Here is a 72,089-nt window from a genome sequence, read left to right on the forward strand (position 1 = left end):
TCATGTCATTTCCAAGCTCTCTGTGTTCACTAATCAGAAATATGTCATTGGTTTGCACTATATAAATTAAATTTATACTTAAAAATTATTCTACTAGGACATTTGGAAATCTATTAACAATTGGAATGGCCCCAGTCTACGAATTTGGACCATGTGATTTTAATGTTTATATTAGGTGTTTTTAGTTCTATATCTAAATGTTGTTTATATGTTATGTTTGATGGTCTTATTGATTTTAATATATAATTATATGTTTCTTGCTTAGATTTTATGTTTTGATTTTTATATGTATGTTAGGCATTGATTTTTATATTGTACACCATTAATATGTTGTACACTGTTTTGAGTCCCCCTCCTGGCTTGAGAAAAGTGGTGTACAAATACAGTAAATAATTATCAATAATAATAATTACATGGTAGAAAGGTTGGCTCTCTAGAAAACTATGGGCGCATCTACACAGCGTCTAAAACGCTTCTTCTGCTGCTTGCTTTTTTCTCTCCCATTTTCTTTCGCTTGCTCCACGCAGACATAGAAATGTGGGCCAACTGCAGGAGAGGCAAGGAGATGAGCCTGCCTCTTTCCGTTATACGTGTGCAGCAAAGTACACTATCTGCCCTCCACCAGGCTTGCTGTCCAAAGGAAGACCACACTTCTGCCACTTCTCTTCTCTCAGATGAGGGAGGGTCACCACCACCAACAGAACTTTATAGAATCTACTTAATCACTTCCTGTCCCTTCACATTTCCCACACTACATAAATCTTTGTGCTTAATATGTTTTGTGGTTTTTTTCTGCAGCTTATACCGCTGTATTTTGAGGTCTTTCTTTTGTCCTTGGATTAGCCTGCTTGCCTCTTAAAACACATCAGTTCTTCTCTTTCAATCCTCTTTTCCTGATTTCTCATATGCATGTGCATTGATTCCCATTTTTTTTCTCACACATCCAGCTTCACCATCTCTTATCATTTCTTTCTCTGTCCTGCCAACTCTCACCTTTCAATCCCCTGCCCTATTATGGGGTGTTTTGGAGATGCTAACTGGCTTTTCTAAACTCCTTCACAGAAGTTCTGAGTAGCAACATCCACTTTAATTACAGTTTGAACTGTCAGACCCAGTTGTAACACAAGCTGGTGTCCATTCCTAGTCCCCATCCCCCACCCCCTGAGTTGGATGTAATAATACTTTCAACTGGGGCAAAAAAGTACTCATCTAATAGGTATGGTTCCTCATGATTTGCACAGACTTCTAGATGAACCTATTAAGGATTTTATTTTCTATTGAGTGATTACTGCTATGCAGTAAAGGTGGATAGAATCTGGATCATGACTCAGGAGCATCCCAACTCAATATTCCTGGCAGAATCCCATTGGCTTTTTTCGCTGCCGCATCACATTGAGCCTACAATGTGATGCGGCAGCAAAAAAAACCAATGGGATTCTGGCCTGCATAAATAGGGGTATAGCATCTAGATCCAGGGAAGTCATGCTCCCCCTCTATTCTGCCTTGGTCGGACCACACCTGGAATACTGTGTCCAATTTTGGGCACCACAATTGAAGGGAGATATTGACAAGTTGGAAAGAGTCCAGAGGAGAGCAACTAAAATGATCAAGGGTCTGGAGAACAAGCCCTATGAGGAGCTGATTAAAGAGCTGGGCATGTTTCGCTTGCAAAAGAGAAGGCTGAGAGGAGACATGATAGCCATGTACAAATATGTGAGGGGAAGTCATAGGGAGGAGGGAGCAAGCTTGTTTTTTGCTGCCCTGGAGACTAGGACGCGGAACAATGGCTTCAAACTACAGGAAAGGAGATTCCACCTGAACATTAGGAAGAACTTCCTCACTGTGAGAGCTGTTCAGCAGTGGAACTCTCGGAGTGTGGTGGAGGCTCCTTCTTTGGAGGCTTTTAAGCAGAGGCTGGATGGCCATCTGTCGGGGTGCTTTGAATGAGATTTTCCTGCTTCTTGGCAGGGGGTTGGACTGGATGGCCCGTGAGATATCTTCCAACTCTACGATTCTATGATTCTATGATTCTATGTACACACCAGCTACTCAATGTTTGATATCCTGCTATTCATATTCTCAGCCATTCCTTGACTTCTCTAGATATATTGGGATATTGGGATAGTCTAATTGCTAGTGTCTGTCTCTTTAATTATTGATATAACCAATGCTCAGTTCCCTGATGTGTTGGAGATTATACACCTAATAGTAAACAAAAACATGTTTACTAAAGAATAATCTGTGTATGGTAATTTGGTTCTATATTGGATCTCAAAAACATTTGTTTGCATTACTTATTTCTGGCCCTTATCCTTGCAAAGGACATACGACATTCAGAAAAGTACATGATATCCCTCATCAAATGCATGGATATGTCTAGGCTGAGCACAGCAAAGCTTCTGTGAATATGCTTGGAAGAGTATTCAGTGTAGTCATTTTCTGTAAGAAATTATCATTATAGCCTCAATACTTGGCAGAAAGAGAAAGGAACCTACTTACACATGATTTAGATGACAGATTGAAATTTGGGTTGAGATTAAGAATAGATCCTGGTTGTAGTTATTTCCACACTGTCAAGCCGTTGACAGTTTCAGTAACACTTCAACCCATATTTATTCTGCCACCACAGAAACCAGATGGACAAATGAATTTGTAAGTATTATATAAAACACATTACATTAAATAAATACATTTAAAGACCTCATTATAACAATGTGTGCAGCTTCTCTTTAAGGATTGAGGGCAAATTGGCTCTTAAATGTGACTATGAAAGGAGAAGATTGATAGCATTATTTACAGCATTGGGCTAGTGTGGACATACATCCTAACTGTGGAGCAATGTAGAGCTTCCAGTAGACAATCCCCTCTTCTCCAAACTGCCCCATGTTTGAAAGGATGTCCAATCCAAGCCAGAATAAAGATCATGAACTATAAAAAGGTGAGTAGTGGTCCTAAAACTGTTCAACTACCTACAAAAAAGAAATCATGAGACACAAAGTACCTTTTCCATTATAGTATTGTGACATCAGTAATGGGAACTAACAAAAAGAAATCTTTTTGACATTATATTTTTCCAGTCTAAACTGCTTCTCCAGTACCCTATTACCACCATTATCAGTTTACTCACTGCCATCCAAGTGAAGAGTCTTAGCAGTGGGTCCGAAGGTGACTGTAGAGACCTAGTTTTATGTCTTTTTTAATTTTTATAATTCTATCTCATGTCTGTGTTTTATGCCTAAGGCACTGTAAAAGTGCCATTTGTAAGCTGCCTTGAGTCCCCCTCAGGATAGAGAAAGGCGGGATATAAATATGGTAAATAAATAAACAAATATTCTGGATTTGCATGTTTTTTCGCAATGAGGAGACCGATTTCCTTATGGAAGGCAATCCTAACAAGGTTTGGCTTGGCTTCCTCTTGACATGTTTCGCCCTTTCACCCTCAATTCATGCCTCTTCCAATTCCACAGCACTGTTGATCACAGCTGATCTCCACGACATGCACTGGAATGTTCTATATCCTTTATTGTTTAAGGTGGGGGAAGATCCTCCACCCGATGTTTTGGTTATCCATTTGGGATAAAATGATTTGGGCCTTCTTAAGAGCAGAGCATTAATCCTGAAGGCATTAGTCAATATGCAGTGTATTTGAGAGGTTTAGCCTAAGACACAATTGGTTTGTCTGGCACATCCCATGGCAATAGTGGCCAGGGGGGCGATGATCTGTAGAAATTGGATGTGGCTCAGAAAAGAGTGAACTGAGAATTTTTAAAGCACTGGATGGAGGGTTAGGATTTAATATCCACTTCAAGGATATCACTTGCCATAGGCATGACTTGTTTGAGATGGCATTTCTCTGAAGAGGGCAACCAACAGTTTCTTCATGACCTGCAAGGGGTTATTGGGGCTGTTTTGGCCATCTTGGTGGGGGATAAGGACAAAGCCTCTAATCTGTGGCAGGAATCTGGCATTGAGTTTCATCTCGGTGTGACCTAAGGCACCGTGTTTGGTGAAGATGAGGAACATACCTGTATGTTTGGGCAACCAAGGTAGCTGTGAACGGAAATGGCCTTGGAGCTGCATGAGAATTCTAACCCCAGTGAAGCCTCATGGCTTGCGGTTGGAATGCTCAAGACAGCTTTCCTAAAGGGTCACCTTGGAACAACTCAAGCAGAGTTGGGTTCAGGGACTCAGTTGCCTCGCCCAAGTTAGCTGAGGAGTTGGTTGGAGGGAGCCTACTGCCTAAGCTTATCCCACATCAAGTTCATCCCTCACACAGAGTTTATTGCAGTTCATGAAGAAAGTTAAAACAGGCAACAGTTAATAATGTTGCCCATAGCTATTCCCATATGGTTGTCTGTTTCATTATTTCAGTGATGGGGGAGCAAATCTTATATCTGCCTCCCCCTCAGCAAACTGAAAGGGGGTACTATTCCTCAGCAAATTCAAGTAGCAGTCAGGTGGGTGGCAAGTTCTGTTGCTGCTTCACTCCTAAGTGATCCAGAAATAGATACTTCAGTGGAAGAAGTTAATCATTCCATTCATCATCACCATTATCTCTGTTAATCTCCCAGCATTTATTAGTTTTAGCTAATAGGAGATATACGGCATATCACATTTGACCTATCAACATTTCTAGTTATGAATAAAGGAGGTGGCTATTCCACCCCCCATACACACACACATTCACATCCTTTAGACCAGCCATTAGAATAATGGTTGCCAATGATGATATGTTCACCTAATCATTATGTTTTCTACTTCATAGCATTTTATACCATATAATGTATTCTTACTTATTAGGCGATCCCTCGTAGTTCGAGGATGATGGTCCTCCATTTCTTGGAAGATGCCTGTGCATGATTTTTTTTAATGTGTGGAGGTCAGTGCACGGCCGGTCAACACACAGTCTTCACAGATTGAGGTCCCAGCAATGGTGTGATTAATACAACGAGAGTGGCTTCTCAGTCTGTTGCACCCTTCTTCCACCTTCACAGCCGTTGTAACATGTACCATGTTATCCTCCGCCTGCTCCGCCGTTGAGGTCTTAGGGTCTTCGGATTGTTCTTGGTCTGGATCCTCCCCTGTGGCCACTCCTGGGAGTGTGTGACTCCCGTGGTTGTGCCCTCAGGTTCATTGCAACACGCAAGCCCCTCACCACATCAAGGTGACAATCCATCGAGGAGGATGTATTTCAAAACAGTGATAACTGTTAATTATTTTCTAAAACACGGACAGATATATATTGACCATGTAGTATGAAAGGACAGTGTATCAGCTCCATGGTGACTAAATGATGCATGGAGCTGATCCAGGTTAACATGGCCAATGCTCTTGGACATAGCCTTGAATCATGTTAACCAAGGTCACAGGTTGCTTCATTTTCTCCCCCAGAATCTGAAAGAAAATGCAACTTCGGGGCCATGTAAACAGTTGAATCAGTTTTGAGATGAAACTGCCTGCAACTGTTTACATGCTTGGGTGGCCTGAGGACACAGGATGGCATGCACCATCCCCTCCTGTTGTCCTTGTTATGGCAGCTATTGGGTGTGACATGGATCATGCTAATTGCTTATTGCCTGGACTGAAACTGACCAAAATGACAAGGTGAATGGAAAGGGAAGGGTGAGAGTAGGGGGTGATACTTTCCCTCCCCTTCCCTCTCCAACTTCATACTGTCCTCCTGCCAACATAATTTCAGGTGATGGGTGACCAAAATTAGCCATGTGGCTCTTGCTGGCTGCCACAATAAAGAAAATGACAGGGTGGTTGTGGAGTGGCACCAGCTGAGTTTGGCGTCACTGGGCAGGACTCCCTCCCACTTTGGCAGCTGCTGGAGTGGTTGGAGTCTAAACAATCCACAGGTCAATCCAGCATCTGCCATTGCAAGGTTAATCACAGGAAAAGTGGTCTGTGTAAAACCTCCCCAGGTTTCACACTCTTCCTTTTCTAAACTGAAAGAAGAATGGGAGTGTAAACCAACGATGTGATGAAAAGAAAAGGGTAGAAAATAAACAACAAAATTATGAAAAAATAAAATCAAAGAATTATTTCATGTTGAGAAAAAATATCCTAGATTAGTGAGAATCTTTGCTGTGGGACATATTCTGTTGTTGAAAAAAAAATCATCTGATTTTTTTTCTGCAGAAAATAGCAGTTTCTGAATAGAAGTTCCCTGAAAAGAAAACAGTATTTCTCATCCAAAAATGCTGGGGATTTTTAACATAAAAAACTTTTTTCTTTGCAAAAATGTTGGTTTTTTATGTATTCATTTTGTTTTTGGTTTTTGTTTGTTTGCAAAGAATAAATCCTAAGCTGCAAATAATATTTGAAAACTGCACAGGTTTTGGCACTTTTTTCACATCAAGCTGTGACACTTAAATGTTATTACAATTTATATCCAAAGAAAAGACAGGATTGGTTTAATGTGTTTTAAAATCCTTCCAGCTCAGATTTTGAGATTTCACATATTCTGTGGAGAAATTCTTGATACTTCTTGTGTCCATAATTGTCTACCATTGCTACTTTTAGATCATGCCACTGCTCCTTCAAAGGGTAATTGTTGTTAACAGATTGCATTTAGGTATTCGAGCTAGTATCTGCCTCAAGTTTTTTTCTCCTTAATAGAAGCAACAAAAAAAGGAAAAGCATGAAACAATATAGCAAACAATGCAAAAGTTACTTGCCAAAATGTACAACAAGGAACAACAACTACTCACTTCTGAAACAAAGAAAGGGAAATAAACACTTTAAAAAGGAAACTAAGTTTTGATCCTGTCAAACTCTATTTCAAATATCTTTGCTGATAGATCTTTTGAGCATCTACTAGCCATGTTCAGCAGTCTTCAAATGCTTCATAGACCAGAAACAGATTTTGACCAAATTTTAAAGTGGAAATTAGAAAAGGAGATGGGCCTGATGGGTTTTATATACAAGAAATTAGTTGGAAAACAATATAAATTGAAATAAACATTGGCCGAGATATGGAAAAAGGACCTGAATAGCAATTAGTCAGACACTGAATAATGGATCAATTCAATTAAAAAATCAAGTACAGTAGAGTCTCACTTATCCAAGCTAAACGGGCTGGCAGAACCTTGGATAAGCGAATATCTTGGATAATAAGGAGGGATTAAGGAAAAACCTATTAAACATCAAATTAGGTTTATGATTTTACAAATTAAACACCAAAACATCATGTTATACAACAAATTTGACAGAAAAAGTAGTTCAATATCCGGTAATGTTATGTTGTAATTAATTACTGTATTTACGAATTTAACACCAAAATATCATGATATATTGAAAACATTGACTACAAAAATGCCTTGGATAATCCAGAAACTTGGATAATCAAGTCTTGGATAAGTGAGACTCTACTGTACATAAGGATTAGAGAAACACAAATGAAAATACTGACTAAATGGTATAGAACCCCAGTTCAATTTGCTCATATAACTACTTAAATCACAAAATTGTGTTGGCACAGATGTGGAGAACTTGGCTTCTATATGCATATGTTAATGTCCAGCTGCTCACTGGAGGGAAGGATATTAGAGGCAAAGATGAAGTATTTTGGCCACATCATGAGAAGACAGGAAAGCTTGGAAAAGATCATGATGCTGGGAAAAATGGAAGGAAAAAGGAAGAGAGGCCGACCAAGGACAAGATGGATGGGATCCTTGAAGTGACTGGCTTGACCTTGAAGGAGCTGGGGGCAGTGACATCCTACTGGGAACTCTGGTGTGGACTGGTCCATGAGGTCACAAAGAGTCAGAAACGACTGAGTGATTGAAGAAGAAGAAGAAGAAGAAGAAGAAGAAGAAGAAGAAGAAGAAGAAGAAGAAGAAGAAGAAGAAGAAGAAGAAGAGATATGCATATGTGGTGAGAATGTGACAAAGTGCAAAAAAATTATAACAAGGTAAAGAAGGAAACTGAAGAATTAATAGGACATAAATTGGTATTGAATAATAAAGAATTCTTCACCCAGAAACTAGGCAATAACGAAAATATTAAGGATTGAGGAAAATTATAAAATACATGATAGTTGCTGCCCAAGCAACTGTGGCCTTGGGTTGGAAAGAGCAAAGAAAGTGGGAAGTTAAAAATGGTATGGATACCTAGCTGACTTTATGCTCCAGGATTACATCCTTGAAAGGAGAACCAAATTATACATCAAGTCAAATCAAGAAGACCTGGGATCTGAAATGGAGAAGACTGATAAATAAAGTCAAATGAAACCAAAATATAAAGAACTGAACAATTCTCTCTTTATGATTGATCAACTAAAATAATATCTGAATGAAGGAAAGCATTGTTCCCAGAGGGTGTGGGAGGGGTGAGGGGTGAAATACCATTAGACACAAGTGGGAGATAAAGGTTGAATCAGCAATGTTAGGGATCCTAAGAAAATAAGATTCGATATGTATTTTGGAATGATGATGGATTTTGATATGATTCTATCTGTTCACAATAACAATGCTTCATAGAACTAGCTGTATTAACCCTAAACTACAATGAGCAGCTCCTTCCTACTATTCTGCTGCTTTTGTAAATCATGTTTTCTAGAGAGGGCCTAATACTTCTTTCCAAGTTGTAATCAGCTTAAGAGTTATTAATACTTTCAGAAGTAATCAATTAACCCGATGGCTCCACCTTCTTTCCATCTCACCCTCCTTAAACAATATTGAACCAGAGATCCAGAAATTTTGGAAAATTTCAACCAGTTCTTTATGTTGTTTCTTCTCTTACTGTTTTAGGTAATAAATTAGGCCAACGTCACATTTTAAAAATAACATGTTGGCCAGGCTTGTGAACCTGATTGTTCTGTGCATGAGGATGCACTACTACTGTCTCATCATCTGTTGGATGGCCCTGCTTCTGCTGCCACAGCAATCTCCACCGAGTTGTATGTATTACGGGCTGTATGGCCATGTTCCATAACTTCTGCAACATGGCCATGAAAGCCTTCGACAACACAATCTCCACCAATCTGGTCCTGCCTAACCCAGCTGCACTGCCAGAGCAGCCCTGGGCAACTGGGTAGATGTGGCAAAACCTCAAGAGAATGGCAACTCTGCCTTGGGAGAAAATGTTAGCACAACAATGTAAACACAGGAAGAGAATGCTTTTCATTCCCCAAAGCATGATACATGATAGCATCAGAAAATATATTCTATATTCTATATTCTTTATTGCTAAGAGGAATTCATAATTACTTTTGGCTCAACAAGTCACCTCAGGGTTGTTTATAATAAAACAGATTTTTAAAATATTAATTGAAAAATCAAGTAAAAACCATTTTAAGTGACGATTAAAAAAATATTCTGGGTTGGAAGCACAGAAGGAATGTGTTTGTCATACATCCCTCATAAGGGAATTCCACAACTGTGGCCCTATCTACACTACCATATTGTAATGCATTGAACTGCAGTAAATGAGTTCATACTAACTGCATTATAAAACTCCATTATATGGCAATTTAGATGGGGGACCTGAAGCACTGGAACAGAAAATGCCCTTCTTCCTGTATTCCCCAGCATGGCTATTCTAAAAAGTAACTATTTTCATTATCTTAGAAAATAGGAAACCAACACCTTTATTTTAAAAATTGTCCACATGCTGCCGTATCCATCTCAGGTAAAGTCAGTGTTGCTCGCTCATTCCCATTGGTCCCTATTAGCCCCCATTAGCCGAAAAGAAAAGGATGTGATCTGTTCCAGCTAAGGCTTCGGCTGGCTCGTTTTCATGGATTCTGTAACCAAATCCTCTGAACCATCCAGAGCCTGTTTTCAAAAACAGAACTGTGCACAGTCCTACTAGATAGATATGGAAAGGGAACAGACAATTATTTATTGGCTACTTTCACATTTAAATTCTTTGTGTGTGCCAATAATTGCTGAACAATTATAGCTGAAAAATGTGTTAAATAGTATTTATCAGTGTGGCATTTTGTTTTTTTCTACATTTTTTAAATCTTAAAGCATAGTTTTATACATAATGACATGTTTATGATCATCTAATGTCTGATGATCTATTTTCAGACTGTAAAGTATAAAATTTTCCCCTCTGTTTCTTGAGCACCGGAAATCTGTAAGAAATAATACAGACATGGTGCCCTTTAAAAGATCCTAAAATAAGTACTGGCTCACCTTAGCACACCTTGGCTAGGAATGACAGTACATTTAGGGAAACTGCTATTTTCTGGGAAGTTATTAGTCACAAAGTACTTTTTAGGTGAAACTATGTCCTGAGCTTTCAAGACCACTCTTTTGGGTAGTAATTGTCAACCTTTTTCAGTTAGCCTACATCTTTTCTACTTTTGAGCAGTAGCTACAATGATTTTAGGGTTTTTTGGTTGAATCTGCAACAAATTGTCCTTCCAGATAACATACTCAGATGCTATGATCAACGGCATTGCCTATGAAAACAAAAGAACATATGAGATGATGATAATGATGATATTTAAGATACTTATACTGTATATTGTTTTTAAAAAAGAAAGAAAAAAGGATATCTGCAAAAGTTATGCTACTACTCTGTTCCAATGCCAAAGAGACATTGCAGCTGCTCTGCAGTTTTCATCTAATATTTAAAAGAGCTATCCAAGGTACTGACTATATTGTGGGGACAGGGCTCAACAACTCCTATTAAGTCCACACTAAAACTCAGAACAGATTGAACACACCACTGCCATTGTAATCACCATCTCCCAGATTGTGAGCAGGAGGAGGACTGTTCAGTCACCAAATCTGGCGCGTGCTATCTAAAGGAACCAAACGGTATAAGTTCCTGAATCTGATCCATCAGCTATTTTGGATATCTTTAGAATAGGCATGTTAAATTTCTGGTTATTTATTTAAAAAACATACTGGACATTTCTGTTTGGGTCAATTTTGTGTCCAACATGGTATAGGGATTAAGTGTTGAAAATGCTATCATTGTTCTATTCAAATTATAAGCAAAATCATCTGCATCAATCCAGTAAATGCTGGGTATATTTGCTAGCTGAATATACAGAGATAAGTCCAGTTTCCAATAGAGGTCTATTTATGAAGCTCTAGAGTCTGTATTGGAGCCAACATGCTATAGCAGTTTGATTATTGGACTGTGACTCTGGAAACCAATACATTTGATAAACAAGTGAATAAAGCTTAATTTGTTAGTTAATGTGATTTCACTCTAAATATCTGGCTAACTTGGGAGATTCTAAAAAGGCCACATGGCACACACTGCTCTATGTGTCGGTAGAAAGGAGCACCTGAAGAACTCAATGGGAACTGTCTGAGAGATGCCATTATCCCATCCATCCATTAACACATCCATATATATCAGCTAATTATTTTAATCACTCTTAACAGTGTGTTGTTGAAGGCTTTCATGGCCAAGATCACAGGGTTGTTGTATGTTTTCCGGGCTGTATGGCCATGTTCTAGAAGTATTCTCTCATATACTTCTAGAACATGGCCATACAGCCCGGAAAACATACAACAACTCTTAATGTTAGCACTAGCTTCTACCAGAAAGATGGGTATAATTCAATTTCGAGAAATCATGATTTCTAGCACACCTTTCTTACCACAAAGTGGAGTCAGGGCATACTGATTAGCAATTGCAGGGAACAAGGCTCAACATTTTTATTTTCTCTGATGTGTATAAACAAGTTTCAATAATTCCTATAGTAATTCTGCACTTGACCCTGTTAGTATATATAGATTTTTTTATTTTGTTTGTTTGTTTATAATGTTAATGTATTTTCAAAATAAGAATAACAACAAAAATAATAACAGGAAGTGATACTGTAACAAGCTGGACCTGATCAAAAGTTTTGTAAAGCATCTTGTATTGTGGAACATGCTGGAGAAACAGTATATAATAACTTTAAAGCCTAGTTGAAAAATAAATATCTTATATTCTGTGTTGAAACATGGCTGTATGTCATGTGCAGATGTAGCTGCTTTTAACATTCATTTAGAAATAAATGACCCTGCAATTAGAGAGATACCCAGACCAGTTTTATTCAATTTATTTCAAATAAAGGAGCTTGCTATGATGTACCTTGGGTATTCTACATATTAAGAAGTGTTCTCTGCTATTTTGCCTAACACAAAGCCTGAATTAAAAATATGTTACATAATGCACTATTGCATTCAAAGCCTAATTTCATCCCAAGTCTTGCTATGAAGCCTCACAATTCTTTCAAATAATATTCTCCTTATCTTCTCTGGAAGGATGCACTCTGTCCAATGAGAATCAGTACTAGACAAAAGCAGGGCAAAACAAGAAAGGTTAAGCAATTTTTCCATGGGAAAGCTGTGGTTTTCCCTGGAGTTAGTTTGTTACCCTTCTGGCCCAAGCTGTCTGGTTTCTTCCCCCAAATGCTTCACCAGTAGCCCTGTCCTCACAACTGCTCCCCATTTTGGTCTTTGCTTCCTGCTCTGCATGAGATATACGGTGATTGGCTTCAGTGGGTTTTATGTCTTACTCTGAAAAACTCTTGTGAGTTTTTAAATATCCTGTTCCCTGCTGGATGCATGTGTCAGTACCATTGGGGTTTATGTTTTGTGTACACCCCTACCTCAAGCCAGCATCTAACCAGATTTTAATACTTATATAGGACCACTGTGTCCCAGCAAGCCTGTACTCTCCTTCGTCTTGCAATAATAACAGAAACAGGAATATAAAAAAGAGTATCACAGTGATTGCACAGAGTGCTATTATTGTTTTGTTTTGTTTGCTTGTTTGTTTGCCAGCTTTTGTGGAGATTAATGTTTTAAATGGAGCCCTGGTGGTGCAGTGTGTTAAAGCACTGAGCTGCTGAGCTGCTGAACTTGAGAACCAAAAGGTCACAGGTTTGAATCCAGGGAGTGGAGTGAGCACCCACTGTTAGCCCCAGCTTCTGTCAAACTAGCAGTTTGAAAACATGCAAATGTGAGTAGATCAATAGGTACCACTCCAATGGAAAGGTAATGATTCTTCATGCAGTCATGCCGGCGACATAACCTTGGAGGTGTCTATGGACAATGCTGGCTCTTCGCCTTAGAAATGGAGATGAGCACCAACCCCCAGAGTTGGACATGACTGCACTTAATGTCAGGGGAAAACCTTTACCTACTACTAATGTTTTAAATATGTTGAGATTCATACAAGCAGTAATTGCTCAGTGAAAATAGTCTTTCCTCGATTGGCACTTACCTTACTTCTAGCAGATGGTGCACCTGAGCCAACTGGATAGGGCACCCTCCTGCTTCTGACACAGTGTACATCCACTTGTCGCTTCAGGTCTAGGTAAGATTTTGTACCCCTTTTGCAGTGTGTGTGTGTATGTGGAGGAGGGTGCTTATCACAGGAGCATGGACAATTGGTTAGGGTGGATTCCTAAATAGGTCACTATTTGGCAGATACTGGAGGAAGAAAGGGGGAATTCAGTTAGCATTTATGGCACATATTTGTTGCGGGATAGGATTCTGGGATAGAGCTTGCAAGTCATGTGACTGGAGAGATGGGAAAGAGATTATCCTTGGAGCTGGTCTTGGGGTTTTGTCTTCACCACAAGTCATGCAGCCTCAAGGTTGGGACCCCTGGGTTGGTCTTCCAGCAGATGGCTAGCCTGGGAGCAATCCAGAGTTTGGAAACAGAGTTATCCTCTCAAAGGCTCAGGGGTTTTCTCCCAGGGGAAGCTGAGGAAGAGCAACTCCAAAAGAACAACTGCCCAAACTGCTCCCCCCCCCCACCCTCAATAGCACATCTCAAATAAAAAATTTAAATAGGTAACAGATTAAATGAAGTCAACCATATTTTAACTCATCTTCTTGTATGGCCTCATTATTCCATCAGTTGGCCAAAAACAACCTCTGGAAACAAGCAAGCAAGCTCATAAAAAAGAACAGGAGCCACTACTGATGCTATTAAAAGTACAGTTTGAATAGCATGATTATTATAGTAATATAGAAGTATGGTTGATGCATGCAAGATATACTCAAATCTGTGAAGTTTCCATAGAAGAAGGTGCCAAAATATGCACAGATTAAATGCCTGTTTTTCGGCCACACAACAAATAAAGAATGGGCAGGAATTGCTCAAAAAGCCATCGATCTCCCTTGCCATCTCTCAAATCTCAGAACCTCATGGAATGAAGCTTGGAGGGGGATTTACTTCTTATCTGCCTTTGGCATTAAAAACAAGAATTTACCCAATATTTATTACCCTCAGACTATTGGTATTACATGAAAGCAAAACTTCTGCATGGTTCCAAGAGGCATTCCTCAAAGGATTAGAAGCAAGTTTATTTGCAAGGTTTGACTGAATTGTTCTCAAAACGCTTAGAGGTGAAAGGGAGATTTTTTTAATTATTCTTCCAGTGCTCTGCATAGTTATTTGCAATCATATGTATTTCATTCTATTACTGATTCAACACAATTTCGGTATTAACAGCAGGGGGATAATAATTCCAGCCTAACTTTTAGGGCTGTTGCAATGATTACAGGTTAAGGTGTAATCTGAGCACCCCAAGAAACTACATGTTGCTGTTCATTCTATTACATGAGGAAAGATCTACAAGAGCAGTTGATTGTTTTTTTTTTTTTTTTGGAGGTTAGAATATAATTCCCTCCCAGTTTTGAACCCAACTCCCAAATGTCAAGGTTACACAACCATGGTGCTATTTCAGCATCTTTTAATTGAGTTAGGAGAAATTCAATACATAATTAGAGCCAATGGCATCTTGTTTAAACTTTATTTTCTTTTAGCATCCATTTGCCATGTTGCTCTATTCTCCCTTTAGAAGTTTCTTTGCATTGCAATAACCACTTTAAGTTCAGCGCCAGAAATTTGAAATGTTCAACCATTTTTTTTATTGCTATTTTTTATGTCAGGAGTTTAACTCTTTTTCAAGAGTGACGAATAGTGATAAAGATTCCTTATCACATTCACTGTATCAAATCATTTGAACTGGATATTAGTAAAGGATTGCTATTGAAGGAAGAAAAAGAATAAAAGAGGTCACAAAGAAAAAAATAACTACGAACTGGGGAAAATTACTCTTTTGCTTCTCATAAGCAGGCAGACTATGAACTCATTGCAATGAAATGTTTGAAACAGCTTCAGAGATGCATTGTTCTGCTTTGCTCTACTGCATGGCTAAATTATCCTCTAGTTTGAAAGCAGAGTTATCAGTCACAGCCCTTTCAGCTTCACGCCCCTCCTCTGCCTTGCTCTTCTGTGCTGGGATTTTCCACTTGTAGAGAACCTGCAAAGATTAATCACACTGAGAAGGAAAGAGACGGTAAAGCAGTCTTCAGAAAGTCTGAATGTTCTGAAGTTCTATGTCCAGCCAATTTTTCCTCAGACCAGAACTGTCTTGATTTTTAAGTGATCTGGATTTTATTATTTGTTTATTTATTTATTTAGCCATATTTTTACCCCACCCTTCTCACCCCAATGAGAACTCAGAGCGGCTCACATATGAATCGGCAACAATGCCAAACAAACATATACAGTAGAGTCTCACTTATCCAACATAAACGGGCCGGCAGAACGTTGGATAAGTGAATATGTTGGATAATAAGAAGAGATTAAGGAAAAGCCTATTAAACATCAAATTAGGTTATGATTTTACAAATTAAGCACCAAAACATTATGTTACACAACAAATTTGACAGAAAAAGTAGTTCAATGCACAGTAATGCTATGTAGTAATTACTGTATTTACGAATTTAGCACCAAAATATCATGATGTATTGAAAACACTGACTACAAAAATGCGTTGGATAATCCAAAACGTTGGATAAGTGAGACTCTACTGTAACAGCAAATAACTTAATACATTAAAAATCAATTGCTAAAAACATATCAGACTTTAAAATCAATTTTAAGATTTTTTTTTTTTTTTGTGTCAGGAGCAACCGGAGTTGCTTCTGGAGTGAGAGAATTGGCCATCTGCAAGGACGTTGCCCAGGGGACGCCCGGATGTTTTGATGTTTTACCATCCTTGTGGGAGGCTTCTCTCATGTCCCCGCATGGAGCTGGAGCTGATAGAGGGAGCTCATCCGCACTCTCCATCCAATATCATAGTCCAAGGTTGTTCAGGTTCTCAATTTGCTCACATAGGCTGTGTTGCCCGGCATCTGTGTTATCTCTGGTGTCAGTGAAGATCCCTAGCAATTTTGCTCAGAAGTACATTCACTTTCTTGTTTTCTATGCATTGAATTCTCCCTCTTGCCTTCTGTTACCCTCAATCATCTGCTATTTCCACTGTATTCCTTAAATGAAAAGATACACTGAATGCTTCATCTACTTTCATGACAAGCTACAAGTCATGTCAATAACAGCTTCCAAAACAAATGTCAGTGAGTGTTCTTGAAGGATTTATGGATAGAGAAAAGGTGACATGTTGAACAAAGGATTTCTGCAAATAATTATGTAGACAAGATATGGCATCACTGGTGCTATCTTGAAATGCTATTAACATGAATACAAATATACCTAAGCAATACTGTTTTTCTTTAAATGAAGTCCTCATTTACTGACTGTATATAGTGCCAGTTATTGCAATACAGGTTGAGTGTCCCTTGTCCAAAATGCTTGGGACCAGAGGTGACTTACATTTGTGAATCTTTTTGCATTTTGAAATACTTGCATAAGAAATCTTGGAGATGGGACCCAAGTCTAAACATGAAATTCATATAAATCTGATTCTCAGAGCCTGAAAATAATTTTATAAACAATATTTTAATCATTCCGGAGAGTGGAAGCAGCCACTGAGAAGGCTCTCTCTCATGTCCTTACCAAGCAAGACTGTGATGATGGCCCTTGGTATCCACTAGGCTTTGGGTCCAGGCACCCACATGGATACCAAAATCCATGGATTTTCAAATTTAATTATATCCAGCAGCATTGTAAAAACCATTATATAAAATAGTAAGGTTTACTTTTGGGATATACCGGTGATGCCAAAAAATGTATATGCATTTGAAGATAAAATTTTAAGATATGTATTATTTTTTTGAATCTGAATTAAATTATGGTAGCATGTGTAGTATGATGCTCACTCAAAATATGATGTTAGTCAAATGAATGCTAGCATCACCAAGTGATAGTTAGGAGTTGTCATTCGAGAAGCACAAGACCATTTTGTAGTGGTATTTGAAATTTGAGAATGGTGTGGAAGTATAATGAGAGTGAAAGTGTGAGTATATAGCATAACCTTCAACATGCCTGACAATTACATGCATTCATAAAAAGTTTGAGACACATGGTACTATAAATAGTGTGTACAAGGGAAAATCTAGGAGACCTCACATAAGCAACAAGTCCTGCTTCTTCTGTTATGATGTTGGAAAAGTTTACATGTCTGCCACAGAAGTCTACCAAACAATGTGAACGAGATGCTGCACCTCTTGTAAGTGCAGAAGTCAAACATGATTTGTATTTGAGTGTTGTGTGGTTTCCAGGCTGTATGGCCATGTTCTGGTAGCATTGTCTCCTGTCATTTCGCATATGTGGCTGGCATCTTGAGAAGATCTGAAGATGCCAGCCATGGATGCAGGTGAAGCATAAGGAGAAAATTCTGCTAGAACATGGCCATACAGCTTGGAAACCACACAACACTTCAGTGATTCCAACCATGAAAGCCTTTGACAATACAATGACTTGTATTCATTGTTTGTTATTGGTATATATAGAGTGATACAGAGGGGTTTTTTCCCTTTCTGAAAATATGTATATATTTTATGGTACCCTCTGTATAGACATATGTATGGAATGCTTTGAAGCCATGGATGACAGAATCTAAGACTGCAGAGGACCAACTGTACTGAAAAGAAACATTCTAAATTGCAATGCTGTATCAGAGACCCCCTTGCACTGCTCCTATAGCAAGTTTCCACTGCCTTTCAGAAATATTCTTACATTGTTATTTTGTATATACTCGTGTCTCTGCTCAACCTGAAATAAATATTATCTGCTTCTCTGAGAACATTGTTTTTGGTGGCAACTTCATTTGTGTACAGAATTTATTGCTTTCATTAACAAACATGAGGCATACATGCACTTTTGTCTGCATTTCCTAATTAAAAGGATTGACAGATGTATTAAGTTGCTATTTTTAATGAAGCCCCAGTAGATTTTATGGCTTGTAATCACAGCAACCAGGAAGTGACATCACTAGTTGCCTGGGAGAATGAATCATGTTTATTCTTTCCTCCCTAGGAGAACAGCCCAGTTTTCTTTTTGCCTGAAAAGAAAAAGGTTGAGAAGCAATCGAATAATTTATTGCTGTGGGCCATACAGTTGTGCTTTCATCTTTTCCATTTTGGGTGCTGTGTGTGTTGTTATTGCTCAGTTTCCCACAGTATTTCTATTAGATCAGTGGTTCTCAACCTGTGGGTCCCCAGGTGTTTTGTCCTACAACTCCCAGAAATCCCAGCCAGTTTACCAGCTGTTAGGATTTCCAGGAGTTGAAAGCCAAAACATCCGGGAGAACCACTGTATTAGATTAACATACAGGTAAAGTTGCCTTTTGCTTATTGTGAAATTTGCCGGTGTCTTACCACGCTAGGCAAGTTCTAAGGAATTCAAACCACTCTCTTCTAAAGTAGAGCCAGATTCCTGCCCAAAAAAACCCCATAATTAAGGCATAAGATGGTGTAAAAACTAATGAGTACAGGGCTGTGGTGCAGCTGGCTAGTAACCAGTTGCAATAAATCACTACTGATTGAGAGGTCATGAGTTTGAAGCCCGGGTCGGATTAAGCCCCCAACCATTAAATAGCCTGGCTTGCTGTGTTACCTACGCAGCCCGAAAGACAGTTGCATCTGTCAAGTAGGAAATTTAGGTACGCTTTATGCGGGAGGCCAATTTAACTAATTTACAATACCATAAAACTGCTAGCAACATGCTGGAAAAGGAATGAGGAAGTACAGTCACTAGAGGATGGTGAAGCAACAGCTCCCCCTGTGGCCGGAATCGTGAAGCTGAAATGTTAAATGCCTCTGTGTGTGTCTATACTGTATGTTGTTTGTTTGATGGCATTGAATGTTTGCCATATATATGTTCATTGTAATCCGCCCTGAGTCCCGTTCAGGGTGAGAAGGGCGGAATATAAATACTATAAATAAATAAATAAATAAATAATAAAAGAGCCAGGAGGAAATCCTGATATTAATCCAGAATTATTAGCTTTTGACATCTTTACTTGCTACTCCCAGTTTGTCCTATCAAAATCTCAGGCTGGATCTACATTGTCCTATATCCCAGGAACTGATCTCAAATTATCTGCTATGAACTGGATTATATGAGTCTCCACTGTCATATAATCTGGGATAAACAGATAAACTTGGATCAGATTCTGAGATATAGGGCAGTGTAGAAGAGGCCTCCAGCAATTAAACAATTCAGAGAAACCCTGAGTGCATCTATACAATATAATGAATGGCACCATCTTTAACAGCCATGGCTCAATGCTATGGAGCCATGGGAGATGTGGTTTTGCAAGCCTTCCCTGCAGAAGCATGCTAGTGCCATCAAATTGCAACCCTCAGGATTCCCTAGCATTGAACCATGGCAATTGGAGTGGTGTCACACTGTATGACTTCTGCAGTGTAAATGCATCCCCTGATTCGGACCTCATCTCATTTCTATTACGTTCCTCTATTTGTAAATGTACCAGGGCTATGCCCAGTGCATGCCTCCTTTAGAACACCTAGCAGAAAACAGATCTAAATAAATCTTAAACTGAATTGACATTACAGACAGACTCTTGATTTCAGCTGACAGCCAATCAAAACGGAAAGAGTAGACATCCTCCCATCTCTACTAATTCTCAGTCCGGCATAGTGAGAGCTGAGGCAGCAGTCAACAGAGTCACAGAGAACATTCTGATCTTAAATAACCGAGACAGCATGTCTGCCCAGCGTTGTGGTGCTGCGATTGGTCAGCTACATGTGCTCACATCGTTCATATAGTGGTTTGCATCTTACAGTGGAGACTGCTGCACCTCACTGCACCCTGCTTCGGAACTTATCTAACAAACCAGTTTGCAAATAATGTAGGTTTGTATGTTTCATGCAGAACTTAGAAAAGTATTTGATAAATAAAATTAGATGGATTGATGATACTCAGGTATCATTGTGTGACCCCTGAAAATAACTCTAACAATATAGTTGCATTTTATGAGACTCCCTGCTTTCTCTTTATTAGAAAGCAATGGGTTACTTTTAGTTTTGTTGTTGCTATTTTGGGATTTTCTTAAAAGTTGTATTCAGAGGATGTTTACCATAGCCTTCCTTCAAGGTGAAAAGAGTGTGACTTGCCTAAAGCTACCCAATAAGTTTATATGGATGAGCAAAGAGTCAAGCCCGGATCTCCCAAAATCATAGAATGCCTCTACACTGTAGAATGAATGTCATTTACATTTAATGCAATGACTCATTGTTACAGAATCATGGGAGTTGTAGTTTGATGAGGCAGCCAGTACTATTTGACAAAGTAGAGTAGTGGTCTTGTAAAAATACTACTCCCATGATTCCATACTGTTAAGCTTTGATAGTTAAAGGGAAGTCACATTGCATTAATTCTACTGTGTAGATACACCTGAAGTCTAACACTCAAACTATGCCACACTGGCTCTCTACTTCTAGTTACTTTTAGGGAATTCAGTGTTACAAGACACTGGTTCATGGGATGAAGTGCACCAAAGTAATGGATGCTTCATGCACCCTGCAATGATAGAACTGGACACAAATAAGAGCTACATGTGCCATAAAATAACAGTTATTATTCCTTTCACTTACAAATCATACTGTATTTTAGTTACACCTGTGTTAGTGCAAAGAAGAATAATTAGTAATTCATTATTTTCACCGATAGATGCCGGTTTCATTCTTTCAATCCAGAAGTGGAACACTATTGTAAATTCTGGGGAGGAAACACTGAAACAGTAACTTGGTTTGGGAAGAAAGTGTTGCTGGCTTCTTGCTTCCTCACTCTGAGAGCAATGGTGTCTTCAGTAAGGTCAAAACAGCTGGTGACACAGGAACCTGGAATGAAAGCTGATCTGTTGAGAAGGGAGCTTATTTTGAATAGCCTTTTGAAATGTACTTAATCTCCCACACTGTTTTTTTAACCCTTTTGGAAGCATCTTCTGTTTTATTTGTACACAGCAATGCTGGGCTCACATCCACTGGAGCATGATCCCACAACAGCAAGGATGCGACACTGGCAAATTCGGTAGAGGGCACTCTTCCCTTTGAGTCAGCATCTGTTCTTTCAACCTTATATTCTGTGCTTTCCACCCCAACTGTCATTTCAAAGACAAAATCCCAGAGGGACTGAACACACATGGCTAAGAAGAAATCCTATCATGCCACTCTTTACAAGAAAATAAGAGTGGCCAAACGAACACCAGGCTCCCTATATAGCCCTCTGTTCTAATCATGGAGGGTGAAAACAAATTTTATTTACATGAAGTCAATTACAAGCCCTCAGAGGTGCAGCGAGCTAAACCGCCGAGCTGCTGAACTTGCTGATCAAAAGGTTGGCTATTCAAATCCGGGGAGCAGCGTGAGCTCCCGCCATTAGCCCCAGCTGCTGCCAACCTAGCAGTTTGAAAACATGCAAATGTGAGTAGATTAATAGGTACTGCTCCGGAGGGAAGGTAACTGCGCTCCATGGAGTCATGCCAGCCACATGACCTTGGAGGTATCTATAGACAATGCCAGCTCTTTGTCTTAGAAATGGAAATGAGCACCAACCCCCAGAGTCGGCCATGACTAGACTTAATGTTGGGGAGAACCTTTACCTTTACCAATTACCAGTATAATTTAGAACATGCCAATGGACATTATTGGCCTAAAACAGTGGTTCTCAACCTATGGGTCCCCAGATATTTTGGGCCTCAACTCCCAGAAATCCTAACAGCTGGTAAACTGGCTGGGATTTCTGGGAGTTGTAGGCCAAAACACCTGGGGACCCACAGTTTGAGAACTACTGGCCTAAAACATGCTACTACCAGTACTGATCATTGGCATTTACCTTATTGCCATTCCTTTTCAAGAAAAGAAGATAATCTATCTTAAACTTCTGTACTGCTAGTCAGCACTGTTGTTTGCTGCTGTCATACTTTAAAGCTCAAAATGTACAGGTCAGGATACCTATTTTAGTTGCAATAAGGGAAGACAAAAACTGAAACGCTTGCCATGTTATGTCTCCAAACAGATTCCTTCTTTCTATCTGTATCCAATCCCCCCCCCCCAAATTCTCAAGGTTTGTTCACCTTGATATTTTTGCTTCCCTGAAGTTTAAATAGTGGAGATAGTGAATCACAGACATACAGTGTCTGAATGATTTACCTTCTCTTCTGCTAGGTGGTTGCTATCAAGTTTGCCATTCCTTTGTGCCACCTAGTCAGTCTGGACAGCCAATTATTATACAGCTATTCACAATGATATTCACTCTTGTATGAAATTTCAGGTATTTGTAATGGCAACTCAGCAGTGGAATTCTTATCTGACATACCTAATTCTGTAACATTGCACCTACATGTCCTATGTTAGCCTCATAAAGAATAAAGGCACAGTAAAAAGTCAGCACATGCCAGTTTTTATGTAATCTAAAAAGTGCCATCTGCACACACAAGAGAGGTGAATCACTGGCCCTGATTTGAAGAGGGATGCAAAAATCATATTCTAGTAATTATTTCAGAAAGTCAAGTGTGAGGGACAATAGTGAGCTTTAAGCTCCTGAACCAACTGATTTCTTTGTCAGCTCAAGAGTCAAAACTTAGTTAACATTGCCAGTACTTAAAGTTAGATTACAAAGGTGTTAAATTTTACAGAGGCAAGTCTTCTTAAAAGATTAAATGCTCCCCACCCCTAGTTTAGATTTTGCCATAGGTACAGGAGAATAACCGTTACTGTTGTGTATCGTAAGGCAGGGATGTCAAATTCATTTTCACCAATGACTATATCAGCCATATAGTTGCCTTCAAAAGGCTGTTCATAATTGTAAGACTGTATATGTAACTAACACTCCTTATCATATTGTTAAATAACCCGAGACACCATAGCACTCACCATCCCAATCCATTGATCATGTTCTGAAAATAACATCAAACACACACACACACACAAAACAAAACAAAATACAAGCATAATCATTCAAAATGCTACAAGCTCTGGAATGCATCTGGACCTTGCGGGCCACATAAAGTGATGTGGTGAGCCAGGTTCAGCTCATGGACTTTGAGTCTGACATGTATCTTAACATATGGGTCTTCCAAATGGAGAAAATACAGACCATAGCAAAGCCTTAGAAATAAGTGTAAGGAAAAGAACAGTGATATAATGCAGATACAGAATGGAGCAGGGAAAATCCTGTATTTTAGACATGACATAAACTTGGATTTTAACTTTTCTTGTTTTGTTTTTGTAGACACACTCATTCAAGTAGCTAAAAATAGCCTTCTAATCACATTTCAGCACTGTCAGTATCCATTTCTGATGTCACCATCTGTGGGCTTTAAAAAACAGTTCTGTTGTAAGGCATGTGCAGCATGCTTTGCATCACACGCTTCCTCTAATCCTGTGCCCTTTTGACTCATGCTGAATCCCACCTTACATATGGTACTGTAATGTTCAAGAACAATGCTTGCGAAAGCAAAAGGAGTGCTCCTTTTCATGAATGATAGCAATGAATCTATCAAGGGAAAGATGTAACTCAAAGAGCAAGGTACATAAAACTCTTATGTGAGCAAGTCCAGATCAGCATTCTAAGGAAATGACATGAGAAAGATGCTGTTGCAAGCCAGCAGCTCGCTGTTCTCATGGCCTACTATGGTAAGGAAAAGATTGCCTCCAGCCTTTTCTCTCAGTCCTACTGCCCTTGAAAGCACATTTGGTTATTGGAAGTGCAAAAGATAACCTTTTTGATGTCCTATTCCAGGTTTTCACTTTTCTTGCTGAGGGAGGGTAGGTTCTTCCCTCTCTTTTGGTCTTCTGATATGAAATGCAAAGATGACTCTTCCAATCTTCTTCTTTCTTTTCCTTTATTATTCAGCCAGGAGCCCCCCGTGGCACAGTGGGTTAAACCTTTGTGCCAGCAGACTGATGACTGAAGGCTGCCAGTTCAAATCCAACCTGGGGAAAGCACAGATGAGCTCCCTCTATCAGCTCCAGCTCCATGCGGGGACATGAGAAAAGCCTCCCACAAGGATGGTAAAAACATCAAAACATCCAGGTGTCCCCTGGGCAATGTCCTTGCAGATGGCCAATTCTCTCACACCAGAAGTGACTTGCAGTTTCTCAAGTCGCTCCTTACACACAAAAACATTCAGGCAGGACTTTGGAATGTAATATGGTTTAGTGTTAACCAGTTTGGTGTTGAGTACATTTTTTTGTGGATTTCAATTTATTTGTTAACTGGGCTCCTCTATCCTCTCTTCTTGAGAGCTACCAACAAGAAAATCCAGAGACTGATTTTGGAAATAGAAACGAGGGATGTAATTCCTCACTACTTTCATTCTTGGGGGTAGTAATGAATCATTTAAGCAATTTCCAATAGGTTTTTATATTAAAAATATTTCCAGAAAACAGGTTTTATCTTGGTTGTTTGATTACAGCTTTAGTTATTTTAAAAAGATCAGATGTTGTGAGGAAAGGAGAGTGCTTTAAGCACACAAATGACACTTATATTGGGATGCACACAGTTGAGACCATAGTTAAATACAGCAACAGTGAAGATCATTCTGCGCCGTTGCTGTTCAAAACAATTATTTGCAATGTTCTGTTTTCCTAGTTTTTGCTATTGGTAGGAAACAAATTAAAAAAAACCCTACATTTAGGATAAGCAAATCTGGAATTCAAAATAATTCACAAAACGTTACTTTAAAAAAAGAGATCTACACAAAGCCATGCAAACATATAACATCAAGAGAACGTTAGACAGATAACATTATCAAAACCAATATTGAATTTAAAATAATTAAAATGCCTTTCCTCAGTAGGCTGTCAGGTCCCCAAAGTGTGCCAGCAGGTCTTTTGCTGCTGACAAAAGGACAAGGATAGAACCACCCTTGACATTCCAGGAAGTCTTGGAACAACCAGCAAGGATTCTTCGCCTTGAATACTCATCAAACATGACTCCAAGACTGCTCTACACTATAGAATTACTGCAGTTTGACACCATTGTAATTATTGTGGCTCAATGTTATGGGATCTGTGTTTTATAGTTTGACAGGGCACCAACACTCATTTGCAGAAAAAGCTAAAGACCTTGTAAAATTACTACTTCCAGATTTCAATATCATTGAGCCAAGGCAGTTAAAGTTGTGTCATGCTGTATTCATTCTGCAGTGTAGATGTACACTAAGAGAGGTGAAGCCATGAGAATGTCCTTTCCTTATCCTTTCTCTCATCAGGACCATAAAGATATTGTGGTGACAGCTCTGTCATTGAGATCACAATGAAAGAGTGCAGAGGAGTCAGATTTTAGGAGGAAAACAAATGGGTATTAGACCTCCCAGGAGCCCTATTCAGAGTTCTACACAATTTGACCCTCTGAATGTTTAGTTATTATTATTGTCCTGGTTTTCATTCTGTTGATGTGTTTTTATTGTTTTATGCAGTGATAATGTTTTTAATTGATTCTTCTGTGTTTTAACTTGTGTTGTTGGGCTTGTCCCCATGTGAGCCGCCCCGAGTCCCTTCGGGGAGATGGAGGCAGGATACAAAAATAAAGTTGTTGTTGTTGTTGTTGTTGTTGTTGTTGTTGTTGTTGTTATTGTTGTATTGCTGAACCAATTGACCATTTATTTCTCACCTCCCTACATCTCTATTTCATAGAATCATAGAATCATAGAATAGTAGAGTTGGAAGAGACCTCATGGGCCATCTAGTCCAACCCCCGCTAAGAAGCAGGAAATCGCATTCAAAGCACCTCCGACAGATGGCCATCCAGCCTCTGCTTAAAAGCCTCCAAAGAAGGAGCCTCCACCATAGCCTGGGGCAGAGAGTTCCACTGCTGAACAGCTCTCACAGTGAGGAAGTTCTTCTTGATGTTCAGGTGGAATCTCCTTTCCTGTAGTTTGAAGCCATTGTTCCACGTCCTAGTCTTCAGGGCAGTAGAAAACAAGCTTGCTCCCTCCTCCCTATGACTTCCCCTCACATATTTATACATGGCTATCATGTCTCCTCTCAGCCTTCTCTTTTGCAGGCTAAACATGCCCAGCTCTTTAAGCCGCTCCTCATAGGGCTTGTTCTCCAGATCCTTAATCATCTTAGTCACCCTTCTCTGGACGCTTTCCAGCTTGTCAACATCTCCCTTCAACTGCGGTGCCCAGAATTGGACACAGTATTCCAGGTGTGGTCTGACCAAGGCAGAATAGAGGAAGAGCATGACTTTCCTGGATCTAGACGCTATAGCCCTATTGATGCAGGCCAGAATCCGGTTGGCTTTTTTAGCTGCTGCATCACATTGTTGGCTCATGTTTAACTTGTTGTCCACGAGGACAACGTACTGCTGTCGAACCAGGTGTCCCCATTCTGTATCTTTGCATTCCATTTTTTTCTGCCGAAGTGAAGTATCTTGCATTTGTCCCTGTTGAACTTAATTTTGTTAGTTTCTGCCCATCTCTCTAGTCTGTCAAGATCGTTTTGAATTCTGCTCCTGTCTTCTGGAGTGTTAGCTATCCCTCCCAGTTTTGTGTCGTCTGCAAACTTGATGATCGTGCCTTCTAACCCTTCGTCTAAGTCGTTAATAAAGATGTTGAACAGAACCGGGCCCAGGACGGAGCCCTGCGGTACTCCACTTGTCACTTCTTTCCATGATGAAAATGACGCATTGGTGAGCATCCTTTGAGTTCGTTTGCTTAGCCAATTACAGATCCATCTAACCGTAGTTTTGTCTATCCCACATTTTATTTTTTTGGTGGGGCTTGCATTTGGTGTCTATTGAAATAGCTCAAGCTTGACACTATCACTGAGCATGCTGGAACATTCAACTGGGTCATGGCAAGAGGTTTTTTCAACCAGTACTCTCTAAGTGATTACTAGTATCTGGATTCCAGCTATGCTCTTAAAGCTACCCTTCTACTCACAGACCTGGAAGAAGCTGTGTAATGAACCAGGAGTCCAGAAACTAAGCCAGTGCTCCTAAGCCAATCACATTGTTTCCTTGAAATCAGTTTGTGGATGAGCATGAGAAGGAAAACAGTTATTTCACAGTACCTGGGGATGCTTGCCAGTGGCCAAGGAGTGGGTCAATCAGCATGGGAACTGGGGCACCAAGGGTAGGTTGCAAAATGTTAACCCTGACATGGCCGGGATGGGAGAAAATTGGTGCCAGAAGAGAAAATTCAGGGAGATAAGGGAAAGGAAGAATTCTGTTCTCAGATCATATACCTGCCTTCTTCATGTTTGTAGGAAATACAGATGGAAATACTTAACTTTACCATACTTACACATCTAATTTGATCCTCCATAAAGCATCTTTGCTGCAACAATTGAAATACACATTTCCATATAATAGCTAAGCTATGATATACAAGTCAGAATGCTTGTAAAAATATTAGAAAGCAGGGGAATATTTACAAACTATTTGACCAGAATTTATTTTCAGCCAAAATGAATCAGATGATTGGTGTGAAATAGCCACAGAAGTTATTTCAAAATCTATTAACATTGATTTAAAGGCAATGAAATCAGTTTATTCTGGGACTATGCCTATTGCCTATGAGAATACACTATTCATAATAGATATAATTGCAAAAGTTTTTATTTTTATATTATTCTGAACTGGATATGTCTGAAAGGAGCCTGATGCAAAGCAATCAAAACAGAAATTTGTGGTGCAGTGATGACCACATTCCTTTGAGTTCAGTACATCTGTCTGTTCATGTCAATGAATGTTCAAAAGAATGCATTTGTCAGCTGATCATGAATCTTTTTTATTTTCTAAGCCTTTGCTAATATTGCAGTGGCATTCAAAATTCCTTTCAGGTGAATTCAGAATTCTTCCTCGGGTAAAACAGCTGAGGAATTTTGAATAAAATGAAAATAGGATCTATGTATCCTGGATTGTTTACCTAAATAATATCAAATTTGAAGGAGATTCAGCAATTCTTCCTCAGATGAAACATATGATGAATTCTGAGGAATGTTAAAAACCATTGGAAACCAGTGATAATTCTTGGGGGCAAGATTGTGGTGGTCAAGGGAACAACATTCCTGGCATAACGTTTTGCATTGGACTATTTTATCTGGCTTTCATTTGTCTCCTCTACTTTTACTCATTTCCTGGAGGATCATGTCTGAAAGTTTGTCTTGTGCCATGATAGCATCAGCCAAACAAGTCATTTTATTTCTTTTGATTTTAACCAATATTTGGAGCAGTTTGATTTATCCATTTATTTAAAATGGATAAACCAACTATTTGAACCTGGCTGTAAACTAAGGTAATTTTTGGAGGTCCTGTTATGAGCCGCACCACCAAAAGACATTCTGTTAGTGAGACCATCAAGACTTTTCTGTGGCAGCACCCTGATTTTGAGATCCCTTGAGAAATAGTGGCCTCATCCCCCATGGTGTCTAGGCAGGTAGAGAAAACATCTTATTCCAATTCAGCCTGGAATAGTTTATCATTTCCTGTGGGGTTTTTGTCTGTTTGTCAGGATACTTCATCCCATGAGGCAGGTATATCGTAATTACAACAGTATTACAGTGAGACTTATCACACAATATCATTCTTTTTATTTACCTGCCTCATGTGAAGCTTCTGGATTTGATTTTGCTTGTATAGTGCCCTAATAAAGTGCTTAATACTCCAACAAACATGAAGCAACCTCAGTATTGTCCATTTTCTTCCACATAAGATCCTGTATCTCACCTTAGGGTGCATCTTAGTTATTCTGTGTGAATATATGCCTCAGACAGGGAGATCTACTTGTTGTTTCTGAGAAAACTACAAGCCCCAGGTATTTACATAGGACTTGGCCATGGAAGCTATAACATCTCTATAACTGTGTAGTATGAAAGGACTCCAGAATTTCCCTTCTACTACTACTATTAAATCCCACTCTATATTAAACAAACTGCTAGCTTATTGTTTATTCTCTTGTAACTATTAAATATTTTATTTACTTTGTTTTATATCCTGCCCTCTATTCTTCATTGAGGGACTCAGATTAGCTAAATATGCTCAGGTCAGAACTCTTCTTGTTTCATATGAACTGCATATAAATAACCTCTCCCTCCATTTTTTTTCTCTAATGTCCATGTTAAACAGACATTGTTGCAGATCTCTTTCTGGCCAATTTATTCTTCAGAACCTCCTCTTCTGGAAGGTTTATTTTCAGCTTGGCCTCATGATATATAATGGGAATTATAGTAGATGCTCTTCTATGTTAAAAGTTTAAAGGATAAACCTGGTAGTAATATATGCTTTCATGTATAATTTTTTTCCATCCAGTATTTAAACATACATTTTTTCTAAAGACTCAGAGTGATGATCCATCTACATCTGTAATCCTTCATTTTCATACAAAAACATACCAGTACATTCATCCCTCCGCATTTGACAGTGGAAAATCTGAAAATAAAATAAAACACGTTCTTGCTTGAAATAAGAACATTCTAGGAATCTTTAGGTCCTTCAGTTCAACTCTATGTTCAATTTCTGCTGGAATTGTCCCACCCTAGAAGTTTGCAAAAGGTTTTATGAATGAATGCATTTTATGACTGATTTATCTTTTTTTAAACCTAAGAAGTGCTACTATTCTAATGTCAATGGTGGAAGCCAACGATAGCTGGATTCTGAGGGATCACGGGAGCTTTTCCTTCTCTGTGGAATGACCCTCAACATATGCATGGGCCATAGCATGGTTCCAAAACTGGTCTTTGACTTAGGACATTAACCCATGTAGCGCCTCTCCCCCCATTTTTAAACACATTTAAAACAGTTGAAAAACAAAGTTGAATTGAGCCCATCACATGGTGCAGGGACCCCCCAAAATCCTGTGTCATAAGACTGGCATGACAATTTTTTAAATTACTTTATAATTAGAAATACAGAAAATTCAAAATATCACCACTTTGTTTTTCCTGTCATTTCTCCTTCATAGTCATCTTGGCTTTTGAAATTGCACTATTGCTAGCTTTTTAACTTTTGTTTCGGACTTCTGTGATTGAGAGCAGTGAAATTAGGAGGAAGGAGAGCAGCCCAGAGAGGGGGAGGGATGCAGATCAATGCCTCCTGTATTTTCAGGAGTAGCAGGATTGGAAGGGAATATATCCATAGAGTGGTGTCTTTCTTAGAAGAACATTAGCTGTGCTTGGCCAAGTGTTGCTGTGGCGTAGTCAACTGACCACCTTGATTAGCATTTAATGGTCTTGTAGCTTGAAAGCCTCACTGATTCCTCCCTGGGGAAATCCTTTGTTGGGAAGTGTCAGCTGGCCCCGATTGTTTCTTGTCTGGAATTTCCCTGTTTTCAGAGTGTGTTCTCTATTCACTGTCCTGGTTTTAGAGTTTTTAAATGCTGGGAGCCAAGCTTTGTTCATTTTCAATGGATTTCCCTAGGTAGGAAGCCGCCAAGTAAGTGTGATTTATATACCTGTGAATCATAGAATCATAGAATCATAGAATAGTAGAGTTGGAAGAGACCTCATGGGCCATCTAGTCCAACCCCCTGCTAAGAAGCAGGAAATCGCATTCAAAGCACCCCCGACAGATGGCCATCCAGCCTCTGCTTAAAAGCTTCCAAAGAAGGAGCCTCCACCACAGTCTGGGGGAGAGAGTTCCACTGCCGAACAGCCCTCACAGTGAGGAAGTTCTTCCTGATGTTCAGGTGGAATCTCCTTTCCTGTAGTTTGAAGCCATTGTTCCGTGTCCTAGTCTGCAGGGCAGCAGAAAATAAGCTTGCTCCCTCCTCCCTATGACTTCCCCTCACGTATTTGTACATGGCTATCATGTCTCCTCTTACCCTTCTCTTCTGCAGGCTAAACATGTCCAGCTCTTTAAGGCGCTCCTCATAGGGCTTGTTCTCCAGACCCTTAATCATTTTAGTCGCCCTCCTCTGGATGCTTTCCAGCTTGTCAACATCTCCCTTCATCAGCGGTGCCCAAAATTGGACACAGTATTCCAGGTGTGGTCTGACCAAGGCAGAATAGAGGGGGAGCATGACTTCCCTGGATCTAGACGCTATTCCCCTATTGATGCAGGCCAAAATCCCATTGGCTTTTTTAGCTGCCGCATCACATTGTAGGCTCATGTTTAACTTGTTGTCCATGAGGACTCCAAGGTCTTTTTCGCACACACTGCTGTCTAGCCAGGCATCATCCCCCATTCTGTATCTTTGATTTCCATTTTTTCTGCCGAAGTGAAGTATCTTGCATTTGTCCTTCACTTCGGCAGAAAAAATGGAAATCAAAGATACAGAATGGAATAATGTCTGACGTGGAAAAAAGAGTCTGTTGGAGGCAAGATTAAATGCTGCAATTAGTCACCTTGATTAGCATTTAATGGCCTTGTTGCTTCATAGCCTGGCTGATTCATCCCTGGGGGAATCCTTTGTTGGGAGGTGTTATCTGGCCCTGATTGTTTACTGTCTGGAATTCCCATTTTCAGAGTGTTCTTTAGTTATTGTCCTGATTTTAGAGATGACGTTGTTCTGTATTATTACACCACAGTAATTATTATATATTAAATTTATAATATTCTATTATTTGCTTAGAACTGGATTATATGAAGCCCCTTCTACACAGCTGTATGAAATCCACACTGAACTGGATTGTATGGCAGTGTAGACTCAAGATAATCCAGTTCAAATCAGATACTGTGGATTATCTGCCTTGGCATTCTGGTTATATAGCTGTATGGAAGAGCCTTGAGTCTACACTGCCATATATTCCAGTTCGGATCAGATAATCTGTATTTTATAGGCAGTGTGGAAGAGGCCTAAGCGAACCCTGCCTGTCCCCCGGGCGCCATTGTGGCTGAGGGGGTTGCTATGACACAAAGTGGGTGGGGGCTAAAGGGGGTGGGGCCTACCCTTCTGACTGGCAGCCAGGGGGAGAACAGCTCTTCCTCATCCTCCCCCTCCCCCCCCCCCCCCGGTTTCTAATTGGAGGTCTATGTGTTTCTGTGTATGCGAGGAGGGAGGGAAGCCCTTCCAAGAAGTACAGCCCTGGTAACTGGCTCTCTGTCTACCTGCTCTTCTCCATGTGCTGGGTTCCCCGTCAGTTGTAAACACAGCCGCCTCCCTCAGGGCAAGTGCAGAGAGTAAAGGGAAAAGAGGGGAGCATACCATTCAAGCCAAAAAGGGAGAGGGGAAACTGAAAATTAGATATACGCCAATCCGGTTTCTTCGGGAGGTTTGTTTTTTTGAAAGACATACCTTGGGTGTGTTGGTGTATTGTGGCCAAATTTGGGGACATTTGGTCCAGTGGGTTTGTTGTTAACTTGGTCATACAAGTGGACAGGACATTTATATATATATAGGTTGACTCAAGTCTACTTGGGAGTAGTAGGATTGGAAGAGAAAGTCTATATCCCAGAAGGTTTTTCCAAGAGGTTCTTTTTTTGGGGGGGGGGAAGAATTGAGTGGGGGAGGACTGCACTCACCCATGTTATAAATCTGAAAATGGATGATTTGGGGAGGAAAGGCAAGAAAGAACAAGGTGTGCTGGGATCTGAGACATGATCTGAGATTTGCTTTCTAATGCAATGGGACATAACAGCACAGTAATATGACACTCTCCCCCCCCCCCCCACGGGATGACGTCCTTATCCATGAGGTCTACTTATACATGAATATAATCATACTTTTAGGGGTTTCATTGGAAGGCTCCCTTGCCACCATTCACCTCTTCTCATCATCATTATCTTCATCTCTTCAGGCCCATCAGGCCATAACAGGATTTGCTGTCTCTGTCTTTCTTGGTGGTATGTAATAAGAAACCTACGCATATCAAATGTGTATTCTGATGTGTTCACTTTCATTATTACTGTTTTGGTAACTAGTTTTTTCTTTGGTAATGTGTTTTGTTACTTGGAATTAATGCTCTAACCTAACACTTATCTCCATCCATATCTGATGATGCCACAGGCACACACATAAAGAGAGATGCACACTTTTTAAATATACAATGTTTGAACTTTGCTACTTTAACTTTTGTCATTTGAGGGTCTTTTACAAAATTAATGTTATCCTACTTTGTACATTATATGGGCAAAGGGGGTTTTATAGCTATAAAACAAAATGCAGAGCAGGTATGAGAAAGTTTCAGAGAATGAGATACATATAGAGGACATTCAGGGGGAAAGGGAGTCAGGAGAGAACAGCAAGACAATATGCCATTTTCCTCCCACACTTCTACCTTGATGCTTTTCCCTGTTATCCATTGGGTAATGAGATCAGTGTTGCTTTGTTTGTTTTCTGTGTGAAAGCACTAGTCATGACTCAATGTAATGTCTTGATCTCCCGGGAAGCACAGGATGCCTTTGTGAGCAACCTAGTTCCATCTGTGCGATCTACTATTTTATATCTGTGAGACAGCATAATTACTGAAGGTTGTGCCATGTACAAACAAAACACTATTTATAAGGTCAAGGAAGGAAAAATGGGGAATTGAACTCTTTCTGTTGATATGCCTCATCTTGCACTACACCTCAACTGAATTCACTGATTAAAAACAGTATTGGTCTTAATTTTGTGCTTTAAAACTGTTGCTGGTAGTACCATTTGTACTGGAAATAAAAGAAGGGAAAATTCTTCAGAGACAAAAGGTTGAAGGTTTTTCTCTCTCTACCCAGACTATGAGAACACATGCTTTGAGATACATTCCATCAAACGTATGGTAGACATTAAATAGGGGGCACAAGATGGAATCGTGAGCCATCCCATATGTCAAGGTCCGTAAAATGGAATAAATCTCTGCAACACCTATCAGAATTGCCTCCCAAATCACTGTAATATCACATTTCTGAAGCTCAACCCAGCTAGACGACAGTCGCTACAGTTGACGCTCTATATTTGTGGATTAAGCTTTTGCAGTTTTGATTATTTGCAGTTTTGATTTAAATGTTATATTTAGGAATCTCTAGCCCTCCAGTGCTATTTTTTGGTTGACTCCCATAACATGTTGATCATCAAGTCAAACTGGATGACCTAGAGATTCCTAAAGAAGCCTCCTCTTACTTTAAAAATATCATTTTAATTCAATTTTTTCTAGTTCCATGGGGTTCTTGCATCCCCAACCCCAATGAATGTGAATGGCTGACTGTGAGGTCTCAACATTCTTCCATTAACCTGTTTTTTCCAATTATTATTTCTTTTTTCTTTCTTTGGAAAATTTTTACCAGAGATTATCTCCTGTGACCTTTATGGGGCATAGGAACCATAAGGAGGTTGGTTTAAAAAAGTTACAAATGTGTGATATGGCAAGGGCTGTAGTCTTCTTTGGTCCCACTGTGGCCTATGTGACTGCCCAACACCTGGTAGTGTCCCATCCCTACTATATATATATACTTTTTCAAATCATCTTATAATGCAGCTCCTACCAGTGGCAAAAACATTAAATGACCCATTCCATTTGATAAAAATAAATAAAGAATTGACTTCTCTTAACAAAATTAATCTGTGCATGCTCCTTTTTATATATATGCCTAGAATTAAGTTTAAAATATATTAAATCTCACTGCTTGTCCTTTCACTAAAATATTCCACTAGAATTTCTACTGCTACATTATGTTCAAGCAGTATGTATTTGACTATTCATCCAACTGTCTTTGGAAGCCTTGCAAAATTCATGTCCCACTTTTATATCACTTTCCTCTCAGAAAACTTTGATGTAAGTTCATTAGTGATGCGGCCATGTGTGCCAATTTAAAAACAAATCCTCTGTAAGTCTAACTATTTACAAGTAATTCCTACATAAATCTCTATGTATTTATGAAAGGTCAGGCATGACACGTAATTTATTCAGGACAGCAGCTATCAGCTTTGCAGGAGAACTGAAACTGGCAGCCTGAACAATTTTACACAGAAGCTTAAGTTAAAATAAATAAATTAATCAGCAGTCCATTGGTTAGGTTTGCCACAGTGTTGCTATAAGGAGCTGCCTTTCTGCTTGGCATTCCTATTGCCATAAGGAAGTCTTCATTATTTGTGCAGTTGTGATTAAGCTTTAATTCCAGTGAAAACAGGTTATGTAATAAGGCCACACATTATTTGCTAAGCTACACAGAGGTTTTTTTTCTTGTGAAAACGAAGGGTATGTTTTTCAAATGGCCTCTGGTTTACTAGGCAAACTGACATTGATGTTACTGTTTAGGCTTCACCTTGTCTTGACTCATTAGGTTTGTAATACCAGATCAGCAGCTACACTACAGTACTACCTTCAATATTTGAAAAATCAGGGAGGTTTTTTCTTATGCATGCCATGTTGGTTCCATAGGTAAATAAGAATCCTAGGATTTCTTGCCATATCTTATAGCCGCAAACCATTAGCCTTTAATGTAGCCCCCAAGACAACTTCCATCCTCACTCCCCAATGAACCAGATAAGAACATAATGATAAACATCAGATGCTGCATAGATTGGTTTAATATACTTTATATGTGGAGTAGGGATGTGCGCGATATATGTTTCCTTTGTTTCCTTCGTACATTCATTTTGTTTCGACCATTCATCTACACAAAACAAATGACGACATTTTCGTAGGAAACGAGAGGTGACACAAAAATGAAAGCCACACAGTCATCGTGCTTGCTTTCATTTTCCTTTCGTTTTGGCCCTGTAACAATAAGCAGGTACTGACAGAGGGCTGCTTTCCCATTACAGCTGATGTGTACCAATGGGTGTTAATAATAATATCAATATTAATAATAATAATTATTCTGGAACCCTAAGCTGAGTCTGAGAGAGGTCTGCTTCCCCATGACAGCTGATGTGTACCAAAGGGTGTTAATAATAATAATAATAATAATAATAATAATAATAATAATAACAATAGTACTCTGAAGAAGACCCAAACGTTTTAAAAGTTGGTGGGCTAAAAGGGGTTGAAATGTCCTCAGTGTGTGGTGATTTTCACCCCTCTTGCCCAAAAACCAAGCCGGGGGGATGGGGGGAGCCTCGGAAGCCCTTCCATTCTATTTGTATAAGCGCCCCATTTTTAGAAACGGGAGCAAATACAAAACTGATACAAAATGAATGAAACTACAGAAAATGAATAGCGATTCCATACAAATGCATGCCTCTAATGTAGAGTCACCCATGGACCTGTCCATGGTAAATTACTGAATGCTTGTGAATTAGAGATAATACAACATACTGGCAGATAGACTAATTCTTGGTTTTTTACTTTTTGGGTTGTATCAGTCTTACCCTCCCCATCAATTATCCCATGGCCTTGTTGACTGAGAGGTTTTCATAGTTTTACTTTCTCCAACCAAATCTCAAGGGAATATTCCCTGTGGAAAGCAGGACTGAGTGCTTGCCAAGAGTTATCCACATGATATATCACTGGTTTCTGGAAGGGACATTTCCATCGACCAAAATTCACTCCAGGTCCCTTTTCAATCCTTTTTTTTTTTTTTTTGGCCCCAAACAGCCTGGAATCTTTTTTTGGCTGTATAAAGCACATGCCATACAAATCTCATTTCTATGTAGAGATTGATGCAGACTTTTTTTAATGTGGTGAAATGCTAATTTCACATATGCTGGGAATTATGGTTGTATTTTATGTTATGTAATCTGTCTTTCGTTATGTTGTATGCCGCTTTTGAGTCCCGCTTTGGGGGAAAAAGCGGGACAGAAATAAATAAATAACTTCGCCACAAAGCATCACAAATGGATAGGTGGGTGGAGTTTAAGAGGAGAAACAATGGTGTGTGAATGGATGTGCATAAATGCGCCATATTCACATTTGTATGCACACCTTGGCTTTAGCTGGAGCCTAATTTTACCATCCACAATGAATCTACCGAGTTAAGTAGTAGCCTTTAGTTGTGCAGGAATCTGCTACTGAAATAATGGACGTTATCAGATGGGCAGGGGTAAAACAGAGGACAGTGGGGGAAATTGTGGGGCAGCAGAGGAAGCCATCAGGCTCTGTTACTTCCCATTAGAGTCTGTAGTCTCCTTTCCCACAACATTTCCCTGTCTGTTCCCACTTTCTCTTTGGCTTCTCTTCTGTTCTTCAGTGAGGCGTCAGGTGCGTACCTGACACTCCTGGGCTCCACGTCCACAATGCTGCTGGTACAGAGCCCCAAGAGCCCCACCCAAAGTAGCTCTGTGTCATGTGATGGGATCTGTGGGACTCCATGCTGACAGAGGAGAGAAATGGGGAAAAGACTGTGTCTGATAAGGTAAAACAGAAAATATTGTCTTGTCTCTGTTAATAGCATTACATCCTTCTGATTTTGGATTTATTGAGTGGTTGATTCTTTTTATGCCTGATTACAATTACGAAAAGAATCTGCTGGTGCCTAATAGGACTTAATCTCTCTGAATAAATAGGGAAGCAAAGAAATGAACCCTCCTCCCAAATTGGATTTGTCCATGGAAATAATTCAAGGGAGGCACATGGGTAGTACCAGCTGTATGTCTGAGACCCTTCTGCTTGCCCTGCCTCTCCACTGATGACATAAGATGAGCACTGCTATTTTCCCCCTTTTAAAAAGAAAAGAAAAAAGCTGAGCAGAGTCCAGGAAACAAGCTTTTTGCCACAAGGATTTAATAATCCAGGCAAGCTTAAACACAGCACTGTGGATTACATGTGAGGATGCAAGCTCCAGTGCTTAAAGGATAAGAAGGAAGAACAAATACTTCCCAAGTGTCTTTTTATTCCTTCCAGAGACATTTCAGGGAAGTAAGTAGCAAAGAAAAGGCACTGCTGCAAATGCTACTATCTTAACTATGAGTGATTTCAGAACAAAATTGAGAGGTGGGACTATCTTTCCATTACCACCACTATTAGGGTGGATGAATCTATCAGACCTGCTTTTGAATTTCAAAACATTGAAGATATAACACTCAAATTGCATTCTACTAACTTCGATATTTTCACCTCTAGTTACCCAACAGTAGTTAATCTTCTGATTCTCCCATGTTCTTGTGTTTTTTTCCCCAGGAATTCTGTGACTCTGGCCATCTCTGAAGTAATGCCCAGCCTTCCTGACACATCTGAATCCATCCTACCTGATTCTTCCTTGCCTTCAAAGAGATGTTCTCTTTTGACAAAAGTGGAGCAGCTGGGTCACCAGTAGTTCATTTATTTGTTAACCTTTCCTTTGTTTATGGAGCTACCAGTGCAAAACTTGTCCAAACAAAGTTTGTTATGGAAAGCTTTAGTATAGGTCTAACAAAATCCCCAGAATGAATGTATGACTAATAATAATAATAAGAAGAAGAAGAAGAAGAAGAAGATCGAACTACAAAGACTCTGGCAGAAGCCAGTCAAGGTGGTCCCAGTGGTGATCGGCACACTGGTGCAGTGTGTAAAGACCTTGGCCTGCACTTGAACACAATCGGCGCTGACAAAATTACCACTTGCCAGCTGCAGAAGGCCACCTTACTGGGATCTGCACACATTATTTGCCGATACATCACACAGCCCTAGACACTTGGGAAGTGTCCGGCGTGTGATCCAGTACAACAGCCAGCAGAGTGTCTGCTGTGGACTCATCTTGTTGTGTTTCAAATAATAATAACAATAAATCTTTATTTCTATCCCACTTTTCTCCCTAAAACAGGACCCAAAGCGGCTTGCAACTTTATGTAAAAGACTAAATAAAACAATGTACATATATAAAACACAACCTATAAAACAATTTTACAATCCGAAATAAGTATACATATTTAAAAACATTCATCTAATATGATTATTGCAAGCTACTCAACAAGTCAGATGGTAAAGTTAATGCGACTTGGAAGTTCACAAAGTATTGACAAATAGCAAATAGAGTGTTCAGTCAATGTAATTGTAGTTATACTTGTTGCTTTGGTGTTTTTTTTTTTGTTTTTTTTTTTAAATGTTGGTTATTGAGTGTAAACCCTGTCTATGCCCAAGTATCTCAGTACCCCATTTTGATGTATATAAATCAGCCAACAATCATAGTATGCATGCTGTGTAGAATTAATGCAGTTTGATACCACTTTAACTCCCATGGTTCAATGCTATGGAATTATAGAAGCTGCAGTTTTAAAAGTCTTTAGCTTTTTCTGCCAAAGAATAATGGTGTCTCACCAAACTGTAAATCACATGATTCCATAACATTGAATCATGACAAATGAAGTGACATTGAACTGTACTAATTCTACAGTGTAGATGCACCCATATAGTAACACTAATGCTCTGGTTCATAGGAGTAGTAATTTTGTTGAAAGATGCACATGTGAGCCCATGGGATGATGTTTTAGCACTGAAGTCCAATTTTGTCTTTAAAGTACCTTCTGTCTATTTTTAAAATTAAAGCTATTATGTTGATATTGATTTCTTATGGTAAAAATGCTATATATTTTATTATTTAATGGTTTTATGTTCTCAACTCAACCCCTACCTTTCTACCATGTTTATGAATATACATAAAGCATGTGCTGACAGATTTTGTAAGAACCCAAAGTCAAACAAAAGAGAGTTGGCTGCTGATAAGTAGTAGTTCCCAAGAATGCTTTATAAGGACAAATCAAGCAATCAGAGTCAGTAAACACAGTTTTCTTCGTAGCGATATCTATCTTGCCACAGTTCCAAGCTAAAATGAATGTTGACTATTGTGGTGGCGGAAGGGGTTGTGACTTAGGGTTTTTATTGTTTTTGTGCCTTGCCACTTAATCCAATAGGGTTTATAAATCTTTAATTGCTCTAAATGCTTAATGATGACATGATGTTCAAAAGGCTGCTTGAAGCATTTGCAAGCAGGACAGAGTTACAGATTGAGGAAGATGTAAATAAAACAGGGGCAGGCAGAATCTATGTGGAGTTTGCTGTAAGATCGTTAACATCTGTGATTTTAATTATTATGACATCTTAGTCTGTGAGCAAAGTGTGGGGGTATGGATATGGGGGTGTGAGTTTGCAGTTATGTAATACTAACTCTCAGGAGAAATGGGAGTTGGGGATAATCTGTCTGAGGGGGTGGAGATCCACATTTTGAAAAGAGGAGGTGGTGAGTAGGAGAGGAATACAATCATCAGCAAAAAAAATTCCTTTTATTCAGCCTTAAAATATTCAGCAGAAAGTGTCAACATATGGCTAACAGGGCACTGCTCCTTATTTGACTGCAAAAGATGCTTCGGCACACTAGAACTCAATGCTGGACCACAGCTTCAGAAAAACACTTACCTATCTTTCTAGCCAAAGTAGGATAGAATTTCACAGGCAAGTGAAATTAGAGCTCATCTAAACCAGGTTTCAACAAGACAAAATGTTGCTACTTACTTTTAGTGCAAGGGCCCCACTCTGGGACATGATGGAGAAGGATATAAATGGTTTTGTTTTGTGCTGGTATCTTTTCTAAAACTGCTTCCCCTGTGATTTATTGTGTTGTTTTGATATTGTTGACTTATAACAGCCAAATGAATTTCATATGGTTTCCTTAGGCAAGGACTAAGATGCTGTGTTATTACCTTCCTCTGAAATTTAGTCACCGGTTTCTGGGTTTCCCTGGTGATCTCCCTCCAAGTTGTAGTAACCATGGTTGACCTGCATCTAAAAGCAAAGGAGCCTCCGATGGCCTAGGGGATAAAAGCCTTGTGACTTGAAGGTTGGGTTGCTGACCTGAAGGCTGCCAGGTTCGAATCCCACCCGGGGACAGCGCGGATGAGCTCCCTCTATCTGCTCCAGCTCCATGCAGGGACATGAGAGAAGTCTCCCACAAGGATGGTAAAACATCAAAACATCCGGGCGTCCCCTGGGCAACGTCCTTGCAGACGGCCAATTCTCTCACTTCAGAAGCAACTCAGGTTGTTCCTGACATGAAAAAAAAATATCTAAAAGCAGGTAGAATCTGGTGCCTTCAAGTATTTAGTCCTCGAGGCTACTATGATATGGAATGCTTAACAATGCTTTTATTTTAAAAATGTGTGTAATGTCATTGAATTAGCTTAACTCCCTGATTTTGTCTGGGGATTCAAAATAGTTGTACAGGGCCCAAGGTAAGATGAGATCTAAATATAGAAGAACAATCCATCTGTCCATCTATCTATCTATCTATCCATCCATCCATCTATCTATCTATCTATCTATCTACATATAGATATGTATATAGCAAAAAGAGAGGCCTTTCCAATCACATATTTGGCCAATTTTATGGTGAAACCGGAAAATGAGTCCATGGAGGAGACATGGACACAAAAATTGGCAGTAACTCCATATTTGTTCATGCACAAATTAGAACACTGCTTCTTAAACTGTGGGTCCCAAAGCAAAACAGCTCAATGTTGGGGTTGCAAAAAATATGGCAACAGTAAAAGGATTCTGAACACCACCTAGTGGCTGTTTTAGGCATTCACATGAATCTAGACGCAACAACGTGCATTGTTACAGTGGACTCTGCAGCAGAAATGTTTCAGCTGCACTCCCTAAAAAAGCAAATCAGTGAAATCATCCAGTTTAGCAAGCTTCGCAATTGCTGATTATTAGTAGTAAATGATTTATTTTAAACTTATTTTATACACCTATATCTCCTTAAAAACTTCTTGGACAGAAAGGGGTTGTGAATGGAAAAAGTTGAAGAGGCTCAGAATGAGAGGATTCTTAAAAGAAGTTTATCTATGCACAATTATTCTTACTGAAATTGTGTTCACTATTCATTTATTGAATCTTTTACATTTTATAAAAACTAAATATGTGGTGAAGGGAGTCTCTTTGCACCTTTTATTTAAGTTGAAAGGATTGCTAGAATCAGACCAACATCTGTGTATATACACTCACCATGTGCTATACTTTGACATAACCTTTACTGTGTCTGCAGATGGAAGCCCCTCGCCTTACTATGTCTGCAGAATTTCCAGATTGTAAATGCTTCATGTTGGCAAATACCAATTAAGTTGAGATCAGCAAAACTCATGGGATACTTCTGACCTTTTCTTTCAAGCTTTAAAGGCTGCTTCAATGCCTTGAAACAGAAAGGCCTGGTTCAGTGCAACTGCGGCACAGTATTATTTGGAAAATCACATTCTGGTGTTTGCATTCCATCTTCTTCTCATTCCTCTCAAGAAGGATTCATAGAGAACAAAAGGAATGTTGGTCCTTTCCAGAATCTGGATTGCAGGTTCTCTGGGCCCTTCCACACAGCCATATAACTCAGAATATCAAGGAAGATAATCCTCAATATCTGCTTTGAACTGGATTATCTGAGTCCACACTGCCATATAATCCAGTTCAATATGGAATTGATACAGCTGTGTGGAAGGGGTCTGAATGGGCCCTTCCAGATATAACTAAATCCCAGGAGGAACTGTGATATTATAGCTCAGTTTCTCCTGGAATTCAGTCTCCACACCCACCTCAAACTCTGAGCTTTCCTTGGGGCATGGAGCCAGCTCCCAGACCTCCCTTTAGCCCCTAAACCTACCTGAGGGGCCTGGCTACATGCTAAGAAAATCCCAGTTTACTCTGAATTAATTCAGATTTATCTGAAGCATCATTTGGACAGTTCGTAGGTTATTGGCCTGTCTAGAATGGCCCTATGATGAAGAATAGAATAAATGATCTCCACTCACTGCATATCAGCTTTGCAGTTGATCAATCCAACACTTTACTTCAAATGCGGCAGATCTGATCAAATGAGAACTCTAATGAAGTCCTTTGAGCAGAGCTACCCTCTCATCAGGGTGAAAGGGAGTTTACATTCCCTCCCATTGATATTTGAGACTGGCCTCCTTTGATTCACCATGATCGTTACATTTTGAGGGGCCATGGCTCAAATGGATCAGGCTGATTTTCTGTCACTGAATGGTTTGACAAGAGATGATGTAGAAGCAGGGTGCATGAAAGACCACTCCCTGAAGATCCTAAAGACTCATTGCCAGAATAACATAATCTTAGAATAACATACTCTCTTAGAATAACATGCTCTCTTATTGCCTTATTTTTCCAGATGAATTTAAAATATCCAAGTTTTTCTCTCCTTCTCCCATTTTTCTCTTCTGGCCTGAGTTTAATTCAGTTGCTACTAAGAGAATTCAAAGTACAAGTGCCTACAGTTAGGAAGAAAGAGAATGGGGGCATAATTGTGGACTTCCCAATCAGCTAGGACAAAAGCAAACTGCTGCATCTGCTTATAGTTTCTGAATTCTTCTTAATTAATAACTTTTGCCATTTTGGCCACTCCCTGATGTTGTTTGGCCACACATTTCTTGATTTTCATCTATGAGGGTATGGTATAAACAACTATGGTTTGGGTGGACAAATGCTGCAAGGTACCTTCACATGTTTCCAAATAAGATAGCTCTACACAATCCATTATTTTATCTCCCCACTGTCCACTTCCATTTCCCCTGGGCTTGTTCTTTAAAGTACTGCCATTCTTAGTGCCACAGCCAAAGCTGCCTGCAGCTGTTTTAAAGAGGACTGAGCACAAGAAACAATGAAGCAAAATAAATCCGGATAAAATAAATCCAATCAAAAGGGACCAAATATGATAAGAAATCTCTGGCTATACTTTTGATCCCTATTAACAAAATCCCATACTCCTTCACTCAGAACATATTAGCTTTGTTACTTGGCAGCCATGATTATTTCCATCAACAGATTTACATACATGTTCATCTCTTGAATTCTAATCACTTTGCTTTTTCCACATTTCTGTTCCACAAATCTGAGCTGGTTTGTCTGGATTGCTATATAATTCCTCATAGTAAGATTTCCAGTAATCCACACATGCATGGGCATCCGTTATTTCTCTCCTTCCTTGTTGTACAGTTAATGCTCAGAATCTGAGGGTGCCAACTGACTGAAAATATGAGGATAAGATGAAAACAATTGTTGATAGTGATTTTGGATTCTTCCTACGGCAAGTGGGAGGGTTAATCCTGCTTCAGGACTTAGAGTGATTTCTAAAGAAGCTAGCCAAGGTGATGGGTTTATTTATAGAATAATTTTCAGCACATTGAACTCAACTTAGGATCCAGCACCTTTACAGCTTAGAATAAAACTTAGAATTGGACTGGATCTACACTGCTAAATAATGCAATTTGAACTGCATTATATTGTCTAGGTAAAGGTAAAGGTTTCCCCTGACGTTAAGTCCAGTCATGTCTGACTCTGGGGGCTGGTGCTCATCTCCATTTCTAAGCCGAAGAGCCGGCGTTGTCCATAGACACCTCCAAGGTCATGTGGCCAGCATGACTGCATGGAGCGCCATTACCTTCCCACCGGAGCGGTACCTATTGATCTACTCACATTGGCATGTTTTTGAACTACTAGGTTAGCAGAAGCTGGAGCAACAGCGGGTGCTTACTCCACTCCCGGGATTTGAACCTGGGACCTTTCGGTCTGCAAGTTCAACAGCTCAGTGCTTTAACACACTTCGCCACCCAGGGCTCATATTATATTGTCTACCCTGACCATATAATGCAATTCAAATTGCATTGTTTGGAATCCTTAATCTATTCTCCACTGACTTGGGGAGCCCCCACCCCCATAAGATTCTATGGTCAGCCTCCCATTTCCCTTGTGGGGCATGTTGAGAAAGCTAAGAGATCGTTTGGGATCCAGCCACAACTGCTTCCTCATTGTGCCTCACCACAGCAGACGACCATACAGTCATGCTGGAGGGCCTAGAAATTCCTAGAATAGACCTGCCACTCAAAAAAGCAGGTCATAGAGAGAAGCTATTGCAGTTATAAATAATATTCTGGCCCCTTCGACATAGCTATATAAAATCCACATCGAACTGAATTATATGGCAGTGTGGACTCAGATAACCCAGTTCATAGCAGATATTGTGGATTATCTGCTTTGATAGTCTGAGTTATATGACTGGGTGGAAGAGCCTTCACTCTCTTGGTATGCCATTTTGTTCACCTTGGCCTTGAAATTCATAACTTTCTCACTGATTGAAAAGGAGATGGTAAATTCCTAGCAATGCCTGTGCATATCTTAACTCTCATTTTCCGTAATAAGATAAACAAGAGCCGATATGCTGTTGTTAAAAAGAAAGAGCCCTAATCACTTAAGGACTTATTTATCTCAGCTTGCCAAATCCTGGCAATAGTTTATTTCAAATAAAACCTTTGCCCTTGAATAAGGCTGCTTTTTAAAAAAACCTGGTGCAGATTTTCCAGTAAGCATGATAAAAAAAGAAATATTGATATAGACACAGTGACTGATGGATAAGTGAGATGAAAATCAACACCGTGGGATGGAAAATTATGCAGAGTGTTGATACCAGTATGCTATTTGTGCAGCCATAGCTAAATACACAAATGTAGTAGTCAATTAAATGTTTTCACTTAGTGCAGGAAATTACTGGTTGGCTAATGAGTGTTACTATATTTTTAAAAGTCCCAAGGTCATATGGTCCTCAAAGTGTTTGTTTATTATGCTAAAATCTAAGGCTCTTTAGCTCACACTATTTTTCCACCTTGCACATTGAAGGACACACTTTCCACCTGAACTTGTTTGATGGTGAGGATTCTGGGAAGCATTCCAATATATATAGTGCTAACTTTTGCAGATTTGTTTATTCAAATATTTAATTTAAATGTTTTGTCTAGAAATGTCTAGGTCCTCTAGCATGACTCTATAATCAACTTCTTTTAGTCATGCTGGAGGACCCAGAGATTTCTAGAAAGAACACCTCTTTAGGGGCACATCCAGAAAGACCCTTAGAAGTGAGAGTTCCCGCTTCTTCAAGGAGGGGGGGAGTTTCAAATGACATCCAACAGAAAAGTGATTGCATTCATCACAAAGCAGGAAAACTCTGCTCTGTAGAGAATTAATTTGATAGCCCATTAAACACGTGCCTTTGTGAAAGGCCTGAGTCTAATGGGCTATGGCCCAGTGTGGACAGGCCCACGGGGAGTCTTGGGACTTTCCTGTGGCCTGTCATGTCCAAACACTCATCCTGTACCTTCTGGGCTCCAGGAGCCCAGAACGTGTGAGATTGCCCGCACCTGTAATTGTTTCAGTTGGGGTACCAGTCAGGAACACTTAATTTCACCATAATTCCTTATGGAAAGAATGCATCATAAGAGAAAATAGGATGGAATTCTCACTGAGTTTTATATTGTGAGGAAAGGTTTAAAAAAGCTACCTCTCCATGGAAGTAAACAAACCCTACCAAGCATTTTTGTTCCAGGGTTCATATTTGAAAATCACTGCACTTGACTATCAAAACATCATTAACTGCAATTCAATTAAGTCAATTAAATATCAGGAGTCTGTCAAGAGTCAGACGCCAATTAGCGAACAAAAATAGAGTTTATTCAGCAGATAAGCCAAAAAGTAATGTTAACACCGAAAAAACCTTGAAACACTTCACTATAAGTGCTTCAAGAGCAGTTCAAACAAAAATGTAATTCAGCAACACAAGCAGGTAAAAACAAAGCTAAACAAACTTAGTGCAAACTGCACTTTCTGAGTCCAAGCCCTGCCAGCCGGCTCTGTAGTTTTCAAAGGAACAGTTCCCAAAAGAAAACACCAAATTGGTCAGGAAACAAACAAACAAACTAAGAATGCAGTAGACTGCTTCCACAATGTGGATAAAGCCGAAGGCTCCAAAAGGATGGTGAAAAGACGTCGTCCGGGATTCCAAGGTCAGGTCAGGAGATAACAGCGGTGTCCAAAGAGCAAGCCAGGAGTCAAAAGCCGATAGTAGTCATCAATCACAGGGCGAAGGCAGTAGCAAGGTCAAATTCCGATCCAAGGTCTGAAGAGTGTGCAGTCACCCAAAACAGGTCCAAGATAAGACACAGCGAGAGCCAAGCTAGGTGATAACAGCAGATTCAAATCATAGTCCAAGTCCAGTCTTCATGGAAACACAGAGATCCCAATGGCGCCTCAGCAACACCTTGCCACACGCAAAGTACAGTGGCCAAACATTCCCATTTTATTCCCCTTCCTCCTGGGTGACCAAACACTCACACCCAAACACCAGGTGTCCCAAATCTACTCAGAGTCTGAGCTCCACACAGCTAGAGCTCGTGGATCTGGAGTACCTAGCAATTCGTCGGAGTCCCAATCATCCTGCCCACACTTAGCCCCATGAACACTTAAAGAACCATCCTCCCTTCTCCAAGCATCCCAATTGGGATCAGCTCCTGCAGAAACCCCAGGTTCAGAAATATCCATAGACCCAAAATCCCCAGACATCTCCGGTGGCTGTGCCCATTCAGTGCCCGCTTCCCCAGCCACCACCTGTTCCTCAGCATCCATCTCCCCATCTGAATCTTCCTCAGAAGATCCCCCATATAGCTCTCTAAGTCGCTTCCTGCGCAACTCCTCCAGTGAACCCTCATCACGAGGGTTTTTTCTTCCTCTTCGAATTCCATCCCCATCAACCATAATCCCCGAAGGCGCAGTCACAACAGAGTCAATGTGGTGTAGTGGTTTGAGTGTTTGACTAGGAATACTGGGCTTTAGCACAGCAGGTTAATCACCAAGCTGCAATAAATCTTGCCAACTGAAAGGTTGACAGTTTGAAGCCTGGGTCAGGGTGAGCTCCTGACCTTTACCCCGGATTCTGTCTACCTAGCAGTTCAAAAACAAATGTGAATAAATAAATAGGAACTGCATTAAAGCAAGGAGGTATTTAGGTTCTGCATTTTGCTCAGAAAAAGGAGGAGGTTTGCGAACAAAGAAAGCTCTTCAGCGGAGAGATGAAGCTAACAAACTCTGCTTTCTCCCTGCTGCTTCCCTCTCCTAATGGTAAGAGACAATTAATTTAAAGAGTAAAGGCGGCCTTTTTGTCTTGGCTTTGCTTTGCTTCCTTGAACTGAATACAAAAAAAAAGTATTGAGTAAGTTTCAATTCTTATGTTTTTGGTCCGGGCCACTCCTGCACGTCAGATATTGTATCATAAGTACGAATGTAACCAATTTGATCTCACTTATGATGACTAATGAAAAAATTGTGCACCCCTATTATTTAAGGTTAATCTGTGCAGCGGAACATTAAGGACCCATTTTAAAAGTAAATCATTATTCCTGGAAGCTTCCAGAAGATACAATTTACCTTTTCTTGTTTAACAGAACAGTTTGGGGGTTACAAAGGATGTAGGAATCAATGCAATTTAATTAGACAATGTGGTATAATCCAAGTCATATCACTTTTTAAAATCATTATGCCATTGTGATGTTAGCTATAGTGATAACATTCAGATGTTTTGTCAGTCCATTTGGAATTTCTCCCAGAGCATCTGTCATTACAGGAACCACAGTTGTTTTCTTTCCCCACGTATTCCCAGTTTCTTTTTCCAAAGAATTTCAGTTGTAAGTCCTGATATTTCATAATCTTTTCCCTCTGTTTATCTTCGTTTCTCCTCCCCTTGGACCAAGCTACTGAAAGTGTTTCCCATATTTTATTTATTTATTTACTCTATTTATATCCCCTTTCTCTACCCCGAAGAGGTCTCAAGGCGGCTTACATAGAAGCAATTATTCAATGCCTTAAAACACATACAGTTCCAAACAAAATTAAATTAGATTAAGATTAAAACACATTAAACATTTAAAACATTCCATTCCATATTAAAATCACACCATCCATAGTCCAAGCTGTTCCATAGTCATTCTATATATTCCGAATCTGTTAATTGCACAGCACTATTCTCTAAAGGCCTGATCCCACAGCCAAATTTTTACCTTTCTTCTGAAGGCTGGGAGGAAGGGGACTGATCTAATGTCACTGGGGAGAGAGTTCCATAGTCAAGAGACCACCACTGAGAAGGCCCTGTCTCTCGTTCTTACCAGTTGCGGCTGTAAAGGAGGTGGGACCGAGAGCAGGGCCTCCTCGAATTATCTTAATCTCTGAGATATCAGAGAGGCTTTGGTTGAAGAAAGGTGTAGAAAACAAACAAAAATTGCATATCAGATCAGTCATCTCCAAGAACCACAATGAATATTGTACTCCTGGACATCAGAATTCAGCATCTTTTACAAGCCAACCAGAACAGTTTCTGAACAGCCCTATAAAGCAAAAGTCACAAAAAGAGAATGTATGCCATCTGGAAACAAATATGCTAATTTTCCAATGAAATAGATTTGTGGTTACATGACCAAAGATGACATAGTATCTAAAATTAGCAATGCTGATGATGGTACTTTTATTACTGATTTACAATATTTTAGGTTTACACTGCTTTATTCAGTTCCATAGTCTTGTTTCTACATTCTTTTAAGTGATTTAAATTGTTTAATAATGATTTATTTCTATAACCTGTCTTAATATCTTAGCGTGAGTTATAAACATTTTAATTAATAAATAAATACTGGGTGCCAAAAGAAATGAGAAGGAATGGAAGATGGCAGATAGTGTCAACTGGATCTCCAAGAGAGAAGCCAGTCAACCTCACTCAATCTGTGGTGCCAACACTTAGGCTGGATCTACATTGTCATATAATCCAGTTTCTGAATGCAGATTAACTTCTTTGAACTGGATTATATGAGTCTGCACTACCATATAATCCAGTTCAATTAATCTGCCTTCAGAAACTAGATTATATGGCCATGTAGATGGGGCCTTGGATGTGGGTCAGTTTAGATATTGAAAGAAAAACCTCCATAAAGAAAAGATCTAAATATGTATTAAAGTTCTTACAGAAACCCTTCAACAATTGTTTACACTGATTTCCAATGGGTCTGAATCACCAATTAAGTATCCTCCATTCTTCAAAACTGACTGATTTTTAAAGTAGTTCAAATACTCAAATATTTCCTTATTTCAGTAACCCTGAGCACAGAAAACAAGTATTTGTAAACAAGTGTGAGTGTTGGGCTCATGAGAGGTTTATGGTTTGGCTACCTGATAAAGTATATCTAGAGGGAAATGGAATAGAGGGTTAACTCTGTAGTTTTACATTATTTTTACTTCTATTATTTAAATTAAGGTTCGTTTTCATGTCAGTTCCACTGGAATGTTAAGTAAATTTGAAATTTTAATTAGATTATAATATGTTTCAAGATTGATTTCAGTTATTCCTTGACCACGGCTTATTTTGTGCAATCTTTATCTTAATTTCTCTAGAACTTTATGATCATATCTTGATTTTCCCCTGACACCTTTTGTTTTTAGTATAATATTATTTGTTTGTTTCCTGAAACTGCCCCTCTGATTAAATAGCAAACGTATAATTCCAAAGTAATTAACATGGATGTTATTGGATGCACGCTGATGATTACATTATAGGACTGGTTATCAAAGGATTACAGCTAAGAGGTTTAATATTCTCCAGCTGATCCTACAGCAAATTAATCTGGGCTGACCTCTAATGTTCTTTGTTATGTCATCAAAGTATCATTTCAGCTGTATCATCCTTTACTTGTTTAAATAAAAAAAAAACCAGACATGGTTTGTAACATAAGAATGCTATTTTTAGATAAAGTAGTTTGTAATTTGCCATGTTTGTAATGATGACTGAAAATATGGGCTAAAGCTAGCAAATGAAAGAAACATTGGCATTTGTCATAATTGATTCACCGTTACAAAAGGGAAAGGAATAATTATAAAGCACTTACAATAGACACCATATTCTTTATGGAGATAAATAGAACTCAAGGAACTGTTGTAGCCCAGCCTGAGATTGAACCCATTCAGCCAGTGATTGTCCCTGCACCAGCTTTGCCAGAGGACTCTGGGTTTGGGCCTGAGACGGAGCCAGAGCCTGTTCCAGTGGATTCTGGGACCAGAAACAGAATGGTTGCAAGCAAGCATTTTGAACCACATTCCTCTCCGCTGTCAAGGCCTGATCACCAGGTGTCAGATGGACATTCTAGTTTAGAGGAGGATAATGAGTTTGACAGGAGAACAGCAATAACTCACCAGAGGAGGAACAAGAATGTTTGCTAAGAAGCAAACAGTTGTTTTTGAAGCACTCTAATGAATAGTTTTCTCATGAGAGAAAGACCTTGGGTTTTCCTTAAAATGCCTTGTTTTCTCAGCCACAGCCAGAGATGGCAACTTTGCTTATTCAAGAAAGAAAGATCTTTGCTCCATGTTCCTATATCTTGCTTCAAGTATCAGCCTTGCCATGAATCCAGGGGAATATTCTAGTGACTTTGCTGTTTGGGTTTTATTCCAGTCAAGACCTTTGCCTTGGGTTTCATCATTGACTTCATACCTTGGACTACCTTGGAATTAATCCTGCACTCCAGTCTTGGTTTCCTGTGGTTATCTTTGATTCATGTCTTGGGAAATAATTCAGTTTTGGACTATGCTCTTTGAGTGGTTTTTATAGACTCCTGTTTCATGAACTTCAAGTACCTTGCTCTTGTGGATTTAAACCTAATTTACTGACTGAATTATATTTTGCTTTTGCTTGCATATAATTATCAATAAACAACTTGCTTGCTTATATTCTGGGGCTTCAGTGTGGTTTTGAGGTGCCTACGTAGCCTAGGGGTGCAACAGGAACAATATAGTGGATGTACACTTGGTCATACACATCTGTGGGTTCAGTTTTTGAAGATTTGATTATTAATGGATTTGATTAATATGTTCTCTCTGTGAATCATTACACCCTCTAATACAGCTCTATAGTCAACTTACACTGGCAGACCAAGAGATTTGTAGAGAAAACAGTTTTTCAGCTTCCATGAACATAGTAGAATTTTTCAAAATAATGGACACTTAAGACCCAGGGTATATCTACACTGACATAATAATGCAGATTGGAACTGGTTTGGCTGCAAAAGTGATAAATTTGACAAATCTAGAACTGATTTGAGGCCAGAAAGGTGATTATATGAACCCCGGAACCTTCCTTCAAATCACTGTGCGGGTCCCATCCCCCCTATTTCCAGGAAACGTGCACCAGTGTTCCAGAGGAATAGGAGGTGGGAAAAAAGGGGGGGGGAGTGAAAGCTTCCCACAAGGTGGGTTATCTTCAGACAGAAAGCCGTGCCTATGGGGCATTTTTCAGCAACCCCCTTGTTCCAAATACTACAAAGCATAACAGCAAGGGTAGGTGTCTAGCTCTGTTTTCTATGGAACCAATTTCACTCTGGAATCTGTAATATATTGGGATCAGCTGCAGCATATTACAGGGCTTATCTCAGACTTTCCTGTGACTTCCTTTAATGTAATGTATAGCCTTTAATCCAGACTGCAGGACACTTTGGCGGCATGCCTTTTGTGGTCACTACAGTTTTGAGTTGCCTTGAAGCCACATTATAATGTCAGTGTTGATGGGGCCCAGTTCATTATACCTGAGTGCTGGTGGAGTTTTTGTACAAATGAGTTTACTTATCATTGTAGATCTTCAGAGGAAGCCTTATTGCATGGCCCATCACCATGGAAGACTAGGGGGATGAGTATATGAGACAGAACTTCTCTGTAGGGATATGGGCTTCTTCCCAAAAGACATTAAGCTTTCTGAAAGTCTTTATCGCTTCCTATGGGCACACAATTGGCTTTTGTTTTAATAGATTTATATTGATGTTAATACATCTTCATCTCTATCTTAAATAATAAAATTAAATGAATCAAAGCCTTGAAATTAGTTGAAAAACTGTGATTTCTGGTTTTAAAAAAACTGTTCAGAATTTGAACCAGAAACAAAACTCAGTTCAATTACTATCACAATCCCTAAATGTATTAAAGTAATCATAGGGATGAACTTTGTTATTACTGGAATATCCATACTTCCCCTCTATGGCAACTATAAAAAACTGCATAGTCTTCATAATAAATCATAAAATTATACTAACTGCTGGGCACTTGATATCTGCTGGAGTCTAGTTACAGGACACCCCATGAATACCAAAATCTGTGGATGCTCAAGTCCCATTATATACAGTGGCATATCAACATGGTATTTCTTAGATAAGATGGGAAAATCAAAGTTTATTTGAGTTTTTAATATATTCAAGAGGTGGATGATGGAATCTGCGGGTGCAGAATCTGTTGATAAAATGAGCTGACTGTCCTACCTATTTTTCTCTAAATGAAAGAGTATCATAGATATTGTAAATATAAATATTGAAGGGTGACTGAATAATTGTGCATCTGAGGTGATATATTCAATGACCAAATAGAAACTAGATCCAGCAAAAACAGTGAAGGAAAAAGATTATATCACCTAATGCCTTTGAATTTGGTCAGTTTTCATGCTTATAATACGAATGGTAGAGGACTAATCAGCTTCATGCCATGAATATTGCTGATTCTAAGGATGTAAATAATGGTTTTATTTCTTTTATTCATTTTCATGTTGAAAAACAAGTTTTCCAACTCTCAGGAAACTCAAATGAGATAAATAATAGAGCATCAAGAATTTTCTTCAATTTTCTTTTGTATTTGAATGTCCAAATCTGTCGTGGAAAAACTACTACGTGAAGTAAAACTGAGGTTACTGTGCAAAAAGGAAGCATGCTGTCTGCACTGAAACACATTTCCTGATTTTGTTTTGTTTTTTTAAAATGTGGGGGGGGTTTGCATATCTATATATACACACACACACACACACACATATATTCATAAGTATTTTTCTCTGCAGACTCATTCCTCTGGAACATATTTGAGATATTCACATAATAGGGGAAAAGTGCAGGGAAGCAGTTTTCTTCCATAGTTTTCATGGGATGCAAAGTAAAGGATTTAACTCTCCAACTCATTTCATTACTGAACAAGGAAACGGATAGGGAACTACTGGAAAATCCACACTGATCAATGGAAGTACTGAAATTACAGAACTGTGTGAGTGCTTTTTGTTGTAAAGAATTGGAATTTTAGTAGAACAAAGGATGAAGAACTGTGAGAGGGAAAAGTGAAATAGATGTGAAGATCATCATCCTAGCTCTTATAAAGGTGATCAGCTTTACACCATGTAAATGTACTTATCAGATAGTTGCAGATTTGGAGTAAGATGAGCTGCCAATGAAAAATGGAGACCTTTTGGCAAGAAGTACTTTTTAAGAATCAAGGTTGTTGGCTTTTTAAAATCAATTGCCCCATTTCATTCAATCTCACCCCCGCCCCCCTAATATTTTGTGCATTTCTTCTGTACTGCTAAAAACATACCTTGCATATTGTATCAACCATGTTTGGTTCACTGTCATCACACTAAGTCCTTCTCTCCATTCTTTTTCTTCTAAGAATCAATAAAGAGGAAGGTAAACAGTAGTGCACCAGTGTGAATGGCTATTCCTGACCCAAATGTTTCCTAATTCTGGGAATAAGCTTCAGAGACAGATCTTTAAAAGCAGCCCATATTAAAGTGACAGATCACTGGACTGAGCTTTAAATAACACTGAAGATATACAGGTTGTCTCAAAAAGATGGATCCAATTTGAAATCACTTTATCTCTGCAACCACAAACCATCCATGAATTTACCTTTACTCCTGAAAGGCCTAATGAGATGGTCTCCATTTGCAGGGTTATTTTTTCAATTTGTTTCTGGCTCAAAACGGTTGGTAAAACTTGAGAATGTGACAACTCATTAAATAGTTTGTAACTTTTTGTGTAAGATGTAACATGTTGCCATCGTGAAATATACTGCTTTTGAAATGTTTGTTGACAATGTTATAATGAAGTCTCATTATATACTAAATGATGGCTCAATTTATATCAGGTTTTTAAAAGAAGCAAACTAATAGCATGCACTTTACTAGTCAATTGATTTCATTAAAATTTCCTTCTCATTATAACGTCAGCATGTTGAAATTTCTGTATAGCAAGGTGATAATCCAAATTGTGTTACTGATTATAATTACAAACACTCCTATAATTTGCACTTATGCATTGCTGCTCACATTTGGGATTGGTAAAAATGTTTGTTCCATTGTGAGTCAGTGCTAGGAATGTGGCACAGTAAAATTGCTCTTAATTTTATTTGCTCCTGCTCATATTCAAATCTTGCTCCTCATGTCTACCAGTATGCAATTAAATACTTCACTTAGTTCCTTCTGTGGGCAAGTAATAGATCATTTTTGCAGAAAATCACAACGTTTAAAAAAAAAATCACAATCTGGGACATAATGTGTGTAAGAGGGTTTGTTTAGGGCATTTCAGTAGAAAACATCATTTCCTGTTCAGAGAAAAAACCATGTCTACTGTGCAAAAAAGACCTCAATTGGGGACTTTGTGCTAAATGTGCGTACAGCTCATGTTCCTAGAAAACAGATTTTTTTAACACAAGAAACAGTTTTCCTATGCCAGGTATACTATAATAATAATATTCTGTTTCAAAATATTATTTTATGTGCAAAAAATTCTGTCTTCTGTACAGAAACGGCTGTTTTCTATGCAAATCATGTATGTGATTTTTTAAATTAAAAATCCTATTTTCTCCATGCTACATCTCCTGTCAAGATGTTCTGGGTTGACAGGCTATAGAACACAGAGACTCAACTGCCATTTAGATGTCACTTATAAAACATACTTAATTGTGCCAGCTAAGTCACTATTACACTTGTTTTAGATTTGTTTTATTAAATATGTATAAAGTTCTTTTACTTGCATTTTACTTAGATCTCAGGAAGGAAACTCAATTGGTGAAAACATTTTGTAAACTGCTTAGCCCATTTGCCATTACATCAGAAGCCCTCACATTTCCTGGAAGTCATAAGATCAAAATGCTTGAGGCCTAATAAAAGCTGGAGACAATGTGTGACTCCTCCTCCTCCTCTTCTCTTCAGAAGATATATCTAAGTTGATGGTGTACATATTATGTGAATTTATTTGTTCTTCCAGTGGCTCAGAAAATGTTTCCCTATTAGAATCACAAAGTATGTGTATATCTGATAAGTACGAGTACGAAGTTAAATTTGGACTTGTTATTTCATCATATTATCAACATTTCAATTGCAGCTACTTGTTGCAACTGATATTTCTGTCCTAACACCTCTGGGCTTGTCCCTGAGCATAAAGCTCCCCTCTTGTCTGGTCTTACCTCATCTATTCTTGTAGCCTGTGATGAATTTCATCATTCTAAGGAAATTTTCCATTGAAGAAATCTAAAAGATGCACGGTGTTTGTCATTGTAGCACATAAATAAATTTCCTAAGGTTAGAGGACTCAGAAATGGGAAGCACTGGTATCTGGAGAATGGGAATTTGAAAAATAAAGCTTCTAATACTAATGTCGTTGTTAAGCATTTCACTTTTATCTCTCTCTTTTTTTTTTACCCTTCAAAGCCTTGATCTGGAACAATTTCCACTGAAAAGATGAGATATTTCACTGGTGTGTTGTGTTTTTTTGTGTTAAATCATTTTTATTAGATATACAGTAAACACATCTATGAATAAACACTCCAAACAGTATCAATATAAACACATCCACTTTTTTGAGAACCACAGCCATTAGTAGAGCCCAAGAATCAATAAATCTGAGTTTTCCCCATTGCTTCTCATGCTACTCCCTAGATATGACCAAAACTGAAAAACTTACTTTTGCACTTAAATAAGGTATTTGCGCAACTTATATCTTCATACAAGTCTGTTTTGACATTAGAGATGGAAGTTTTTTTAATCACACATGATCATAGTGGTTGCAAAAGTAAAATATGCAATCACAATGCAACTATACTACTTCTAAATCTAATTAAGCATAGAATGAGAGTGTGGATGAGGTTGTGTCTAGTCTTGAAGTATCTGCCATGAAAACATAAATCGATATCTGATAACATTTGATATTGAGGTCAGAAAAATACTGTAATTATTAGAACTTGAAAAAAAATATTCTGAGGCTACATTCAGGCTAGGAGCTGTGAAAGTTGCACTTCATAAACTAGTTTTTTTTTCAGGAGGTGGTAGTAATACAAGAATAGTGTAATGGTTCAAGCATTAAATAGAGATCCAGGTTCAAGTCCACAGTGAGCCATGGAGTTCTCTCAATATCCTTGCCTAAGAGGACAACTATGCACATTGTCTTGAAGTCACTGAAGAAAAGGATCTAAATACACTGATGGAGCATTTTTAATAAGCCTTCCACATATTCACAAAATCTTTATTCCCCATGGAACTGAACCCTGTTCAAAAACATTCCATCATCCAAAAGCAAGGATGCAGTAACTGTACTGAAGACAGGAAGGCTGTCATTGCTTTGAATAATGATGGGGTATAAACTGGACCAGGAAAAATAAAAATACATGCATCTGGAGTATCCCCCAAAGACGAACTGGGTGAGATGCAGAGAAACCCTGGCTTGTGCTTCCTCTTATGCAATAGACAGAAGAGACTGACTAGGTCCTGCTGATGAAGACATTCCTATTTGCAACCCCTCACCCCATACTCCATATCACCACGGAGGAAGGGAGACAAAATGAAGAGATGGCAAGAGTATTGTGGCATGGAAAAGCAGAGCTCCACTCACAATGTTCTGATGAATCCTACACATATGGAATCAGGTATGTTTTGACATAAGGTTGACAAGGCACTAGGAATAGCCATATGGTGATAATCCTACAATAAACATCCCATTAGGCGGGAAACATGTAGACTATTATTGGCTTAATTTCAAGGAAAACCTTATTTCTTCTATTTTCAGTCACACTTGGAAACAATCATGTCTTAACCCTCTTGCTCTTCGAAATACAAAACTCAGGAGTGGAAATGTTAATTAAGAATAGAGAAGTCCCTTTTGCCAGAAGTGATGACAGCTCTGTTTCTTTAGTTGTTTTAGAGCATGTTTCTTTCTGAAACAAGAGCCCTTGAACAGATTTGTGTTACAAGAGTAATGTTCCTTTATCACTAATTAATTGATCACTTCGTTAATCCATTCTGTGTGATGCAATCACTTAGACAACAAGCATTACAATCTCTTCTCAGGTGATTCGTTGTCAGTGACTAAATGTATGGCTGATATTTGCTACTTGAGAAAACAGACAATGGCAAAAATCCTGAAATTCCAAGAGAATAAAATGTTTTTCTTTCTTTAGTTTTTTCCTCCTCCCTATTTCATTTATGCAATCTTTTGGATGTCTCGATTGCCTGAGGTCATCTCATGAATTTGCTATTTGTATGACAATATTATCTTTGCAAGGCATAAAGTAAAAGTAGGTCACAGTCTTTCAGGTGGTTGGGTAATCTTGGCAGTCATGGGAGAAGAGGACTAAACCTCTTGCATATGGGTGGTACTGGTCTTATCATGGGGATTATTTATTTGTTTGATTTACATCCTACCTTTGTTTCAATATGGGATCCATGCTAAAACAAAATAAAATATAACTACTTTATCTGGTTACCTGAAACTATGAATGACAATAAACCTATTTTGGCTATACTTGGGCTGAAACTATACCATAGAATCACACTGGGGTTCCTAGAGATAATCACAAAAATGTTCAAGGGAGGAGATATTATTTGGAGCATGGACACATGAAATCATGGGTATTAAATCTATGAATAGGAGAGTCATACTGTAGCTAAATCAATATGTGGCTTTAAGTAGCATTAAATTATTAATACATTTAACCACTACATTAAGACATTGATTTGAAAATTAAATACACATAGTCTAACATACACACACACACCATTCCAGTTTCAATTATGTTTAGGTGGTCTATCAGAATCAGATATATGGAAAAGCTTGGATGAGATAACTAATGTACAGTAGGATAACCAACTCTTGGTGGTGGACCTCTTGAATCCACTGGATTACAGGAATGGAGGCCAAAGATATAGCTCCACAATGGATGACAGCAACTACCTCCATCTAGAAGTGGGCCACTGTCAGCCCATCAGCTAGGCCAAAAAGAATATGCAGATACAGCTGGAAAAAAGGACAGCCAGAACACTACAATTATACTATCCAAGACCATAAGAACAAGACTGAAAGAAGCCATATAGAAGTGGAAGCATATGAGCCAGTGGACACAGGAGACCTCATCACATTACACAATTTTAGAGTCCTAGGATGCTTGCAGGATCCTGGTAGGATGGAGCCTGCTGGAGGCCATCAGACAATACAGGGCTACTTCCAGTGAGGCTTTGGGCTTTCAGCTTCCTGAAAGCATCCTATAATGCTGCCCAGGGAACATGGAAAGCTTCCCAAATTCTCATAGGAAAAAAATGGGGTGAGCATGGGTTGGGGGAGCCAGGCTACAACAGGCTAGAATGAGTAATGGGGTGATGCAAGCGATGCGGGGCGTGGGCTGATGGTTTCAACTTCTTACCACTGGATTCACCATGCTGCCTGGTGAATCCCCCTGCTATTGTCTGCAAATTGGACCTCAATGTGAAGCAGTTCAGGTTTGCATCAAATGCAGGCCAACATTCCAAGAGAGCATTCATTCCCATTCCTATCAAGTAGAACTGTACTAGAATATTGCAAAAAATCCCCTTCTGCTTCTGATCTCTCATTTACTGTCTTTCTCACTGAGTATCACAGCTCTGGGGTGATGGAAAGACACTTTGCCAAGAAAGGGAGTGATGTAGACAGAGTAGAGCTCAAGACTGAGGCAGTTTTGGATATCGTACCAAAGGGGAAACAAAGTGGAAGCCCTCCAAGAATCAAAGAAAGTAAGACAGTTGGAAATGAAGGAAAGGCTTGATATAAATGTTTCTAACAATATTTGAAGTGCAGACCTTGACAGGGGCTTATCTACACTAATGAAGTAAAACTTACCCCACAACCAGCACAGGCAGACTTCATGATGCATGGCCACTTCAGGGAAACATCTGATTTTTAAAATTTTTAATTATTATTTATTTATTTCAGACATTTATATCCTGTCCTTACAATCGGCAACCATTAAATGCCAAGAAACATAATATTTAAAACAATTACGATTAAAACAAAACATTAATTAAAAACATCCTTTTAAAAAGTGTCCTTAACATGATTTTTCTCTGCACTAAGCAAAGATTCCTGCTTAGGTGTTATGGCCATCTAGACAGACTGATCAGGTCTATTACAGCCCACTCCTTACCAGAAAGAAGCAGTGGCAGTGACGGGTTAGGCCAGCAGAGGGAAAGGCTCAACCATCTGGACAATTGCCCCAGATCCAGAGGCTATATACTAGATTTGAAGCAGCTCCAGGGCAAAAAATGCCCTGGATTAAACTGAGTCATGTATTTATGACCCAAGTGACCTTTTAAAAATAAAGAACTACAGTAGAGTCTCGCTTATGCAACAAAAACGGGCCGGCAGAACATTGTATAAGCGAAAATGTTGAATAATAAGGAGGGATAAAGGAAAAGCCTATTAAATGTCAAATTACGTTATGACTTTACAAATTAAGCACCAAAACATCATGTTTTACAACAAATCAACAGAAAATGCAGTTCAATACATGGTAATGTTATGTAGTAATTACTGTATTTATGAATTTAGCACCAAAACATCGCAATGTATTGAAAATATTGACTACAAAAACACTGATTACTAAAAGGCAGACTGTGTTGGATAATATAGAATGTTGGATAAGTGAAGGTTGGATAAGCGAGACTCTACTGTACCAGGCACAGAGAACACAATTTTTCCTCTCTAAGGGCCCTTCCACACAGCCCTGTATCCCAGAATATCAAGGCAAAAAATCCCACAATATCTGCTTTGAACTGGGTTATCTAAGTCCACACTCAGATCATTTGGGATTTTCTGCCTTGATATAATGGGATAAAGGCCTGTGTGGAAGGGCCCTAATTTCACCAGTTTTTTCCCTTCTCAATCTGTCTATACATACATATGAAATTTCTATGCAAACCCATGTATTTTTTTTCCTATTCTTTTAGGCAAACCATAAGCATTCCAAATACCTTCTAAGTGTTGGACTCAGATTTTCACTGAAGGCAAGCAGATGGCTGAAAACCACTTCACAGTACAAGAATAACACATTGTGATTAGGTGCAAGATGTGCTTACATGATGTTAACTTAGTATCATAGGCATTGCAGTAGATGAATGTATGAAAGGTATACTACAGTAATTACTTTAGATACTCTAGTTTTCATTACGATAAGGACCACTTTTCATAGCAGTGTTGGATAGAAATAAATTCTACGCTACAAGAAACAATTTCACCCAATAGAGCAGTGGCTCTCAACCTGTGGGTCCCAGGTATTTTGGTCTACAACTCCCAGCCAGTTTACCAGCTGTTAGGATTTCTGGGAGTTGAAGACCAAAACATCTGGGACCCACAGGTTGAGAACCACTGCAACAGAGCAAGCTGAAGCTATCTATAAAAGCAACAAAGGTCACTTCCACAAAGCTGTATAAAATCCACATTGAAATGAATTATATTGCAGTGTGGACTTAAATAACCCAGTTCAAAGCAGATATTGTGGATTATCTGCCTTGATATTCTGGGTTATATGGCTGTGTGGAAGAGCCCAAAGGCAGGCTAGGCATTATGTGAGGACCATTAATAGTAGATCAGGAAATAAATACGTATTATGCCTTAATAGAGAAATTTGGAAATCATATGACAGAGTTTGAAGGTGCACACAGTTCCTTATCATGCCAAGTTTTTTTTAAAAAAGTCATAAATATACTACTACTTACTTATACATGACAATAAAACTCCCTCACAAGAGGAGAAGGAATTGGTTTCTAATTTACTAACAGCAGTGAAATTGTTGATAGCAAAAAATTGGAAAGAAAGAAAGGAAATTCAATGAGAAGAATGGTACAGAGAAATTTGGAATATAGCTATTAATGACAAGTTGACTTGCAATATTAAAGTTAAAAGGAAATATCAAAACAAACAGACTTTTGGAAAATATGGGGAAAGTTTATTGAATATATCTTTAATGAGGGAAAAGGATTCAAGCTGGCCACAGAAACAATGAAATTTTGGACTTGTGGAAGTTTTGATTTTGAAGCTTTTAGTGTGGGCCATGCCCACACATCGGATATTGCATCGTAATTACAAATTTAACAAATTTGATATGATTTATGATGACAAATGAAAAAATTGCACACCCCTAGTTTTAAGGTATATTGGGAGTAACAGGAATTCAAGGATCCAGCATTTAAAAGATGGTACACAATTGCAAAAAGTAGAAACTGTCTTTTTAGTTTGAGTGTTAACCAATCTTTATATAGGATGATAAGCATGAAGAAAACAGAAATGTATATCAGGTACAATAAGTCCAACACATGGTGTGCTTTCTTCATGCTTAGTCAGTTCACATTTTGTCTATACAAAAGACAACACAAATGATGTGTGTATCCCCTTTCTTTCCAACTGTGACTGACCTATATTAACCTGGCTATTCAATACCATGGGTTTCACCTTTCCAGCACAAAGGCTACAGAGGTCTGCTCCCTTGTCCCACTTTCATATTCTTCCTTTTAGCTCAGTGTTGTTTGGAAAAATGGAACATGTCATTGTTTTTCCCTAATGATGCCTCTCCAAGCTGATCAGGTTAACTGTGGGTAGCAGCTGGAGTTTAATTTGTGAGTGTACAATTGAAAATTATACACTTATTGGATTACTGCACCTCACCAAGATGTTGGCCCACAGCCTGGTTTGCTTCACAAAACAAAATTCATCGGGTTTAAAGGAACTATTGGAATGACTCTAAAGTTTCTTACCACAGCGGTATTTGTTCTCCATACAGGAACATCTGAAGGAGAATTGCTTACATAATCTTAGTGCAGCTGCAGCCTTTATAGTTGTCTAGGTAATTTGTTTCTCAATTCGTTCCACTCCTGGATATCAGTGAACATAGACATAGGTAAAATTCTTACCATTCCCAAAATGAGAATATCTCTATGGTATGGGTAACCCAAAGTGGAAAATCGGTGAGGATTAAATTCATTCTAGCCTTCCCCAGAATCTGAACAGATTTCTCAAGTTTCTAACATTGCATTAGGTGCAATATTTAGGCCACAGTGTCCAGTGTCAGGGTTAAAAAGTCAAAGAACAGTGTTGTGACTTGTACATGTGGCAGTCATATTAATAACAGCCCTAGTAGGATGAGACAGTACTCTCCTCACCTGACAATTTATTTATTTATCACATTTATATCCCGCCCTTCTCACCCGAAGGGACTCAGGGCGGCTTACAACAGTGGCAACCATTAGATCCAATGCTTTTGGGTTTCCATCCTAAATACCTTGGTGTCACCTTAGATCGAACACTAACATATAGGAAACACTGCATGAACACCAAGCACAAAGTAGCTGCATGCAACAACATCCTGTGGAAACTGACTGGCAGCGCATGGGGTGCAAACCCACAAGTAATGAGAACATCAGCCTTGGCCCTGTCTTTCTCAACTGCAGAGTATGCCTGTCCTGTTTGGCACAAGTCTGCCCATGCAAAGCAGGTGGACATAGCACTGAATGAAACATGCAGAATCATCACAGGATGCCTTAAACCTATACCTGTTGATAAACTCTACAAGTTAGCTGGCATTGCCCCTCCTGACATGCGATGGGAAGTCGCTGCTAACTGCGAGAGAAAAAAGGTTGAAGATTGTGAAAGCCACTCACTGCATGACTATCAGCCTCCTCCCAGTAGACTCAAATCAAGGAAGGGCTTCATGAGAACCACCACTCCTCTTGATGTTCCTCCAGCAGCAGCAAGGGTATCTCTCTGGGCAGCTAAACCTGGCAATCCCAACTGGATGGCCCCCCATGAGGGTCTTGCTCCAGGGGCAAACCAAGAATGGGCAACATGGAAGTCCCTAAACAGACTGAGAAGCGGAGTGGGCAGATCAAAAGACAATCTGGCAAGATGGCACTACCTGGAGGAATCCTCCACCTTGTGTGACTGTGGAGCGGAACAAACAACTCCGCATATATATGCTTGCCCACAATGCCCTGCCTCATGTACGGAGGAGGAGTTGTTTAAAGCTATGGACAATGTGGTTGCTGTTGCCTGCTTTTGGTCCAAAACTATTTAGTTGCTTGTGATTTTCTTCTTTTTTTCCCATCATTTTGAAATGTATTTGTCGTGAAATGCTTTTGACACGAAATAAATAAATAAACGATTAGATGCCCATATAAATCAATATAAAACAGCACATAAAATAGTTAAAACTATTAAAATACATTGTAAATTAAAATATATGTTTCAAACATAAAATCAAATCCATTCATCCTCATGCTTTGTCCATAGTTCGGTCCGTGTCATCTTCGCCATTTATTGATTAAAAGCCTGGGCACACAGCCATGTTTTTAGGACATTTCTGAAGCCCAACAGGGTTGGAATTTGACGCATCTCTCTTGGGAGGGTGCTCTACAACTGAGGAGCCACCACAGAGAAGGCCCTGTCCCTTGTTCCCACCAGCCGCGTCTCCGAGGCAGGTGTGACTAAGAGCAGGGCCTCTCCAGATGATCTCAGAGGTCTTGCTGGCTCATAGGAGGAGATATGTTCAGACAAGTAGATTGGGCCGGAACCGTTTAGGGCTTTATAGGTCAAAACCAGCACTTTGAATTGGGCTCGGTAGCATATCGGCAGCCAGTGGAGCTGGCTTAACAAGGGGGTGGTACACTCCCTGTAAGTCGCCCCACTTGACTAGGTGCCTCCAAGTGCAGCGTCATCCATGGTCAGACAGCAAAGGGAATGTAAGGCTGCACTCTTGTGCCCACTAACCAAGGAATAAACACCACTGAACTCAGAGAGTGTTGTTAGAAGAGAGAAACACTGGGAAGGAGGCACACTCTCCCACACCACTGATGGCAAAAGAAAAAATGTAATTTCAAGTAAAAACAAGGTAAATGAGGAAATTCCAGGTAATTTTCACCAGCATGATATTGCTTTAACAATTATGCTTTTCACACATATTCAAAGGAAAACGTATCTTGTTTTTCACTGCTGTGGCACTGGACACATAATGGACAGGAGGCATAAGAAGTGCACATCCGTAGACATTGCCAATCATGCCAATCATGAAGAGTCGTTCCATAATGCAAAATAATTTAGAAATCAGGATCCAACAATAAACTTCAGTGGACACTCATGGAGATTTGGTTAATCAGTTAAAATTTATGAGTAAACCAGGTTTTTTTTTAACCTGAAAAATTTCAAGGGGGGGATTGAACCCCTAGCCCCCCCCCCCTTGGGTACAGCCTTGACCTCGTGTTCCTTTTCTTCCTATTCCTCCTCTTCTACTGCTCTGAAGTGGTACCTTAATACTGCATTAGGTGCAATACTTGCCCTTATTTCACTTTCTCCTGTGCATTTTTATTTGCTTATATGTATTTTTATTTGCAGTTTAAAAAGTAATAACCATCTGTGAAACTCAATGAGTCAATATAGCCTTATGGATGAAAACTAAGTGATTACTCATCTGCTTTTGTTTGTGTTTTTAAAAAAGTATATATGAACTGACTAAGTTGTCCAAGTAGCTAGCATAAGAAAGACAACATTCCATCAACTCCCACATTATGGCTGTCGAATCAGCGGCTTGGGTTTTACAAAAGAGGATTGCTGACTACAAGTGGGACTCAGTTTGATTTTCTTTTTATATATCCCAAATTCTAGTATCATTCAGCTCTTCTATAAATATCTGCCCATCTTCCAGAGTGGAAAGAACACAGATTTTTCCCTTATAAGAATCAAAGGAAAGCCAATGAAAAAGGAAAACACCTGATATAATCAAGACATTCCCAATCAAGTTCAAGTTCAGGAATTCCTTTATTTCTCCCACATATGTGTAATTACTCACTCATATCAATGAACCCTCCTCACATAAATGTTTTTAACACAGCTTTATTTTTTAGAACTTCACTTTTCTTCTCTTGCATCTTTCCTGCTTTCATCCATCTTTATTGTTCTTTTAAAAATGGTGTGATGTCATACAATATGATAGAAAACAAATTTTGAAGTCATACCTACTAGGAGTATTCAGTTTTTGTTAGCTGTCGTAAGTCATATCAAATTTGTTAAATTCATACTTATGACATGATATCTGACATGCAGGCATGGCCTGCGCCAAAAAGTAAGAATCAGAACAGCCCTAGTACCTACAATTAGCACAAATAGGACAAAAATGTAATAAAACAATGTGAAACCTACAGTACAGTGACCATCTAACGCAGTTTCAAATGACATTATATGGCATTGTAAATGGCTTTTGGGAAGGATTGTTATTGCTTTCCTCTGAAAGTGGGTGTTAGTTTCCTAAAGCTCTAGTCTTAAACCACTGTGCTACACTGGATCCAACTCAGTACTCTCTTGGATTAATATAAAGAACTTCAAAGCCAAGCGAAGCATGTGAAAGCCTAGGCATCCATGAATTAATTTCTCAATTTAATTTTCTCCAGTCTTCTTCTTCATTCACACAGTTGTCTCTGACTCTTCGTGACCTCATGGACCAGTCCACGCCAGAGCTCCCTGTCGGCCGTTGCTGCCCCCAGTTCCTTCAAGGTCAAGCCGGTCACTTCAAGGATACCATCCATCCATCTCACCCTTGGTTGGCCTCTCTTCCTTTTTCCTTCCATTTTTCCCAGCATAATGATCTTTTCCAAGCTTTCCTGTTTTCTCATGATGTGGCCAAAATCTTTGCCTCTAATATCCTTCCCTCCAGTGAGCAGCCGGGCATTATTTCCTAGAGGATGGACTGGTTGGATCTTCTTGCGGTCCAAGGCACTCTCAGGATTTTCCTCCAGCACCAAAGTTCAAAAGCATCTATTTTCCTTCGCTCAGCCTTCCTTATGGTCCAGCTCTCACATCCATAGGTTACTATGGGGAACACCATTGCTTTAACTATGCAAACCTTCATTGTCAGTGTGATGTCTCTGCTCTTCACTATTTTATCGAGGTTGGCCATTGGTCTTCTCCCAAGAAGTAAATGTCTTCTGATTTCCTGGCTGCAGTCTACATCTGCAGTCATCTTTGCACCTAGAAATATTTCTCCTATATGTTAATGTAAATGTTTAAAATCTCACATTCTTTCCACCCCAAATATGAAGAAATGTGTTAATTTTGGTATAGGCTTCAATAAAATTATCACTCATTCTTTCTGCCCACTATGCACATCCATGGCATCAGCAGTCTCGCTGAGTGACTCCAGTGTGAATGGAAATAAGTCCTCATAAAATTTAGGTGTTTTAAAAAGGAGAGATATGTGTCTGCCAGGTCTGTGTTAAGTACAGGACAGCTTGTCTTGGGCAGAGCAGAAGGGTGAAGAATATGCCAAGTCTAGGAGCAAAAGAAGTATGTGTGCACTGGGACATTTTTAGAAAATCTTCCTTTCACAAATTTTCCTTGGAGAATACCCAACGGAACCCCACAAGTATAAAAGTCATTAGTTTATTTGTGAATTTCTTTGTTACCTCTCTGCCCTTAAAAGGAAACCTTTTATTTGTAATTTGGGGAAATCCATTCAGGGATAGGTCAAGAGGAAAGCTAGCTTCTAAACTTATTTATAAAAGCCTCTAAAGGTGGATGCCTGTACCTACCTCTTGGATTAAAATGGAGGAGCAAGAATAAGCTTGGCAGTGACCCTAGTGAGAAGCAGCAAAAAAATTCTAGGGAGTAATATTGATCTAGAAATGATAAAAGGGAGAAAAACACTTCGGCTACTGTATTTTGCTAAGGTTTTCTTTCTTCCTACTCACATTGGTGCTTTATTCTAACCATTTCACAAGGGTCATCTACATCTTACCACATGTTCTAGGGCCAGTCCAGATCTGGGGAGTGGGGTCAGCTCCTGCTGTTAGCCCCAGCTTCTGCTAACCTAGCAGTTTGAAAACATGCAAATGTGAGTGATCAATAGGTACCACTTTGGCGAGAAGGCAACGGCGCTCCATACAGTCATGCCAGCCACATGACCTTGGTGGTGTCTACAGACAATGCCAGCTTTTCAGCTTGGAAATGAAGATGAGCACCACCCTCCAGAGTCAGACGCACTTAGACTTAATGTCAGAGAAATACCTTTAACTATGTAGTTGAGAGCTGGTGGGTCAAGGTCACTCATTAATTGGGCTTCAACTTTCATAGGTCCTAGTCAATTAAGCCAATAATGAAGATTACTGGGAACTGCAAGTCAATGACACCAGAGCATGCATCATATCCATTTATAAGGTATCTCTGTGAAGACTTATTAAAACTCCAAGCTTGTAATGCACTACAAACTGCATTCATTAGAAAGTATGGGCTTTATATGTTTAGAATCACTATGTGTCATCACCTGTTAGAGTACACAAGGAAGCCTGTGAATGTCATGCTTAGAGGCTTTGTATTTTTGGTCAAGAAATCTGATCAAACAAATTAACTTCCTCTTTCAGTTTTAGCAATGGAAATTCAATAAAAACACTAATGAAATAAAAAGCCTCTGTACAATGCAGCTGCATTACAAGGCATAGACTCTCTTATTAATAACTGATTACATGTCTTTTTTCCCCTTGAAGGAATATGACTTTTAAAATGTATACTGGTAGGTGTGATTCAAAACACTACAGATATTTAGAATTGGAAATTCTGTGGGATGCAATTGATACAAAATCTTTTCTTTACAGAAGGTATTCCATCTCAGAACAACCTTGCCTTACATATAATGTACTAGCATATGAAAGCACACAGTGTGACCGAAGGTAGTACATGTGATCCTCAAGGGGTTAATTTGTTCATGTATGTTTTCCTCTAAGGCCAAGGAGCTTCTTTTTAACAAGTGAAAGACAAATATTCCCAGAGAGAGGCAGAGAAGAGGCACACACTAATGTGGTTTTCAGTTACAGTATTGGGTGCATCGAAGGAAAGAAAGGGAAAGGTGAGAAAGAAAAGGGATAATTTGATACACAGACTCTTTGAAAGAGGAAATGCCATCTCTCACCCCCAACTCACTGTAACTGCCGTTCAGTAGTTGTACATTCAAGTCATGAGTCCTTTTCTATTATTCAATGTGCTCTAAATTTCAACAGCCAGAATGAGAAATAAAGAAGATATATAGTGCTTGCATTTTATTATTGAGTACTGTTCCATTATTGGGGTGCAGGCCATTAGGAGGCACTAGAAAGAGAAGTATAGTCCATTTTATGAGGGTAGAGGGTGGGTTAAAAAAGGAAAATAATTTTCTCCTGTTATCCTGTTATCCCCCCCCCCCCCCCCCACACACACACACACACCTATGTCCCTGTCATGGAAACAATCCTCCTTTATGATATGAGAAGGAGTGGGGGGGAATAACCAGCAAAAATGGGGAAATTGTTTTCCTCTTTCAAGCCCCCCCCCCATAAAATGGACTATCCTTCTCTTTCTACCCCCCCCCCCACAGTGGCCTCCCCCCCCCCCCCAGATAATAGAACAGGACCTGTTATTACAAAAAGTTGTTTTAAAAAACTTGGTTTTCTAATTAAAACCAATTGTTAGTCCCAACTAAGTTGCTTTGCCGAATCTATGGAACATACTTAGAATCATATGGACATAGAGAAGGAAGACACTATCCAGTACAACTACCTGCCATGCAGGAATCAAATCATTCCCAACATATGATCCAAAGGGAGACTCCATCACATTTCAAGGCAAGATATTCCACTGTTGAACAGCTCTTACCATTAGGAACTTCTTTCTCGTCTTTAGTTGGAATATCTTTTCCTGAAGGTTGACTCCATTGCCCCATGTCCTAGTATTTGGAGCAGCAGAAAAGAAGCTCGCTCCTTTTCAATATGATATCCTTTCAGATAGTTAAACATGGCTATCATGTCAACCCTTAGCCTTCTTTCCTCCAGGCTAAACATGCCCAGCTCTCAAAGTTATTGCTCATAAGCCATGACTTCCAGCCCTTTTCCTAGAAAGGGTGGACTTATCAAATTCCCATAGATTCAATATGCCTAATTTAGTTGAGGTTATTTGGATTTAGGCAAACATAGTTTGCCAAAATCTGGAAATTCCTTCATATCATGATATAGGAAGCACTTGATGATTGAACAAAAATGTGGGGAAAAAACAATACAGAGAGAATGCATGACTTTGAGTGCTTGAGTGCTCAAATCTGTATGTGAGTGATTTCAGAGTATTTTTGAAGAATTCACCCAAATTTACAGATTTCTTAGTAGTTAGGGTGGAATGAACTTGATGACTTATAAATCCTCCTAAATGAGTGTTTCTCAGAGATAAGCAAGAAGACCGGGCTGGAGAGGAATTGAATTCTCCCCATAGGGACTCGAAGAAGTCAGACTATGCTCTCACTTCAGTAAACCACTCCAACATTTAAAGAAATATCCCCCAAATGCCAAATGAGTGGCTTTCTTTTTCTGATTGGCTCAGGCAGGCAGCAGGGCTCACTGCCTCACAGGGAAGCCCGTGTGCAAGAGGCTGCCTCCCTCCCCGCACTCTACATGTAGCGAAAGAAACCAAAAGCAGCTGTTTTTGGCAGTTGCATGTTTTGTTGAGGCCAAAAAGACATGGCTGCGCCACCCATGCCATTAGGACCGATCCAGTAGCTGAAAATGCCAAATCACCCAGAGCCCGTTTTGAAAAATGAATCTGTGCACAGCCCTAATGGCCAGTCACCTTAAATTATACCCTTTGCTGGAAGCAAAGCTAAACCTAACCTATGCTTAAATGTATCTTAATGAGGCATAAAATCAGCTCTCCCATGACATAACTGTAACTTTGCAAGGTGGCCTTGGAATTACAGGATGAAAGACTAGATTTCACACTGGACAGGTGTTGTGTTGGATTATGCTGCATCTCATACTGTTTCCGTAGACTTTGTTGCAGGTGTTGAAATGAGGATGAGTAAGGTAGAAAGGAAGGCATTCTTTACCACAGACTAGTAGGAGCCTCCGGTGGCCTAGGGGATAAAAGCCTTGTGACTTGAAGGTTGGGTTGCTGACCTGAAGGCTGCCAGGTTCGAATCCCACTCAGGGAGAGCGCGGATGAGCTCCCTCTATCAGCTCCAGCTCCATGCGGGGACATGAGAGAAGCCTCCCACAAGGATGGTAAAACATCAAAACATCCGGGTGTCCCCTGGGCAACGTCCTTGCAGATGGCCAATTCTCTCACTCCAGAAGCAACTCCGGTTGCTCCTGACATGAAAAAAACAAAACAAAACACAGACTAGTGACCATATTTAGACTTTTATGATATCAATTAAAAGTATCATGGTCCTATTACATGTAACTTTGGCAGTTGGAAGAAACTATATACTGTATCTTTATGAAATATTCACAGCCTGAAAATTACTGGCTGGGGATTCTGAGAGTTGTAGGCCTTAAAGTAACTTTACCAAGCTCTGCTGTTTGTACTGTTTCTGTCAAAATGGATGTTTTCCTAGAAGAGACTGAATCATGGACATTGAACACAGCATCAAATCATATGCAGGACACCCAGCTGCAAGATTTTAATCTAGCCTTAATCTGTTTAGATTAATCATATGGACAAAAGGGAAATAAAAAATAGATTGAACAAAATATTTGCATGAAGCTGTCTATTCTGCAATTGATGCTTTCTAACACTCCCCCCTTTCTAAAAAAATACAGAATTGTCTGTTCTTTTTCAGATTGTCCATTACCCCACAGTTTTAATACTAAGAAGATCAACGCTTTTTTAATGTGGAAATTTTGTGCACCAGTTTCTCCATCCATTCAGCCAATTCCCATTTTAAGTTTCTTAAAGATTTATTTACTGATGGATTTTTGGCCAACTGAGCTACACAATGTTGTATCACAAGCAAGATGTAACCACCACTTTCAGGTCCTTTAATATTTTTTCTGTCCTGCGTAGCCAAAGAAGCTACACACTGACAGACTTTATTGGGCATTATGATTTAATGTGGTTTTCACTTCTTAATGAGGGAAGTGTTATTCTGTTGTTTTTTCTTTGATAATCACAATTTTCCAGCTGGCAAGTAGAGTGGATCTAAATTGTGTCCCTCATCCTAACATTTGTATATTTGCTCAATTAGCAACCATCAAAGTCATAATATTCAAGGGTCAGTAATTTTAAAAGAAATAATTAGTGTATTTTCTCCACAGGGCTCTAATGTTTATGAGAACCTTCCAAAGATTTATCTTTATTTGATCCAACAAGAACAACAGCATATAGTCAGTCGATATATGACTGCCAGGACTGGGCTATAGGTGTGGTAGAAGACATAATCAAG

At 39.2% G+C, this 72,089-nt stretch overlaps 1 long non-coding RNA gene across 1 annotated transcript; it reads left to right on the top strand.

Moving 5' to 3' along the window:
- The first annotated feature begins 19,982 nt into the window (after positions 1 to 19,982).
- On the top strand, positions 19,983 to 39,479 carry LOC134296306 (uncharacterized). The gene is made up of 3 exons (XR_010003002.1): positions 19,983 to 20,041; positions 24,049 to 24,206; positions 38,118 to 39,479. It is a non-coding gene; the product is annotated as an uncharacterized LOC134296306 (long non-coding RNA).
- Positions 39,480 to 72,089: the final 32,610 nt, after the last annotated feature.

This window comes from Anolis carolinensis, chromosome 2 (assembly GCF_035594765.1).
Source record: "Anolis carolinensis isolate JA03-04 chromosome 2, rAnoCar3.1.pri, whole genome shotgun sequence".
Taxonomy (NCBI): domain Eukaryota; kingdom Metazoa; phylum Chordata; class Lepidosauria; order Squamata; family Dactyloidae; genus Anolis; species Anolis carolinensis.